A 72,089-nucleotide genomic window follows, 5' to 3' on the forward strand; every position below is an offset into this window, starting at 1 on the left:
GGCCATAAAATATTCTTTTTAAAGGAATTGTCCACTACATTGGTTTATCACATGGCCACTGGGAGCCCCAGTGATTCACGGACCAGCCGTGTGTCTTCCGACCCGAACTTGGTTGCCTCATAGACTAGTTTGGCGCCGCTTTGGCTTACATTTCCTAGCACCGTTCCAGGTGGTTGACAGGTCTCTAGTAGTGATGAGTGAGCATGCTCGCCACTATTCGGTGCTCGCCCGAGCATAGCAGTGCTTGTGATGCTCGGATCTCGCCAAGTATTAAAGGGGTTGCTCGGCTGGAGCTCGAGTCTCCTCCCTGCATGTTTGGCGCTCTTTAGAGAGCCAATGAACATGCAGGGATTGTCTGCCACACACTCTAATGCCGCAGCCATGTTGGTTGTTGCATTACAGCGATTGGCTGGCCGCACAGCATCATAAGATTTATTTCAGACCTGGCGCCGCCAGGCTCGTCACATGCTGTGTCTGTGTGTGTGGCTGTGTGAGGGTGTCTGTATGCGCATGTATCTGTGGGTGGGTGCGTGTGTCTGCGGGTGTCTGTGTGTGTCTGTGTGTGCGTGTATCTGTGTGTGTGTGCGGGTGTCTGTGTGTGTGGTAATGCAACCGCCAGTACTGATGTCAGTGTGATTCCGTAGCTGACTGTGACCCACAGCGGTGAAGCAGGCTTGGCCCGATGAGACTACTGCTCTGGTGTCATTGATAACAGTGACAGCAGGTGCCGCTGATGGGAGAGTAGCATCATCTGCCGGCGCCTGTGCTCACAGTTAAAAAAAAAAAAAAAAAAAAAAGTAAAATTACATACATATTCAATATTCACATAATACATACATATTGATACATAATATATACATATTCACATAGAAATATAAACACATACTCACCACACACCAAATCCCTGACGCCCTCGTCTCCTAGAAATAATGTAAAATAATAAACCAACATATACTCTCTGTCTGCTGTAATCCAAGGTAATCCAGATTGTCTCATGGCGATCTCACATGTAGAACAGTCACATCGAGAGATGTGACTGCTCTACCCGACCGGCGATACACTGACAGGAGATAACCGCCCCACAGTGTATCAGCTGATCGGCTCTGGTGCTGTCACTTACGGCACTGCTGCGTGGGAAGGTTCTCACGCAGCTGTACTGCCGTAAAGTGAGAGCACTTGAGTGATGAACTACGGTGAACTCTCATGGCAGCCGCAGTGGGAGTTATTATCTCCTGTCAGTGTATCACCAGAGGCCAGGTAGAGCAGTCACATCTCCCGATGTGACTGTTCTACACGTGAGATCATCGTGGTACACTCGGTAAATGGACTACAGTGGACAGGATAGTATTAAACTGTATGTTGGTTTATTATTGTATTTTTGTTGCAGGAGACAAGGGAGTCGGGGATTAGGCGATGCAGTAAGTATGGTTAATTAACATTAATAAAGGACTTTATTCTGGCTGTGTCTTTATTGACCATATAACTATAGGATTAGTAATGGATAGCTGTCATATAGATGCTTCTCCATTACTAAGCCATGGGCTTGATGTCACCTGACAATACACAGGTGACATCAACCCCACAAATATTACCCCACTTGCCACCGCTACAAGGCAAGTGGGAAGAGCGAGTCTGAGCACCAGAATTGGCTCATCTGTAAGTTGCGCCATTTCTGGGGTGGCTGAGAGCTGATGTTTTTAGCCTGGGGGGCAATATCCATGGCCCCTTCCCAGGCTATTAATATCAGCCTGTAGCTCTTTTCCTAGCCTTTGCTGGTTTGATTTTATAGGGAGACCCCATGTCAATTTTTTTCTGGGGTTCCCTTGTAAAATAGCCAGTAAAGGCTAAGCAAACATCTGTGAGCTGATATTAATAGCCTGGGAACCTTTATGAGTATTGGCTCCTTCCCAGAATATTAACATCAGCCCTCAGCCATCGGCTTTCCCTTTGCTGGTTATGAAAATTATGCGGGAGCCCATGCAATTTTTTTTTTAAATGTTTTGAAAAATAAACAGATATTGCGTTTCAAGCAGATATTGTGTGTATGTCTATTTAGCTCTTTATCTACCGTTTTATTAATGATAGTATCTGGCTGAGACCTGTTCATTACTAAACATCGGTCTTGGTATTACATATATATATATATATATATATATATATATATACCGTAATAGTCACTTATATTTGTTTTGTGTGTGTAAACATTATACTTGAACATTTTATATAATGATATTATGGTCTTCAATGGAGAATGAAACAGAAGAGGTTGCCAAACGTGGCATGGGGTATTATAGCCAGACACCTAGTTTGGTCACCTAAGTCCAGAGGACATTATTCCAAAACTCTTGCCGTTTATCCAGATGCAGTTTTGCAAATGTTAGCCATCATGTTGTGTTCTTTAGAGGCTTCCAAAGTTTCAAAACAAGCCGTACTTGTTCAGTCTTTTTCTAACTTTACTGTCATGAACTTGAACATTTACCTTGCTGGGGCCTTTACAGTATGTGCACGTGTAGGGTCGTAGGCCGGGCTGGGGGGGTGGTCCCTCTGTATACCGCGCAGTGACGTACAGACAAAAGATGGAGGCAAATGTCAGGTGCAACAGGTCCAAGTTTATTTTCCGCCGTCCGACTGACGGCCCTCATGATACACCGCAAATCTCTTCACGGCCCTCCGTGTCCAGGCCCCGTTACACACTCACACACCGTACTTTTACACCAGGGACGTAATTACACGTACCATCCCTTTTTCACTTAGTGACGATCCTGTCAGCGCAGTCACTGTGGCCGCCTTAGGCCCATTCACCATTAGCACTTTTTTTGGTCAGTTATCGTCTTCAATACGGTACGCTTTTCTCCGGGGCCTCGTCTGTACTGCGGTACTCCCTGTCAGGACCACCCCCCTGACTTCCTTTCTCCTCAGTCCCCTGCTTTGGCTCTCCTCACAGCACACAAACTGTCACAGACTCCTTGTCTTTTGAGCACCTCCCGGGGGCTGGACCTTTCTGGAACCCTCCTGCCGAATTTATAACTTTCCCGGTTCCCTGTAACTCTGCCCCCCATGACCAACAGTTTCTAAAGCCCTAAGCTGCTGTTAAGTCCTGAACTTACACTCCTCCCTGCCATCTAGTGGTCAACCCAAGGTACTGCACGTCATCTACACTTTCCCAGCTGTTTCCCCACTGTCATAACTGCTATCTGCCTAAGCTGTGCAAACCCTCCTTTCTTCTTACTAATAAGTCCGTCTGGCAGGTCACCTTCCCTACACACACAAGGATTTTAGTATGCAGAACTTTTTCTCCAGTTCCTAAAATCTGAACCTAAAAAGACCCCATAATAATCAACATGCCCCTGATGTAACAGGTCACTTATACCAGACCTCTGAACACGGTAGTCCTGGTGTGTTTTCCGGGGACAAGTCCTAGCGTTAGTCACAGCTGTAACAATAAGTATCACTGATCACATTGGGTAATACCAAGCCCCTCTGGCCTATCAATGGCAGCGGGCGGGGAGAAGCCGCTGGGGACCCACCTTTCTGACTAGTCCCCAGTGCAGTTCAGTCCCCGGCAGCTTTTAAAGCATTTTTTCCTTTGAAATGCTTTTAAAGGCTCCTTATTTTCCTGCACATTCAATCTTTATGTGATCTATAGTCATAAAATGGCTGTCAGGGCCTAAAAAAAGACAGATAAGTGATTGTGCACATGGAGTCCGCCTGGAGCCTTCCTGATAAAGTGCCACAAAACCGCCTGTAAAAATGAACATAATGCACAGCAATGTCAAAACCATACTGCCGTGCACATGCTCAGCCTCTTGTCAAAGGTCCCAGCAAAGCATCTTCAGGTAAGAGACCGCCGCCGTTTTTTTCTGAAGCCGCTTTGCCTTCAAAAATTTATTGACTCACCTGCCAGAAAAAAAAGATATTATGTGATACCCTTAGGGCTCGTTCACACAACTGTATTTTCGGTCCGAGTGCACACTCGGACCAATGTTATTCAATGGGGCAGTTGCCTATAACCAATTTTTTTTCACTGACCGATTCTATGTGTGAAAGAAAACATTGCGGCATGCGCTAGTTTCTTCCATATGTGGGATGAGACTCACCCATCCAAGTCTATGGGTGCGCAAGAAAAAAAATCTGATGCCTCAGTGCAGCGTTGCTTTTTTTATGGATACATTGCAATTCTGTAGCATAGAAAACTGTATATGATTAATAGCTGCTGCTGTAAAGAAGTAGTCGGAATTTTCTGCATAAAACTGTGAATGATTTTTTATATACTCATGTGAGAATATCCATAGAAATGATCCCATTGAACTGTCAGAATGAGCTCACTAATGGATTCTCAGTCAACTCATTCTGCAGCCAGTGATAACTAATGCAACCAAGGCTATAGAAGGCAATCAGGGCAACATTTTTAATGTACCGTAATCCAATCACAAAAATATTTTGTTTGTGGCCAAAAATAAATTTTTAGAAATAAAAAAAAAAACAATCCCATGAAGCCCAAAATCATTGTTTGTTTTGAATTACAGAAAGTTTTGGAAACTGACGATAATCCTAGTCTTTTTTATTTCATCATCTGTTTTGGTTTCTGGCTGCAGTGGTGCCCAACACGCAGCGATCGGATGACCTGGGTGTGAGTAATGTTCTGCCATTTGTTTACACTTGATAGTGAATTGCTCGGCGTACGTGCCCACGGTGCCCGGCACAATGTTTGATGCAATGTGTCTATAATTAGGACATGTTGTGCAGTGCGGACATTAATAGCGAGCGGCGTTAGGTGCAGATGTGCCTGGCAACTTCTGACAGCCGGAAACCATCCGTGGACATGTACATTGTTCTTGTACTATATGACGTGGGAACGTTGTGTTCTTACAGGGCATGTCACCTACTGTAACAGGGTAGTGCTGATCAGCACCCCTATAAGAATATAATGCCTTTGTGCCCCAATAATTGTGATAAGCGAGCATGCTCATGTGCTAACAGAGTGTCTTCGGCGTGCTCGAAAAATATGTGAGTCTCCGCCACTGCATGTCTCACTGCTGTTTGATAGTTGCAACACATGCAGGAGCGGGAACCTCAACTTTTTTTTCGAGCATGCCGAAGACACTTTGTTAGCACACGAGCATGCTCATATTACACCTTATTTGAGCACGTTCGTCCATCACTCGCGACATTGCACTTAGTTCCAGGAATATCAGCTGCACAGTCCCCATCGGGCATTATACTCATGCTTCTTGCTCCAAGCCTCTTCTTCAGATCTGGACACCAACAGTGTCAGGTCAGAATCGAGGAGGATAAAGTATTACTGGTCATTATTGCAGGCGACGTACCTGATTGAGGGCACTAATGCCGACCATATGATAACCCGCCACTTCATTTTTCATGGTTAATCTCTCCCGAGTCCCGACTCATCCAGCTCCCTCCCATCTGTGTGATGGACCCAGACAGAAATTACCAGCACTCTTCGTGTCAGTATCTAGTCCTGGAATCTGTTTCTCTTGCCCTTAGACTTGCCCTTAGTTAAAATGGATCTTGATGTTTCCACGTCGGCCATCTTGCTTCCTGCCAAAGCTGTATATAAAGCCAGCACCTGCTCTGATTCATTGCTTGTGTATTATGTATTGGACCTTGTGCCTCTGCAGTCCCAAGCCTGGACTTACTATCCCTGTTGGTCCTCTCTTAACGGCGGAGTCCTCTGCCAACCTGCACGTCTGGATCCCTGCCTGCTGACCGAGTGATTGCTGAACACCTGACTTCAGGAACCTCTGCCTGACTACACCTGCGGTGAAGTAAGAACTCCAGCCAGCTAGTGTGTTCCTCCGCTCTGCAAGAGTCTGTGTCTTGTGCCCGCATTGCTCAGTGACTTTGCATGCTGTGTCGCAGAGTATCAGCTCTGCTATTACCTTTTATCATATTGACTGAACATTTATCTGGACTTATATGCTATATTGCATTCAGATCATTAATACAATATTGCTTGCGCAACCCACTGTGTCTGTAGTCTCTTTGACCTAGCCACTGGTGTCCAGTTGTCTCCACTAGTATCGTGACACATCGACTGCATAGAGGCCGATCGGTGCAGTTGTCACGATGCTCGTTTACCGACCTTATTCTTTCTCCCGGCAGCCTATATCAAATTACAGAAACCCTTCAGATTGTCCTGATGAAGTAGTGTGAACCGCGCTGCCCGAGAACCGACATCAGGCTATTGCGCCTGCGGGGCTGGATCTGGGGCCTCCACAACACACAGGCGCAATAGCCTGATGTCGGTTCTCGGGCAGCGTGCACTGCACATGCCCGAGAACTCTTGTCACAGCACAAGCACCGGGATTCAAAACAGGAGGAGGCAGCGATGCACAGGGGCATGATGATGGACGGATGGTAGGCGGCGCCCAGACACAGGACAGAGGCATGACTGACGGATGGTAGGCGGCTGATACAGGGGGACACACCATACCTATGGGACACATTACAGGTATGAGGAGCTATTTATAAAAGTCGATATGTCAGCGTTACTAGGGGCCAGAAACAGAAGAGCCACCTTCACAGAATGCAGCATTAGTGCTGCTGAAGGTGGCTCTTTACCTGAAAAAACGCCCTTGGGGGTGACAGGTTCACACTTCAGTTTTTTTACATCAAAATCCGCCAGTTTTAGGCTAGTTTCAGATTAGCCGCTAAGCCACGCCCCCTCCGGTCAATTCCTCCTCTGATCGCATGCGATCAGCGTGTTCTATATTATCGATGGATACGCCGATCATGCGCTGGTCTGATTTTGCTGGCGCTGCGCCCAGCGCACAAAAAACGCGCTGTTTTGCATTTTTGTGCTCTGGGCGCAGCGCCAGCAAAATCAGACCAGCGCATGATCGGCGTATCCAACTAACCGGAGGGGGCGTGGCCAGGGGCGGGGATTAGCGGCGGCCCTGCACCCAAGCACGCTAGTCTGAAACTAGCCTTAGAAAAAAATGGATCTGCCCCTTTTTTTGGCGGATCTGTTTTTTCCCCCATAGACTTGCATTAGCGGCGAATTTTGACTGACGGTCATTCTCTTTCTCTCTAGACCGCTGTTCATTTAAATTTCCTGCCCTTTGCAACTTCGGCGGATCCGTCCAAAAAAATGTCCGCTGACATCCGTTTGTTCCGAAACGGATCAGTTTTTTTTCATCTTTGGCGGATTTCAACTGATCCCAAAATACTAAAGTGTGAAAAAGGCCTAACACTCATGATATGTCAGGAAGTGACATTTTAGTATTTTCTATGAAGCTATGTGTATATAATCATTATATCAGATTTATGTGTTGGCCTCTTCTCTTGGAGTTTCTGTGCTTGAAATATTTGAGGTAACTGGGACAATAATTTATGGAAGAATATATTCCTATCTGATTAACTTCAATCTAGCTGCTTATTGATATAAGGACTTAAGGTATTTCCTAACACTGGTGTATAACAATTGTTGAGATGGGCCCTCCTGTATACGTTTTTTTTTGTTTTTTTTTTTGGCATATCTTTTTTCATATAAAAATATTTTTAAGATAATTTTGTGGCTATTTACCCCATTGCCTGCCTCTATATACTCTTTGCAGCATATGAGTATTTTTTACTCCAAGATATGCCTAGAACACTTTAGCATTATCAGCATTGTTTACTTGGAGAGAAGTTTACAGCACATTAGCACTTTAAGATTTGCTAACGAGACAATTCGGGTCTCCCCACTAGGGGTATTTTTCGGTTGTTTAACCCCTTCACCCCCAAGGGTGGTTTGCACGTTCATGACCGGGCCAATTTTTACAATTCTGACCACTGTACCTTTATGAGGTCATAACTCTCGAAGGCTTCCATGGATCCCGGTGATTCTGACATTGTTTTCTCGTGACATATTGTACTTCATGTTAGTGGTAAAATTTCATTCAAATAACTTGCGTTTATTTGTGAGAAAAACGGAAATTTGGCGAAAATTTTGAAAATTTCGCAATTTTCCAACTTTGAATTTTTATGCCCTTAAATCACAGAGATAAGGCACACAAAAAACTTGATAACTAACATTTCCCACATGTTTACTTTACATCAGCACAATTTTGGAACCAAAATTTTTTTTTGTTAGGAAGTTATAAGGGTTAAAAGTTGACCAGCGATTTCTCATTTTTACAACACCATTTTATTTTTAGGACCACATCACATTTGAAGCCACTTTGAGGGGTCTATATGATAGAAAATACACAAAAGTGACACCATTCTAAAAACTGCACCCCTTAAGGTGCTCAAAACCACATTCAAGAAGTTTATTAACCCTTTAGGTGCGTCACAGGAATTTTTTTGAATATTTAAAAAAAAATGAACATCTAACTTTTTTTCATAAAAAAAAAATACTTCAGGTTCATTTTTTTTTATTTTACCAAGGGTAACAGGAGAAATTGAACTGCAAAAGTTATTGTGCAATTTGTCCTGAGTACCAGATACCTGATATGTGGGGGGGAACGACTGTTTCGGCGCATGGCAGAGCTCAGAATGGAAGGAGCGCCGTTTGACTTTTTCAATGCAAAATTGGCTGGAATTCAGATTGGACGCCATGTCACGTTTGGAGAGTCCCTGATGTACCTAAACAGTGGAAACCCCCTACAAGTGACCCCATTTTGGAAACTAGACCCCCCAAGGAACTTATCTAGATATGTGGTGAGAACTTTAAACCCACAAGGGCTTTACAGAAGTTTATAACGTACAGCGGTACAATTAAAAAATCATATTTTTTCCACAAAAATGATCTTTTCACCCCAATTTTTATTTTCCCAAGGGTAACAGGACCCTAAAAGTTATTGTGCAATTTGTCCCGAGTACGCTGATACCCCACATGTGGGGGTAAACCACTATTTGGGCGCATGGCAGAGCTCGGAAGGGAAGCAGCGCCATTTGACGTTTTTGGCTGGAATTGAGATCGGACACCATGTCGCGTTTGGAAAACCCCTGATGTACCAAAACAGTGGAAACCCCCCACAAATGACACCATTTTGGAAACTAGACACCCTAAGGAACTTATCTAGATGTGTGGTGAGAACTTTGAACCCCCATGGGCTTCACAGAAGTTTATAACATAAAGCCATACAATTAAAAAATCATATTTTTTCCACAAAAATGATCTTTTCACCCTCAATTCTTATTTTTCCAAGGGTAACAGGACCCTAAAAGTTATTGTGCAATTTGTCCTGAGTACGCTGATACCCCACATGTGGGGGTAAACCACTATTTGGGGGCATGGCAGAGCTCGGAAGGGAAGCAGCGCCATTTGACGTTTTTGGCTGGAATTGAGATCGGACACCATGTCGCGTTTGGAAAACTCCTGATGTACCAAAACAGTGGAACCCCCCACAAATGACACCATTTTGGAAACTAGACCCCCTAAGGAACTTATCTAGATGTGTGGTGAGCACTTTGACCCCCCCAGTGCTTCACAGAAGTTTACAACGCCCGGGCGTGAAAATAAAAAATTCGTATTTTTTCCACAAACATGATCTTTTAGTCACCATTTTTTTATTTTCCCAAGGGTACCAGGAGAAATTGGACCCCAAAAGTTGTTTTCCAATTTGTCCTGAGTACGCTGCTACCCCATATGTGGGAGAAAACTACTGTATGGGCACACGTCAGGGCTCGGAAGGGAAGTAGTGACGTTTTGGAATGCAGACTTTGATGGAATGGTCTGCGGGTGTCATGTTGCCTTTGGAGAGCCCCTAATGTACCTAAACAGTGGAAACCCCCCACAAATGACACCATTTTGTAAACTAGACCCCCCAAGGAACTTATCTAGATGCGTGGTGAGCACTTTGACCCCCCCAGTGCTTCACAGAAGTTTACAACGCCCGGGCGTGAAAATAAAAAATTCGTATTTTTTCCACAAACATGATCTTTTAGTCACCATTTTTTTTATTTTCCCAAGGGTACCAGGAGAAATTGGACCCCAAAAGTTGTTGTCCAATTTGTCCTGAGTACGCTGACACCCCATATGTGGGAGAAAACTACTGTATGGACACACGTCGGGGCTCGGAAGGGAAGCAGTGACGTTTTGGAACGCAGACTTTGATGGAATGGTCTGTGGGTGTCATGTGCGTTTGGAGAGCCCCTGATGTACCTAAACTATTGAAACTCCCCACAAGTGACCCCATTTTGGACACTAGACCCCCCACGGAACTTATCTAGATGTGTGGTGAGCACTTTGAACCCCCAAGTGCTTCACAGAAGTTTATAACACTCGGACGTGAAAATAAAAAAATCATTTTTTTTCCACAAAAATGATATTTTTGCCCCCAATTTTTTATTTTCCTAAGGGTAACAGGAGAAATTGGACCCCAAAAATTGTTTTGCAATTTGTCCTGAGTAGGCTGATACCCTACATGAGGGGGTAAAACACTGTTTGGGCGCATAGCAGAGCTTGGAAGGGAAGGAGCACCATTTGACTTTTTCAACTCAGAATTGGCTGGAATTGAGATCAGACGCCATGTTGCATTTGGAGAGCCCCTGATGTGCCCAAACAGTGGAAACCCCCAATTCTAACTCCAACCCGAACCCCAACACGCCCCTAACCCTAGCCCTAACCCTAACCCTAGCCCTAACCCTACCCCAACACACCCCTAGCCCTAACCCTAGCCCTAACCCTAATGGAAAAATGGAAATAAATACATTTTTTTTATTTTATTATTTTTCCCTAACTAAAGGGGTGATAACGGGGGGTTTGATTTACTATTTATGGCGGTTTTTATGTTTGGCGGCTGTCGCACGCTAAAAGACGCTTTTTATTGTAAAAATAGTTTTTGCATCACCACATATTGAGAGCTATAATTTTTCCGTATTTTGACCCACCGAGTCATGTGAGGTCTTATTTTTTGCGGGACGAGTTGACGTTTTTATTGGTACCATTTTCGGGCACGTGAAATTTTTTGATCGCTTTTTATTCCGATTTTTGGGACGCAGAATGAACAAAAACCAGCGTTTCATGAATTTCTTTTGGGGGGGGTGCGTTTACACCGTTCCGCGTGCGGTAAAATTGATAAAGCGCTTTTATTCTTCGGGTCAGTACGGTTACAGCGATGCCTCATTTAGGTCGTTTTTTTATGTTTTTGTCGGTTTTATGCAATGAAAACTATTTTATATAAAAAATTATTTTTGCATCGCTTTATTCTGCGAGTTATAACTTTTTTATTTTTTTGCTGATGATGCTGTGTGGTGGCTTGTTTTTTGCGGGACAAGATGACGTTTTCAGCGGTACCATGGATATTTATATGCGTCTTTTTGATCTCGCGTTATTGCACTTTTTGTTTGGCGGTATGATAATAAATCATTATTTTTTGCTTTGTTTCTTATTTTTATTTTTTAAGGGGTTCGCTAAAGGGGTTAACTAATGGGACAGTTTTATAGGGCAGGTCGTTACGGACGCGGCGATACCTAATATGTGTACACTTATTGTTTTTTTTTTTTTTATTATTTTAAAAAAATTAATTTATTGGGGAATATTTTTTTTTTTTTTTTACTAATTTATTTGGCGATTTTTTTTTTTTAATTTATTTTTACACTTTTTTTTTAATTTTTTTTTTACTTTATTACATAGTCCCAGGTGGGACATCACTGTCCTGTGACAGATCGCTGATCTGTCACATCACAGATCACTGTGACAGATCAGCAATCTGTCACAGGCAGTGCACAAGGCTTCCTCATGCCTGCGCTTTGCAGGCACTGAGGAAGCCAGCTTCCCCAGGCCCCCGTAGGCCCCCGTCGCCATCTTGGATTCGGGGGCCTGGAGGATAGGAGTCCCCCGCAGCAGCGCTGCACATTGCGCTGCCGTGGGGGGCTCAGGGAAGCACGGAGGGAGCCCCCTCCCTGCCGATGCTTCCCTTTAACTCCCGGTACACCGCGATCGCGTTTGATCGCGGTGTGCAAGGGGTTAATGTGTCGGGGGCGGTCCGTGACCGCCCCTGACACATTGTGCCGGGTGTCAGCTGTGATAATCAGCTGACACCCGGCCGCGATCAGCGGCGCGCACCACGTGGGCGCCGCTGATCGCGGTAGACGTACTATCCCGTCCCCGGTCATACGGGCCCGGGTACCGTGGACGGGATAGTACGTCTCATGTCAGGAAGGGGTTAAATGTGTGTTGTGTGTAGGTTTTTGTGTGTATCCCAATTTTCGTGTGTTTTTAGGGTGTGCTAGGGTCTCCAGGGCTACCGACGTTGAGCAGGGGCGCCATATTGTCAGCAACTAGGGTGCCAACCTCCGCAGTCAGGTAGAGTCAGCATGAGGCCCCAGTAGGGTGACACTAGATCCCCCTTTTTCATTTGTGCATTTATTTAGATTTTTGTGGATAAGCATTTGTTTGATCCTAGCACTCTTCTATTTTTTTGACATTGAATCCTGATATTTTAACCCCTTAAGCACGTTTATGACCGGGCCAATTTTTACAATTCTGACCACTGTCCCTTTGAGGTAATAACTCTGAAACACTTCCATGGATCCTGGTGATTCTGACATTGTTTTCTTGTGACATATTGTACTTCATGCTATATTTCATTCATATAACTTGCGTTTATTTGTGAAAAAAACAGAAATTTGGCGAAAATTTTTAACATTTCGCAATTTTCCAAATTTTAATTTTTATGCCCTTAAATCAGAGATACAGCACACAAAAAAACTTAATAAGTAACATTTCCCACCTGTTTACTTTACATCAGCACAATTTTGGAACCAAAACTTTTTTTTGCTAGGAAGTTATAACTGTTAAAAGTTGACCGGCGATTTCTCATTTTTGCAACACCATTTTATTTTTAGGACCACATCACATTTGAAGCCACTTTGAGGGGTCTATATGATAGAAAATACCCAAAAGTGACACCATTCTAAAAACTGCACCCCTTAAGGTGCTCAAAACCACATTCAAGAAGTTTATTAACCCTTCAGGTGCTTCACAGGAATTTTTTGAATAATTAAAAAAAAAATGAACATTTAAATTTTTTTCACAAAAAAAAAACTTCAGGTTCAATTTTGTTTATTTTACCAAGGGTAACAGGAGAAATTGGACTGGAAAAGTTATTGTGCAGTTTGTCCTGAGTACGCTGATACCTGATATGTGGGTGTAAATGACTATTTGGGCGCATGGCAGAACTCAGAAGGGAAGCAGCGCCATTTGACTTTTTTGGCTGGAATTGAGATCGGTCACCATGTCGCGTTTGGAAAACCCCTGATGTACCAAAACAGTGGAAACCCCCCACAAATGACACCATTTTGGAAACTAGACACCCCAAGGAACTTATCTAGATGTGTGGTGAGAACTTTGAACCCCCCCCCAGTGCTTCACAGAAGTTTATAACGTACAGCCGTTCAATTAAAAAATCATATTTTTTCCACAAAAATGATCTTTTCACCCTCAATTCTTATTTTTCCAAGGGTAACAGCACCCTAAAAGTTATTGTGCAATTTGTCCTGAGTACGCTGATACCCCACATGTGGAGGTAAACCACTATGTGGGCGCATGGCAGAGCTCGGAAGGGAAGCAGCGCCATTTGACGTTTTTGGCTGGAATTGAGATCGGACACCATGTCGCGATTGGAAAACCCCTGATGTACCTAAACAGTGGAAACCCCCCACAAATGACACCATTTTGGAAACTAGACCCCCCCCCCCCCCAAGGAACTTATCTAGATGTGTGGTGAGCACTTTGAACCCCCCCCCCAGTGTTTCACAGAAGTTTATAACGCCCGGGCGTGAAAATAAAAAAATCGTATTTTTTTACACAAACATCTTTTAGTCACCAATTTTTTTTATTTTCCCAAGGGTACCAGGAGAAATTGGACCCCAAAAGTTGTTGTCCAATTTGTCCTGAGTATGCTGATACCCCATATGTGGGAGAAAACTACTGTATGGGCACACGTCAGGGCTTGAAAGGGAAGTAGTGACGTCCTGAAATGCAGACTTTGATGGAATGGTCTGCAGGTGTCATGTTGCCTTTGGAGAGCCCCTGATGTACCTAAACTATTGAAACTCACCACAATTGACCCCATTTTGGAAACTAGACCCCCCCACGGAACTTATCTAGATGTGTTGTGAGCACTTTGAACCCCCAAGTGCTTCACAGAAGTTTATAACGCCCTGGCGTGAAAATAAAAAAATCATTTTTTTTCCCACAAAAATGATATTTTTGCCCCCAATTTTTTATTTTCCCAAGGGTAACAGGAGAACTTGGACCCCAAAAGTTGTTTTGCAATTTGTCCTGAGTAGGCTGATACCCCATATGTGGGGGTAAAACACTGTTTGGGCGCATGGCAGAGCTTGGAAGGGAAGGAGCACCATTTGACTTTTTCAACGCAGAATTGGCTGGAATTGAGATCAGACGCCATGTTGCATTTGGAGAGCCCCTAATGTACCCAAACAGTGGAAACCCCCAATTCTAACTCCAACCTGAACCCCAACACACCCCTAACCCTAATCTCAGCCCTAACCCTAATGGGAAAATGGAAATAAATACATTTTCTTTTAATTTTATTATTTTTCCCTAACTAAGGGGATGATAACGGGTGGTTTGATTTACTATTTATAGCGGGTTTTTATGTTTGGCAGCTGTCACACGCTAAAAGACTCTTTTTATTGTAAAAATAGTTTTTGCATCACCACATATTGAGAGTAGAGTTGAGCGACTTTTGTTTTTTTATGGTCGAGTTTCGTTTCGTGAAACCCGACTTTTCCAAAAGTCGGGTCGAGCAAGATCGGCTGATTATAGGGAAAAGTCGGGGTCGTCCCGAAACCCAATGTAAGTCAATGGGGAATAAAAGTTGGCAGTGAGAGGAGGACAGGAAACACACCTACAGTGCTCATTTGAATGCCAAAAGCATCAATTCTTCTTACTTAAGCTGGTCAACCTTAATTAACTTCATAATACAAGTTACGCACTTAAAAATGGGGGTTATTTGGCTAAAGTTGTGGGGGGGTAGGGCTGGCTCCAGGTTTTCATGTGCCCTGGGCGAAAGAGCGCCCCTTTAACACATACCACAACTCATCATGCTCCGATACGGCAGAGACATAGCGGTATAGTTCAATGAAAAATACTTCACTTTTTACATCTCATGACGAGGCCCATCTATTTCTCAATACAGAATCATTGGTCCCATATAATGTTTGAAACAGTATATGATGAGCTCCACATAATGCTACAGTATATGTTGGTCCCCATGGATGAAGCTCCACTGTCTTATGGGCCCAAATAATGCTCCAAACATAATGGGCCCCATTTCTAATGCTCTAGTGTATAATGGGCCCTGTAAATGCTGCTCCAGTGTCTGATGTCCACCTTTGGAATGTTCCAGTGTATGGTGGGCCCCATCTATCATTCTCCAGAGTATAGTGCTCCCCCAAAAATTGCTGTCCCAACATTGAAAACAATCAAATAAGTCTCCTCGCTAGGGAATCCCTGTACTAGACTGGACTCCTCGTCGTCCCCATCTTCCATCTCACTGCACAGTATTTCAACCTTGCAAGTGCTGTGATCCTGAGCAAGCAGGGGGGGCCCACTCGTTGGCGACGGCACTGGCACAGGGCCCCTGATAGTACGGTGGTGTGTCTGATGGCTGGTGGGCCGAACCTGCACTTTCATCTGCAGCTTCCTCTTTGTCACCGTGTAAGATGGAACTTTATATGGGAAGGGTAACCTGAGTTTCATCAGGGTCAGATTCAGGCCGGGTAGCGTGCGAGGGGAATGTAGTGGTCTGGGTCAATGTACCAGCAGATTCATCGAGCAGTGGCTGGGCATCAGTGCACATGTGTCGCCCCCAGGAGTACGGTCGCCACAGTGGCATTACCTTCCTCCTAGGGAGTGTGATGTCATGCTTGGGAGCAACGAAGGATCTCTCTAGCAGGTTAACTGATTGGGCGGCGTTATTCCCACGAGTCATGACCCTCCAAACAGCGTTCATGAAGGCAAAGTGTTTGTTTTACGTGGGCAGTATGGTTGCAAAGCTGAACCTTAAAGGAATGTCCAGAAGGGCACCACCAGGAGTGGAGCCTACGGCATAATTTTACTCAACACGGGCAACCTCAACCATGCCAGCTACAGAACAGATGCACACATTGCAAGCTTAATTCCGTTAACGAACGAGACTCCGTCATGCCCCGCGGTCCGAGTCTGGCTTACTAGAGGGACACGTGAGGCTCTGGCACATGAGATTGGCCAATAACTGGTGTGTCATGCCCTTACATGTCCGTGGCTGCATGTGCGCTACACTGAAAAGGCCAGCGTTTGACGCTTACAGGTGCAGATAAACCGCTGAACAACGATAGTGATGGGGATCACTGATTACAATTATTACCCGCGAACGATGATTTCCCAGTAAGTGCAGGTCAACCGCAGTTCCGGAATTAGGCCTAACCGTCATTCCTGAAAAAAATGAAAAACTTGCGTGTGCAAACCACAGGTGCTGTAGCTTGCTTAACAGCTCGCCAGCCGTTCTCACGCCCAGTATGGATTACACGTGATTGCACAAAGGTGAGAAAGGGTACCGTATCCCCGGATAACATGTATGGATAGCGTACACATTCAAAATATATGTCTATACATCAGGAGGCAGGCTCAGACGGTGTAAGGCCCAGCATGGCTTGCAAGTGATTGCACAAAGGTGAGAAAGGGTACCGTATCCCCGGATAACATGTATGGATAGCGTACACATTCAAAAGATATGTCTATACATCAGGAGGCAGGCTCAGATGGTGTAAGGCCCAGTATGGCTTGCAAGTGATTGCACAAAGGTGAGAAAGGGTACCGTATCCCCGGATAACATGTATGGATAGCGTACACATTCAAAATATATGTCTATACATCAGGAGGCAGGCTCAGACGGTGTAAGGCCCAGTATGGCTTGCAAGTAATTGCACAAAGGTGAGAAAGGGTACCGTATCCCCGGATAACATGTATGGATAGCGTACACATTCAAAAGATATGTCTATACATCAGGAGGCAGGCTCAGACGGTGTAAGGCCCAGTATGGCTTGCAAGTGATTGCACAAAGGTGAGAAAGGGTACCGTATCCCAGGATAACATGTATGGATAGCGTACACATTCAAAAGATATGTCTATACATCAGGAGGCAGGCTCAGACGGTGTTAGGCCCAGTATGGCATGCACGTGATTGCACAAAGGTGAGAAAGGGTACCGTATCCCCGGATAACATGTATGGATAGCGTACACATTCAAAAGATATGTCTATACATCAGGAGGCAGGCTCAGACAGTGTAAGGCCCAGTATGGCTTGCAAGTGATTGCACAAAGGTGAGAAAGGGTACCGTATCCCCAGATAACATGTATGGATAGCGTACACATTCAAAATATATGTCTATACATCAGGAGGCAGGCTCAGACGGTGTTAGGCCCAGTATGGCTTGCACGTGATTGCACAAAGGTGAGAAAGGGTACCGTATCCCCGGATAACATGTATGGATAGCGTACACATTCAAAAGATATGTCTATACATCAGGAGGCAGGCTCAGACGGTGCTAGGCCCAGTATGGCTTGCACGTGATAGCACAAAGGTGAGAAAGGGTACCGTATCCCCAGATAACATGTATGGATAGCGTACACATTCAAAATATATGGCAATACACCAGGAGGCAGGCTCAGACGGTGTCAGGCACAGTATGGATTTGACGGCCCAGACTACACAGCGGAGGAGCAGGGAGAGGTAAAGATTGCAAATGCTGGGGCCCTGCCCAAGCAAGGGGGGCCCACTCGTGGGCGTCGGTACTGGCACTGGGCCCCTCATAGTACGGCGGTGTGTCTGACGGCGGGTGTGCACCACCACCGTCAGAGACACTTGATTGCACTATGAGGGACCCTGTGCCAATGCCCGCGCCCAAGAGTCGGCCTACCCACCTGTCCAGGGCAACGGCACTCGCACGGTGTCGTGCGCTAGGTGGTGACCCCGGCCATGGGGGGGGAGGCAGCACAGTTAGGGAGTTTTAGAAAGTGGCATATGCTGATGTTGGACATTCAGCTGATGCAAAAGGCGAAATAGGTCAAGTCCCAGGAAGAGGTGGACCAAAGCAAGCCATTTTTCTGTCACCCTATGTGTCATCAGGGGAAGGTGGGACAAAATCCTTGGAAACCCATGCATGGTTCATTTTAATGAAGGTTAGATCATCCACATTTTGGGTTGACAGACGGGTCCTTTTTTCTGTCAGGATTGATCCAGCTGCACTGAAGACTCTTTCCGATAGCACACTTGCAGCTGGGCAAGCGAGCTCCTGTAAGGCATATTGTGCCAATTCAGGCCAGGTGTCCAGTTTAGCAGCCCAATAGTCAAAGGGGAATGACCTGTGTGGGAGAACATCGATATGGGAGGAAAAGTAGTTTGTAACCATAGTTGACAACTGCTGTCTCCTGTCACTTTCCATCGATGCTGTATTACCAGTTGTGTGAGCGGTACTTGAAAAATCAGTCCACAACATTGTCATGAAACCCCTGTCTCCAACGCCACTTCTGCTGTGTGCACCATGAACACCTCTGCCAAGCTGCCCCCGACCCGTACGGCTCGTGTGAGAACCATCACCGCTGCTGTGTGCTGGGAATGCCTCAAGCAACCGATTTACCAGAGTTGCTTGTTTATTAGCCAATATTAGGTCAAGGTTCTCCTGTGGCATGATGTTTTGTAATTTGCCTTTATAGCGTGGATCCAGGATGCTGGCCAACCAGTAGTCGTCATCGTTCATCATTTTGGCAATGCGGGGGTCCCTTTTTTGGATCCGCAAGGCATAATCTGACATGTGGGCCAATGTTCCCGGTGTCAATGATGCACTGCGAGTGCTGGTTGGAGGAGCACTTTCTGGCAAATCCACATCCCTCCAGTCACGCACAAACCCTGTACCAGACCTTGCCACGCCAACATTTTCACTTGCCCCACGAGATGCATCCTCCTCCCCTAAGTAATCATCCCCATCATCATCCTCCTCCTCCTCCTCTTCTTCCTCCAACTCGTCCAGGAGAGGTCCCTGAGCAGACAATGGCTGAATGTCATCAAGGATTCCCTCCACCTCTTCCTCCTCGTCAACATTGGCTGCAGACGCCTGCTCCTTAAGGTGCGTCAAAGTTTGCATGAGCAGACACATAAGTGGGATGCTCATGCTTAGGATGGCGTCGTCTGTGCTTACCAGCCGTGTGCATTCCTCAAAACACTGAAGGACTTTACAGAGGTCTTTCAGCTTCGACCACTGCACACCTGTCAACTCCATGTCTGCTCTCGAAGTGCCTGGCCGTGTATCCTCCCACAAATGCATTATGGCCTTCCTCTGCTCGCACAGCCACTCCACCATGGGCAGGGTGGAGTTCCACCTTGTTGCAATGTCGATAATGAGGCGGTGGTTGGGAAGGTGGAGCAATCGCTGCAGCTTCTGCATACGAATGGAGTGTACAGGCGACCGGCGGATGTGCGCGCACAGTCTTCGCACCTTATGAAGCAGGGCTGTTAACTCCGGATAATTTTTGAGGAAGCACTGCACCACCAGGTTCAAGGTGTGAGCCAAGCAAGGTATGTGGCTGAGTTTTGAAAGGGCTATGGCTGCCACAAAATTACGGCCGTTATCACTAACTACCTTGCCTGCCTCAAGATGTACACTGCCCAGCCATGACTCAGTTTGTCGCTTCAAGTACTCGGCCAGCACCTCGGCGGTGTGTCTGTCGCCCAAACACATCATCTGCAACACAGCCTGCTGACGCTTTCCACTAGCTGCTCGATAGGGGGACACCTCGTGTGCAACAGTGGCAGCTGCAGATGGAGTGCTCGTACGACTGCGCTCTGTGGACGAGCTTTCGCTTCTGGAGGAGGAGGAGGGTGGAACGCCTACAGCCAACTGTTTCCTATACCGTGGGCTAGGCAGCACTGTCCCACCACCGCTGTCCCCTGTGCACCCTGCATCCACCACATTAACCCAGTGCGCAGTGATGGACACGTAACAGCCCTGGCCATGCCGACTGGCCCATGCATCAGTTGTGAGGTGCACCTTTCCACTCACTGACTGCTTGAGTGCATGGACAATGCGGTCTTTCACATGATGGTGGAGGGCTGGGATGGCTTTGCGAGAGAAGAAGTGGCGACTGGGTAGGTCATAGCGTGGTACTGCATAGGCCATGAGTTCGCGGAAAGCTGCGCTTTCCACCAACCGATAGGGCATCATCTCAATCGAGATTAGTTTGGCAATGTGGGCGTTCAAACCCAGTGTACGCGGATGAGAGACTGAGTACTTTCTTGACCTACTCATAGTGTCTGGGAGGGTGAGCTGGACTTGAGAGCTGCATAGGGTAGAAGTAGCGGTGGACAGGGCGGACTGAGAGAGGGTTGATGATGGTGATGGAGTTGGTGTTCTTTCTGATGGCCTAGATTCAGTATTTCGTTGATATAACAGTGGGATTCCCTGACTGCTGTGGCCTTGCAACGACACCTCAACATTTGCTGCTGTGCTAACCGGTGGGCTTACAGTGGGGGAAACAATGTAGTGTTGCTGACTACCTTCTTTGTGATCAGTTGCACATGTGGCACTTGAGGTTTGGTGTTGTGTCCACGCTTTCAAGTGCATGGTGGTTAAATGTCTAAGCATGCAACTGGTATTCAAATTTTTCAGATTTTTCCCTCGGCTAAAGGTCTTTGCACACTTCTTACAGATAACCTTGGCCTGATCATGAGGATTTTGTTCAAAAAAGTGCCACACTGCACTCTTCCTACTTTGGCAGACATTTTGCGGCCTAGTACGCTGTGATCTTTTGACCCTCTGGACAAGCTGTCCAGCAACTCTTTTGATTTTTGGAACCTGTCTTTGGAGTGCTCCGGGCCTGCCAGATAACAGCTGTTGCGATGTCGATGTCTGCTGTGGATGCTCCTCATCTGAGCTATTGGAAGCAGCACCCTCTTCCCCCAATGGATGCCAATCTGGGTCAACAACTGGGTCATCCATCACCTCCTCTTCAATGTCATGTGCACCTTCCTCTGTGTCACCGTGTATGGTGGTATAGTGTGCGGGAAGGGGCACCTGAGTCTCATCAGGGTCAGAATCAGGCTCTGTACACTGCGAGGACAATGTAGTGCTCTGAGTGAATGTACCAGCAGAATCATCTATCAGCGGCTGTGCATCAGTGCACTCCATGTCAGATTCATCTTGGCCTGGGTAATTCACCATTTCACTTGATAATCCAGGCATGGTATGTGAAAACAGCTCCATGGAGTAATCAGTAGTATGGCCTGCGTCATCCTTCAATCTTGGTTGTGGTGAAGGACACAAGGAAAGGTGTGGTTCATGAACATGAGCCTCCAATGACGACTCAGTGCTTTTACTTTTTACAACTTCAGAAGAGGAGGCGATAGAGCTGGAGGCTGTCAGCAATGTAAGACAAAACTTTTTCCTGATGCTCTGGCTTTAAAAGCGGTTTGCCAACTCCTAGAAAACTAAGCCTTCGAAGCCTTATGGAGCCAGACGATGACGCAGGCTCAACACCTCCTGCATTCGGTCCTATTTTGCTTTTGCCACTACCATCAGATCCACCACCAACACCATCATTACCAGCTGCCAACCCCCGCCCAATTCCACGGCCTCTTCCACCAGCCTTCCTCATTTTTGGTAGAAATGTAGACAAAATCCAACAAACTATATAGTAATGTAAAACAAGGTACAAGGTGTCTATAGGACAGGGGAGATTTAGATTTTCTGCACACACTAGTGGACACTGGACACTTTTGGATTGTGTGAGGCCCACTGAAAATCAGAGCGCTATGTCACAGGCTCGATGGCACAGGTGTGAAAAAAGTGACTACAGGATAAGGGAGATTTTGAATTTCTGTGAGATTTTGAATTTCTGCAGACACTTATGGACACTGGACACTTGGATTGTGTGAGGCCCACTGAATATCACAGCGCTATGTCACAGGCTCGATGCAGCAGGTGTGAAAAAAGTGACTACAGGATAAGGGAGATTTTTAATTTCTGCAGACACTTGTGGACACTGGACACTTGGATTGTGTGAGGCCCACTGAATATCACAGTGCTATGTCACAGGCTCGATGGCACAGGTGTGAAAAAAGTGACTACAGGATAAGGGAGATTTTGAATTTCTGCAGACACTTGTGGACACTGGACACTTGGATTGTGTGAGGCCCACTGAATATCACAGTGCTATGTCACAGGCTCGATGGCACAGGTGTGAAAAAAGTGACTGCAGGATAAGGGAGATTTTGAATTTCTGCAGACACTTGTTGACATTGGACACTTGGATTGTGTGAGGCCCACTGAATATCACAGTGCTATGTCACAGGCTCGATGCAGCAGGTGTGAAAAAAGTGACTACAGGATAAGGGAGATTTTGAATTTCTGCAGACACTTGTGCACACTGGACACTTGGATTGTGTGAGGCCCACTGAATATCACAGCGCTATGTCACAGGCTCGATGGCACAGGTGTGAAAAAAGTGACTACAGGATAAGGGAGATTTTGAATTTCTGCAGACAGTTGTGGACACTGGACACTTGGATTGTGTGAGGCCCACTGAATATCACAGTGCTATGTCACAGGCTCGATGGCACAGGTGTGAAAAAAGTGACTACAGGATAAGGGAGATTTTGAATTTCTGTGAGATTTTGAATTTCTGCAGACACTTGTGGGCACTGGACACTTGGATTGTGTGAGGCCCACTGAATATCACAGTGCTATGTCACAGGCTCGATGGCACAGGTGTGAAAAAAGTGACTACAGGATAAGGGAGATTTTGAATTTCTGCAGACACTTGTGGACACTGGACACTTGGATTGTGTGAGGCCCACTGAATATCACAGCGCTATGTCACAGGCTCGATGGCACAGGTGTGAAAAAAGTGACTACAGGATAAGGGAGATTTTGAATTTCTGCAGACACTTGTGGACACTGGACACTTTTGGATTGTGTGAGGCCCAATGAATATCAGAGCGCTATGTCACAGGCTCGATGCAGCAGGTGTGAAAAAAGTGACTACAGGATAAGGGAGATTTTGAATTTCTGCAGACACTGGACACTTTTGGATTGTGTGAGGCCCACTGAATATCAGAGCGCTATGTCACAGGCTCGATGCAGCAGGTGTGAAAAAAGTGACTACAGGATAAGGGAGATTTTGAATTTCTGCAGACACTTGTGGACACTGGACACTTTTGGATTGTGTGAGGCCCACTGAATATCACAGCGCTATGTCACAGGCTCGATGCAGCAGGTGTGAAAAAAGTGACTACAGGATAAGGGAGATTTTGAATTTCTGCAGACACTGGACACTTTTGGATTGTGTGAGGCCCAATGAATATCAGAGCGCTATGTCACAGGCTCGATGCAGCAGGTGTGAAAAAAGTGACTACAGGATAAGGGAGATTTTGAATTTCTGCAGACACTGGACACTTTTGGATTGTGTGAGGCCCAATGAATATCAGAGCGCTATGTCACAGGCTCGATGCAGCAGGTGTGAAAAAAGTGACTACAGGATAAGGGAGATTTTAAATTTCTGCAGACACTTGTGGACACTGGACACTTGGATTGTGTGAGGCCCACTGAATATCACAGCGCTATGTCACAGGCTCGATGCAGCAGGTGTGAAAAAAGTGACTACAGGATAAGGGAGATTTTGAATTTCTGCAGACACTTGTGGACACTGGACACTTTTGGATTGTGTGAGGCCCACTGAATATCAGAGCGCTATGTCACAGGCTCGATGGCACAGGTGTGAAAAAAGTGAATTGTAGAATTGGGCAGAATAGGAATCTCCCTAGAGTGTAGGTCTGTAAGAACGGAACAAGTACTCCACCGTGACACACAGATAGCTTCACTGTGGCTGTGATAACAGCTGTTACACGGTACTGTGTGAGGAGCGTACACCGCTGTATGGTGTGAATAAATGCACGCTCAGTACCTTAGCAGGACAAAAAAAAATTGGGATTGCTTTTAAAAAAGCAGTTTGCAGAGCAGTGGGGAAACAGCAATGCAGCTGTCAGGAAGCCTTAGAAGGCAGCCTAACAACCAACACCGCTGATCCACCACAATATAGCCTCCCCTTGCACTGCACACACAGTGACTGGTGTGTTGCACAGGCAAAATCGCTAGCAGCAGAAGCAGTTTTTTTGTCTTCTTCCCTGCCTAACGCTCTCCCTACAGAATCAGCAACCTCTCCCTATGCTAAGATCGTCAGAAGTAAGATGGCGGTCGGCGTGCACGCCCTTTTATAACCCCTGTGACGCCCACCAAAGCAAGCCAATCACTTGCATGCCCTTCTGAAAGTTGGTGGCGACCCCTGCCTATGTCATCACGTTGCCCACAGTGTCCGTGGATCCTGATTGGCTGAAAAAGAGCGCTAAACAAACTTTTGAAACGCGACTTTGGCGCGTAAGTCGCCGACCTCATCCTAGGGTCGGGTTTCGTTTCATGAAACCCGACTTTGCCAAAAGTCGGCGATTTTTGAAATTGTTCGACCCGTTTCGCTCAACTCTAATTGAGAGCTATAATTTTTCCGTATTTTGACCCACAGAGTCATGTGAGGTCTTATTTTTTGCGGGACGAGTTGGCGTTTTTATTGGTACCAGTATCGGGCATGTGACATCTTTTGATCGCTTTTTATTCCGATTTTTGGGACGCAGATTGAACAAAAACCAGCGTTTCATAAATTTATTTTCGGGGGTGCGTTTACACCGTTCCGCGTGCGGTAAAATTGATAAAGCGCTTTTATTCTTCGGGTCAGTACGGTTACAGCAATGCCTCATTTAGGTCGTTTTTTATGTTTTGGCGCTTTTATGCAATGAAAACAATTTTATATAAAAAATTCTTTTTGCATCGCTTTATTCTGCGAGCTATAACTTTTATTTTTTTGCCGATGATGCTGTATGGCGACTTGTTTTTTGCGGGACAAGATGACGTTTTCAGTGGTACCATGCATTATTTATATGCGTCTTTTTGATCGCGCGTTATTGCACTTTTTGTTTGACGGTATGATAAATCATTTTTTGCTTAGTTTTTTATTTTTTAAGGGGTTCGCTAAAAGGGTTAACTAGTGGGACAGTTTTATAGGACGGGTCGTTACGGACGCGGCGATACCAAATGTGTACTTTTATTGTTTTTTTTTATTTCCAAAAAATGAATTTATTAGGGAATTTTTTTTTATTTAGCGATTTTTAAAAAATTATTTTTACACTTTTTTTTTTTTTTTAACTTTATTACATTGTCCCAGGGGGGACATAACTGTCATGTGACAGATCGCTGATCTGTCACATCACAGATCACTGTGACAGATCAGCGATCTGTCACAGGCAGTGCAGCAGGCTTCCTCATGCCTGCGCTTTGCAGGCACTGAGGAAGCCGGCTCTCTGCAGGCCCTCGAAGGTCCCCGTCGCCATCTTGGATTCGGGGACCTGCACATTGCGCTGCTGTGGGGGGCTCAGGGAAGCACGGAGGGAGCCCCCTCCCTGCCGATGCTTCCCTTTAACCCCTGGTATACCGCGATCATGTTTGATCGCGGTGTGCAAGGGGTTAACGTGTCAGGGGCGGACCGTGACCGCCCCTGACACATTGTGCCGGGTGTCAGCTGTGATAATCAGCTGACACCTGGCCGCGATCAGCGGCGCTCACCACGTGGGCGCCGCTGATCGCTGTGACGTACTATCCCGTCCCTGGGAATTAAGTCCCAGGGCACATGGACGGGATAGTACGTCACATGACAGAAAGGGGCTAATCATTGAATTAAAAGGTACTTTTTAGGGTATGTGCACACGGAGTTTTTTGAATCTGCGGATTTTGTAGTAAAAACCACAGATAAATCCGCAGGACTAAAGTCCTGCAGTTTATCACCTCATAATGGATGAGGTGTGAAATCGCAGTGTTTCTGCACTAAAGAATTGACATGCTGCGGATTGTAAACCGCGGAAAAATCCGCATGTGCACAGCGTTTTCCAGTTTACCATTGAAAACAATGGTACTGTACAACGCACCTAAATCTGCTGCAGACCCGCAGCTGCAGAAACACTGCGCATCTGCAGCAGAATCCGCACCGTGTGCACGTTTTTTCCTTTCTTTGGTTTGCGTGTTTGACCCTATTAATTCTTCTAGAGGTTTTCTAGGAGTAGAATCATCTCAAGGAGGATCACAAGGAAATGGACAGCATGTGACTTAAATATGAGTGTCTGAGCAAAGAGTCTGAATACTTTTGACCATGTGATATTTCAGTTTTTCTTTTTTAATAAATTTGCAAACATTACTATATTTCTGTTTTTTTTTCCAGTCAAGGTGGGGGTGCAGAGTGTACATTAATGAGAAAAAAAAATGAACTTTTTTGAATTTACCAATTGGCTGCAATGAAACAGAGTGAAAAATTTAAAAGGGTCTGAATACTTTCCGCACCCGCTGTACATTTAATAAAGAATATTATCTTGATGTGGTAATAAAAAAAATACGGTCCGATCACCAATGATACAAAATTATTCTTTATTTCTTAAAAGTGTATAAAGTACAACATGAAATACTGTGCAAAAATATGAAATAGTCACAGAAATGCCCCCTCAGGTCGTACAGTAAATTAGAGCTTTACAGTGTACATTGCTCTCTGTACCTACAGTAATCGCAGGTGGCAATTGGTTTTTAAGGGTTTTTTTTGGTATATAGCCCACTGGATGCCATTAGATGTAGAAAATAGGTACACGAACATACAATATCATGAAGGTCTTAAATATTACCTCTATACAAAGCAACGTCCACATCTTCACAGACATTTGTGACCAAAGTGCAGTTAAAAAAAAACAAAAAAAAAAAAAAAATCAACAAAAACGAAGTCAAGTGAAAAATAAAAAAGATGCACTTTAAGCAACTGAAACCTGCAGCTTTGGCTCTTAATCTAGTACATCAAATTAAGTAGTAAAGGATGTAATAAACATTTTAGAGGAGCTGGAAATGTTACCTATGCCCCCAAAAAGATGTTATGCTGTCAGTGACAATAAGCACATGTAGGCTCGCACGCATGTATTTCTGATAAATACATATATGCAAATAATGCTACATAGAAGTAACAGACCTCAAAATTTCCTGACATTAAGTATAGTCAGGGATTTTATTTTATTTTTTTTGCATCAGGTATCCCGTGACTGAGGCAAAACTTCCAGTGTTCACACACACATAGGTATAGGATGGAGAAACTGAATCTGGACAAACTTCCCCGGGTGCTAGATGCAATACACATATATGAAGGGAATGGATTTGTACAGGTTGCATTTAACTCCACTCAAATGTGAGTAACACATTGGGGAATTGCACTATAGAAACAGTGCAAAAAAAAAAAAAAAGAGACGAGAAAAAAAATCTCACATCCTGTAAAAAATAATTTTATAGATTTGTTTTTGCGTCAGAAATAGAGGCCACAAGTGAATGAGGCCAAGTGTGATACCACACAAAGCCCATGGACAAGAGTGACGCCATTTCTGGTGGGGGGGGACATTTTTTTTCTATGTCTAGACAATCCCTTACGATTTTACGGTCTTTCAAAGTAACTACCATACCGACTAGAGTTAAGCAGGTAAGAGTTGCAGTACTGCGACCTATTTGTACCAGAACTGCAAACATCTTCGAATGCTAACTTCCTGAGATTACTAGGCACTTGCAATGTCATAATGTTGCATCACGACACGTTTCAGACTTGGTATAAGGGACATGTCGTAACGAAGGCCTAGTAAATCACAGGAGTCACTCTGGATCTGCAGAAGCTCACCCTGCCCTAGTAACGGACGTGAACGCCGGATCAGGGTCACTCTTTTTTTGGCTCACCTCGGAACAGATCCAGATCTGCTTTGTAAGACTAGACCGGTCAATCTCAAAAAACCACTTCAGCTTCCCGGGATCTTTACCTTAGTGCATAGTTATCTGAATGGAATGGCATCAAGATACCCGTGAACTTGGGTTAACTCCTATTCCTGCATTGCCAAAAGAGGCAAAACTATGCAAACAAACAATAGAAATAGAACTCTCCTTTAAATTAAATATCCTGCATTTTTTTTTTGGTGAACTGGAGATCTCGTAAAATATGTATCATTCCTGAGAATAAACATTACACACAACAAAAAGTATGTTTTGTGTTTTCACCACTACGGTCTCTACAAATACCTAGGAATAGCGTCATTATCAGGTTAGTATATCCGGTGTATATTAACTATTTTTTCTATTTAACTAGAAGTGTTAGTAAGTCGGGCACTGGTTACTAGTCAGTGTGGGCTCTGGGTAGCCGTGTGTTATGTCAGCAGATGAGTAACCAGTGCGGTATGTCAGGGTAAGTAATCTTCACCGAGCTGACATAACGTTGCAAGCAGTATACATATTTACGCCTGGTATCTCCCTGGTTACATTGTGTTCTTGATAGCTCTGCACAAAACTATCTGCACTTGGACATATTTTAAACAATGCAGAAAAAGACATATATAGGAACCAGAGTCCTCGTCAAAGTCTACCATTCTTTCACGGACCGCGCTTTCCTTCTGAAGAAAGGTGGTTCGACCCAGACTCAACATCCATAACGGCGAGGATGTGATCTTTCATCATGGTTGACACCATGACCACTTTTACTCCCGAGAGATGCAAGCTCTGCAGGTGCCTTCACTGGACAGGCGCTGAGGCCTGTGGCATGGCCACATCACTAAGCCTGCTCACTTCCATCTGCCAGGTAGGAAGTTTTTTTGTTGATAGATGGCGCCGTGTATGCTTGGTCAGGTGATCGCTGCGCATGAACCGACGGTCACACTTTGGACACGCGAACTTCTTCTCTCCGGTGTGCGTTCGACGGTGCCGAGATAGTTCATCCGAGCGGGCAAACTTTCTCTCGCAGCCTTCCCAACTACAGCTGAAGGGTTTTTCTCCTGTGAGAAAACAAAGAAGAGAATTAAACAAGCTGAATACAAGGAGGAGCAGAGATTTTTAGCAAATGCACAAAAAAAACTTATCTTAGAGCGGGTTGTCCAGTCCAAATCAATAAGTCTGCAGTCACTCTGTGTGACTGCAGACTATGCATTGGCGGGGATTTGGCTTGCCGGTTGCAGACCCGGTACCGGTGGGTATGTATGAGTGGGCGCGGCATCACTCTCCATAGACTTGTAAGGAGCGAGGCCGCGCCCTGACAAGTGTATGGTGAGCGAGGCAGCACTCACTGGCTGGTGGTATGCATAACTCATACCTTTCAGTCCCTGGTCGGAAACTGGCAAGTTCCCAGTTTGACTGCAGACTTATTGATTTGAACTGGACAGCCCCTTTAAAGTCAGATTAAAAGGAGCAGTTCCATCAGGATGACCAGTCCTAATGCCTTAATTAACCATACTCAACTCCCAACATTTAAGGCCATGTTCAGACAAGCTTACTTCACAGTCAGCAAATCCCGAACTGACCGAGGGTCTACCGACCTGAATCTACAGCCTCATATGTGGTCAATCTGGGCATTGCGGTCAGTCTGAACCCGGCCAAAGAAAAAGTGGAGAGTCACTGCAAAGCGCGGTTCCCTCAGAAGGACTCACTGTATCTGGTTTCCTATTCATATGTATTGGTATCCTGTAACATCTAAGTTATGCAATTTCCAACAGCAATACCAACTAATTGACAGGAGGTTCAGAAAGGACAACCCATTTAAAAAGTAGTTTCCCTGGATTTAAAAAAAAAAAAAAAAAAAAAATGGATGCTTTCTAAGGCTGGTGTCTCACTTGCAACTGCAATGCAAGAAACTCACGCGAGTCTCTCGCCTCAATACCCGGCACTGCCGCTAGAGGGTCGGACTGGAGCGTTCAGCTGCATAGAAACACATGCAGCCGCACACTCCATTCCCGAGTGCCGGCAGCAGTGCCAGGAATGAGGCGAGAGACTTACACGAGTTTCTCGCATTGCAGTTGCAAGTGTGACCCCGGCCTTACAGAAACAGCGCCAACCTTTGACAATGGCTTGTGCATGGTATGGCAGCTCAGCTCCATTCACTTCGATGGAAAGAAATCAGCCATGTTTTCCTAATCATGGACAACCCCTCTAACACGGTGGTTTAATTTTTCAGCGAATGTCAATTTTTTTCATCCAACTTAGAAATGTATTAACTGAAAACACGAATGTAGATTATACATTATTTTTTTGTACAACAAAGAAGTGCAATCGCCACAGACTACTTTTTCTTTTTGTTGTTGATTTCTGAAATACTCTATGCTGCTGTGAGCACTATAGTAATTTTGGTAAACTAAACCTATCCACGTCCACAAAGTTAATGACCATAGTATAGTACCCACGAAAAATGAAGGACACTTGAGACTGTCATCTTACCTGTATGAGTTCTCATATGCGCTTTCAGATGTGAGCTCTTGAAGTAAGTCTTGCCGCACCCGGACTGGCTGCAGATATGACTTCTAATTCGAGAGGTGTCGAGATGCAAGGAGACCTTTCCATCTGAAGGTGCAATGCCTGGCGCTGGTGCAATTGGCGAAAGTCGATGACCGCTGGACAATACAGTCTTTGTACCCTGCACTATAGGCTGGGGCATTACAAACATCACTGCCCCTTTTGGCACTTGCGCGCCCATGTAAAACAAAGGCTGCATGACTGCCGGAGACTGGGCAGGAGTGTTCGCGACTACTGTCGTCATCATAGAGTTGCTAGAAGAGAAGGGAACCATTTGACACAAGACGGGCACCTGTGACATGGCATTGGCAGGTAATGGTGTGGACACAAGCAGTGGTGGGGATGGCATTTGCATTGGAATAATGCGGGCATCAGAATTTGCTTTGCCAGTGCAATTTATGGCACTGTTTGGGGAGTTTTTATGTGCAGGAAAGACAAAGGGTTCTGTCTGCGTTTCTGACTTGATCTGTTCAGACTTTTCACCGATTGGCACTACAATGCCAGGCGAAGCTTTCGGCTGAATATTGCACTTTGGACGTTCACAATTCTTTGGCGAGACTGGATGTTGATCGTAGAGCTGAGCATCCGCAGTATGGCGGATGACGCTGGTCACCTGGGCTTTCGGTTGGGTTGGGCCTGGATTACTTTGGGCCATGCCAGCTGTAGACCTGATTATCTCAGTAGTCGGTACTGAATATGGAGAGGTAATGCCGGGGGAATGAGACATTTCGAATTCAGACGGGCTGTACGGTGGGGTGAGGCACTGAAAAGGCACAAAAGGAACAATAAGTGCATCTGACAAGTCCAAAAAAAAAAAAAAAAATAGCGTAATTAAATGTAAAAATTCTTTATCTTTTTAATCAGAAATTTTCCTTTTTTTTTTTTTTTAATCTATTTTATATGTGAGTTCATCTGTTTGTTAAAAAAATTGCAAAATGTTTGCAGAAATATTTTATGTATGGCTAAAATGATCAGTGGAAAATGCTGTAATTTGCACAAAAAAGATTAAAGACAGAAATATATACATTTTTGCAAAATAAAAAAAATGCTGTAAGAGACATCTTGAAAAATATCAATGAATACTACAAGGTTGAAGAAAAAAAAAAAATAAAAAAAAAAAAAAAGTAACTTGATGACGCAAGGCCCTATATCCATATAGTCTCACAATCAAATTTCTGCACACTTACAAAGGCCGGCATGACGCCGCTGCTAAACTCCGCCGTCGTCGTCAGGTTATCTTCTCCCTCCGAGAGGTCAGATGCCGGAGTGATCGGTCTCAAATCAGTGTAGCTTTTGGACGCCGACTTCCAGCGGTTGCTCATGTACATAAGAGCCTCCACAGCTTCAAAGTCAACCTTTTCTGGAGCAGATTTCCAGGAAGAGCTACCATAGGTATAGTTTACAAGAACTTCCATTTTATCCATCTGTTATAAAAAGAGAAAAAGTCATATTTACTTGTATGATAATAGCTTTAATATTAATCAATAATTGTAATGACGGTTTTGCCACATGGCCATGCTCACTCCATGATTTCCGCTTAGGCTGTGTTCACACGGGGCGGGGTTATGTTGCGATTTGGTATTTTATTGTGAAAATGTCAAAGAATTGCAATTGTTTCTATACAATCCATACAACCCCTCCCCACCAAGGCTGTCCTGGAGTTTCACTTTTCTGTTCGTATGAGGAGTTTTTTGGCCATTTTTTTTTCCCGCCCTGAAGCGTTTCCTGAACACTACAAAATACAACCAAACAACAACTCCGTGTGAACACCGGACACACGGCACAAAACGTACAGTACCATCATTTTTGCAATTGGATTTCATTAAAACTTTTGCTCCCTACACCCTCTGCGTTGCTCTATTACTGGCTGCAGAGAGTCATCTGGGAGTCTGTCAGCGAGCTCCTTCTGACACTTATGGGAGACTCCTCCCAGATGATGTATGGCCTCATATCACAACAAACTACACTGCTCACAAAAACTTAGGGATATTTGGCTTTCGTGCACAATTTATGGAAAGCGTAAAAAGTTTACACTACGGTGATATTTTATCATGAAGGTAGGGTATGCACGTAGCAGTAATGGTGATTCCCTTGAAGGCTCGTCTGGTGACACCAGTGGCACAGCGCACTCACTGACGTCTCCAACATCGCTGGCGGCCATCCTTTCTGCGCAGCGTGACTCGCCTTTAGTTGATGAACAGCGCTGTCGCCCACCGCTCCCTCCGTATTAAGAGAACAAAAAGTTGGGTAAAAATTACTGAAACATTGAACACTTGGACGGGGGCATCCAAACGTTTAGGGAAGATCACAATAAGTTCACCTGAAAAGGTTAGCGGGGATGTTAGGGTCATCCTGAAACCCAAATATCCCTTTTTTAATGTGCCAGGAAACAAAGAACCCAGAAGAGCCAAACTGGTGCAAAATTTTAAATAAAACCCAATTGCAAAAAAACATAATTTTAGCCCTAAATACACACCGTGGACAGACCACAATGCGCGCTGGACGGTGCCCTTGCCACTGTAACCGTGCAATGCCCTGCACTATTACACCAGGGCTGGTCTACGCTCGCTGAGCGTTTATCAGTTGCCTCACATGCACTTGTGTGTGGTATTGGGACTGTTCATAGTACATGTATCTGCCACGTACAGTAACGTCCTCATACTGCAGCTGTACAGAGCTCATTACTGGCAGGGCATGCTGGGACTTGTAGTTTTGCCTTTGCCTACGCCCTGCTGACCATTTGGGAGGGTCCCTACGAGCACACTTGGTCACCTGCTCCAGTTATTATTACAGTTCTTTTTCACCCCTACCCCCGGCCTAGTGGGCGAGCGGCCAGCCCCGGTCATGTGTGTGCGGAGACGGCACGTCAGCCTTTGTGTTGTTCTCTCACACACCACACGCCTTCCTCTCCCCCTCAGTTACACAAACACACAGCCGCAGCCAATCAAACGCCTACGACGACGCCCATTGGCTACAAATGTCTACTAGGTCGCACTGCGATTGGCCAGCGGTCTCCGGGGCGTACACGTGAAGGAAGCGTGATCAGCTGCTGCCTTACAACCCTGAGGAAACGTGAACTCCGGGACCCGCCGCTCAGTCACCCTTCACCTAGTTTCTGTCAGAGCGCGTCCCCGGCTCCCCGCCGCGCGTGCACGCGGTACACATACACAGTGCACACACACACACACGCGCGCGCCGCCGACCGCGCTGTTATTATCCCTGGTAATGTCCGCACAGCCGCGGCCACACTGCCCTGTACATCGGCGACTGAGGCGCAGGAAACATCACGTGATCACCGGACCGGCTGCAAACACTGCATTATCAGCGACCTATGGCTGTGACACTACAACGCCCAGCATGTCCTCGGGATTCAAAGCACCTAATCCAACGCGTGCACTCGCCATCTACTAGTACTAGCAGCGCATCATCCCCGAGTGTCTGGGCAGCACCACAACTCCCAGCATGCCCGGAGACTGCAAAACATCACATGATCCAGTGCATGCAGTGCCCCCTCCCCACCCAACATCTACCATCACCCACCCCAGGAGGCTGTGGCAGGACTACAACTCCCAGCATGTCCTGCAAGCTGCAAACCATCAACTAAAATGCAAGCAATAGTCACTAGTACCAGAAGTAAGTGCCCCCCTTCCAAAAGCAGCATCATCGCCCCATCCTAGGATGCTGTGACAGGACTACAACGCCCATCATGTCCTGGAGATTGCAAAACATCAGATCCAATCCGTGCCTTAGTTACTACTATCATAAGTAAGTAACCCCCCCTCACAATAGCACCATCTCCAATCACCCTACTAGGGCAAGAACCACAACTCCCAGCATGTCCAGAAGTTTACAAAACATCAGATCCAATCCGTGCACTAGTTACTACTATCATAAGCAAGTGCCCCCCTTCCTCTCCCTTTGCAATCTCACCGCCATCATCACTTTACCCCACCCCAGGAGTCTCTGGTAGGACTACAACTCCCAGCATATGACTTGAAGGCTGCAATACATCGCACAGGCGCTGTGTACCAAGGGGGGATGGTTCATTAGAAGTAAGTGCCCCCCTAACACCATCACTGCCCCAATGTGTAGCTCCCAGTACAGTAGGTGCCGGCACTCACCTCGCTGTGATGGGCTCTGTGCTCGGTGCTGGGCTGCTCTGTACACAGCTGCTCCATTCACTACTGCTGCTGCTCATGGAACGTAGACCCAGGCGGGGAAAGCCCTCAGCCAATCAGCGACAAAGGTGTGTAAAGCGGCAGCCAATGAGAATCCAGTCTGCACGTGATCAGCTGCTGCCAAGCGGCGTGGTCGTGCTGTAGTCAGTGCGTGGTCCAGAGCGGCCGGGAAGTCCCATAGTGATGCCGCACATCCCCGGCATCCTCCACTCATCCAGTGGCAGGAGGAGGGGACGGGCGGGGAGGCAGGGTGACTAATCGTCACGTCTCCCACACTGCTCACTCTCCTTCCCTTCCCCCTCCTTCCCACCAAGCTATGCGATCGCTGCAGCCTTTGTTCTCCGGGGGCATCAGGGGCGATGGTATATGATGATACAGGGACACATGTGAGATTTGTTTGTTTTTTTCTTCACCTAACATTCCATAAGGGGTTAATCTCATTAATATTAAATGGGTAAAAAAGCAAAATGTTCGTCAAAATTAGTAACTTTGCCATTTACTTGTCAAAAATGCAGAGGGCGATTTTTTTTTAAAAAAGATTCAGTTAATTGCCGCTTGTTGCCTAGGTGACCGGCCACTTTCTTACCGGTGGGGTGGAGCGCAGCGCTTATAAGGCTACGTTCCCACTACGAGCTTTCCATGTAGGCTTTCTGCCGCGATCACTCGCGTTTCTGCCTCTGCGGTTTGTGTCGCTGATGTCAGTCTCTGAATAAAGCTGCGTTGTTTAGAGTCTTTGTAGTATTTTGCTTTCGCTGACCCATACTGACATACCTTGTAGGTGCGGGTTACGTGCGTTTTTTTTAATATCTACTGATTTTCTGCATCTTATGTAAATCTATGAGGGGGAATCTTCACAGAAAACTCCGCATACCCGCCGGCTGCGGATGTGAAAAACGCTCTGCTGGTGAGTGACCGCAGCGCCAGAAAGCCCAGCGGGCGGGAGATGTCTATAAATCCCATTCACTTTGCGGGAACTGTAAGACGTTGAGTTTTTGACAAGGAAAACGCAATAAAAGCTCCTCATGGGCACACGGCCTAAGGCCGGGGTCACACTTGCGAATACAATGCGAGAATCTCGCGCCTCAATACCCGACACTGCCGCCGGCACTCGGGACCAGAGAGTGCAGCTACATGTATTTCTATGCAGCTGGACGCTCCGGTCCCAGCGCCGGCGGCAGTGCCGGGTACTGAGGCGCGAGACTCGTGCCTGCTTCTCACATTGCACTCGCAAGTGTGACCCCGGCCTAAGACTCCAAGACAGCGGTGATCAGAAGCTGGCCTGATGTCCGGATGTGCTGTGCGGCGGGCCGGCGGCCCCCTCCATTCTATGGATGTCCGGATGTGCTGTGCGGCGGGCCGGCGGCCCCCTCCATTCTATGGATGTCCGGATGTGCTGTGCGGTGGGCCGGCGGCCCCCTCCATTCTATGGATGTCCGGATGTGCTCTGCGGCGGGCCGGCGCCCCCCTCCATTCTATGGATGTCCGGATGTGCTGTGCGGCGGGCCGGCGGCCCCCTCCATTCTATGGATGTCCGGATGTGCTGTGCGGTGGGCCGGCGGCCCCCTCCATTCTATGGATGTCCGGATGTGCTGTGCGGCGGGCCGGCGGCCCCCTCCATTCTATGGATGTCCGGATGTGCTGTGCGGCGGGCCGGCGGCCCCCTCCATTCTATGGATGTCCGGATGTGCTGTGCGGTGGGCCGGCGGCCCCCTCCATTCTATGGATGTCCGGATGTGCTGTGCGGCGGGCCGGCGCCCCCCTCCATTCTATGCCCCCTCCGTGCTACGATGCCGATGCATCTTCCCTTGGAGCCATGAGAGTCAAATGGAGTTCCTGGCGCGCGGCGGTGATTGGCTGAACTCTCCTCACGCTGACGCCATTCTTCACCGGTGGGGTCCTGTATATACCGCGCCTGGCAGCCTTCCGAAAAAAAATGGGAAAAATCCCGAACCAAGCTTGTTTCTGTACATTGAAGTTGAAAGTGCAGATCGCAGTTATAGCCAGTGACCGTCTACTCTTCCGACTCAGTAAAGCCTCATCTAGACGTTCCCGTCTCACCTCCGTACCAGGCTTTCTTTACACTGAGCAGAGCGGAGTCGGTGTTCAGGGTGCACAGAGGCAGTGAACATTTGATGGCTGCACTCTACTTAGTAAAAAAAAAAAATGGTGAAAAAATCCATTTTGAATGACCCCTTCACCTTCTTTCTTCACTTTTTAAAATAAAATGAAAAAACATTTGATATCACCACTTCCGTAAATGTCCGGTCCATCAAAACATAACGTTCACCTGTACAGTAAATGCTATGAATGGGAAAATAATGATCAATGAGGAAGGGGAGAAAAGAACAGGGGGAGAGGTCGGCACACCTATGTTTAAAAAAAAAAAAAGGCAAAACTATTCTATGTACCCCAAGATGGTATTAATAAAAATATCAGCGCGCCACAAAAAAAAACAAACAAGGTTAATCATATCTCTGTCGATAGAAAAATAATAATAGCTTTCCAAAAATAGTGCACCAAAGACAATTTTTTTAAACTTTTTCCACATTTGACATCACTGTAATCATACTGACTGGGAAAAGTATGATTCCATTACCATTCCATTTTTGTCATACAAGGAATCCTGGAAATAATCACCCCCCCAAAAAAAAAATAAAAATATATATATATACACAGTAAATGAAAATGAGGAATTGCATTTATTAATATGTAAAAATATATTTTTTCAGTTGTTGAGATTTTGGGGGCATGATCCATTCCTTTTTTAGATTGGTAGTTTGGACATCCATGTTGGAATCAGGGAGCATCCTTCGGGCACAATAGGGAGAGACCTGAGTAGTCCAGAGTGGGCACAACTAATTCCGTCCGTGACCTGTAGATTGACAAGTCTGTCCTATATCAATAGATATACACAGGAGAGACTTGTCAATCTACTTGAGAATCCGGCCAGGGGGCTGCATCGGACTAATTGGAGCTCTCCCTATCCTCCCTGACCGGCTTTTCAATACCATGTTTTCTCTCTAAAGTCGCAGCCAAACTCCGATTCGATTACCTACCGCCCCTATGGTTCAGGCAGCATGAATGTAATGACTCATTGGAGCGTCTTTACTCTAGGCGAGTCCGCAGGAAATCTTGTGCACACTCTCAATTTTTCACATCCTCGATTGCAATCACTTTTACATAAAAAAAAGTCGAAGTAGAACAAAAGAGGTGGCGCTCACCAGAGTAAAATCCAAACTTTATTGGTCAAGTTTCTTTAAAACATCTTCGGCAGGCGGGTGACCCGTAGAAGCGCAACTCAGCGGGAAACGGCCGTCGTCCTTGCACTCCTTTGCCCCCCCGCCTGCCGAAGATGTTTTAATGTAACTTGACCAATAAAGTTTGGATTTTACTCTGGTGAGCGCCACCTCTTTTGTTTTACTTGGACTGTTCGACTGTGCTTTTCATGGTGTGCACCCGAAGATTCAGCGTTTTTATGCCTGCGGTATTTCTCATCAGCTGAAGCTGTTAGCTCTCATGAGCCATCGGTGATGCTCGGTATTTTCTATTTTGTGGCTTTTACATAAAAACCTTTCTAAAGACCGGGAACCTGTTTATATTGGTTCTTCATAAAAGCTTTTTTTTTTTCTTTACTTACCATATTTATTTTTCGTTTTAAACATTTTCCAAAATGACCCTGGCTGTACATGGAGTAATGGAGACGCGGAAGAAAATGTTCCTGCACCCTGTGACCCCTCGTATCAGTGTATGGACGATGACATATTTTGCCTCTGATGTCCATGAGATAAAATGATTTGTGGAAGGCCGTGTAAAAACTGGAAAGAAACCGCCGATCTGACAATTACCGGGGAATAAATTGGCGCAAACACTGAATTCACAGGAGAGCAACAGAAATCATCAGAATGGATGGGCCGCCATCGGTCTGTGACCCGATTTGTTGTAAGTGTCCACATGACGTCTTGCAGTGTTTCTTTACTGCATTTATTGGATATTGTGTGATGTACAGTAAGTGCTACACTTCCAAGAATCCTGGGCACCGGAGCAAGTGAGGAAAGGAGTTTTCCAGGGGAAGGGGGTTAAAGCAAACCTGTCATCAGGATTTTGCACCGTAAACTACAGACACTGCATATAATATCGAAGGGTAAGAAACAAAGATCCATCAAAATGTCGCCAGCGGCGCATGCGCAGTAGCATCTATTGCTTGCCGATAGATGCGGCACAGTAGCATTTTTCACTTGCCGATAGATGCTATTGTGCATACAGCGCCGCCATTTTGCTGGAGAAAAAAAAGTGGCTGCAGCAAAATGGCGCCGGCGGCCCTTGCTCAGTAGCATCAAGATGATGAATTATTTCAGCAAGCGCTTTCCCTTTTCTCTGCCTTTGTGTGCATTTGCTAGGTGTGATTATTGCAGCTCAGTCACAGCGTAATAAATTGGTTGTGCTCAGTATTGGAGCCGGAACCTTACTCAAAAACTGTATTAAAAAAAAATAAAATCTTAACATACCCTTAGTGCTGACCACACAGCAGAATGATTGCTGCAAAGTATCAGTAAAGTAAGAGCTGAAAATCTAAATTCTAGGGCAGGATAAAAATTGTGCTTCAGCTGCTCAAAAAGGATCTAATTCTCGGACACAGTATAATAAACCCATCAGTTCTAACCCCTTCCTGACAGCCATTATTTTTTTTTTTTAAGCATAACTCAATTTTTCTAAAGGCATTTACAATGATGAAATTGCATCACCAAGAAGGAAAAGTCATAGAATTATGGAAATCACAGGACAGACAGACAAGTTAATGACATGCAAATGGTGAAAAATTGGAAATTAAAATTTAGATACATCTCGATTTATTCAGTAACGAGTATGAGCAATGCGTGGAGAAAAAACCCCGCACTTACAGCCTTGTCTCCTATCAATGAGGTAATTAATGGTTGTCTGAGGAATTCAAGCAAATCATCAAGATCCACTGCTGGCAGCTTACTTTACAATTGCCAACCAATGACGTCGCAGGCGTGCTCGATGGGAAACAAGTCCAGAGATGCCGCAGACTGTGGTAGTATGTGTAGACCATGCAGGCGTCAACAACATGTGGTCTGGGGTCTTGTAGAAAAATGGCTCCTGCGACACTTTGGAGAAATGGCCGTACCACCGGTTCCATGACAAAATCAATGTAATGCCAAGTGGTTAGTGTACCTGGAATGAAGGCTAAAGGGGTCTGGCTGCTGTACATTATGCCATCACATACCGTTATCCTGGGAGTAGGACTGGTGTACCATTCATTTGTAAAGCTCTCTTTATGGTGTTGCCCACATGGTCTCAATGGATTCAGTGAATAGCGTAGAGAGATTCCATTCTGTCCTGCAAGTGAAGCTGGTCCGAGGAATGTCTGTACCCTGACCATGAAATATCGTCCGTTTACCTACACTTACAGTACCTGACCATTCAACCCAATATCAGAATAAATTGTGCATGGTCATTTATTTGATCGAAATCAGTCGTGAGGTAAATCCATAGTTGTTACGTAGGTTGAAAAAAGACCTGGGTCCATCAAGTTCAACCTTTCTCCACCAATTGTACATTTTGTCACTAATTTATCTACAACCCACCCATATGTTTCAGAATCACTTTGGATTTTCCATTCGGATTGTTTGGAAGAAAAATCTGCAGCAGTTTACAGTAGCAGCAATGTATATAAATGGCCGACGCTTCTGTAAGGTTGAAGTTAGAAAAAAAACAAAACCTTAAACAATTTTTACCATTTTTGTTTCTGTTTCTATGCCAGTCAGAGGCTGTAGAAGTCACACGCGGCAAAACGTTACCCCATTATTATTTATATAGCACCATTGATTTCATGGTGCTGTACATGAGAAGGGGTTACATATCAAACACAAATATAAGTTACAAGGAGCAAACAAACAATGACAGACTGGTACAGAGGAAGAGGACCCTGCCCTTGTGGGCTGATAATGGGGAAGGAGACAGAAGGTTGGGGGTTTGCAACAGTGCTGGTGGTGGTGAGGGAGCAGGGGGCTATGGCAGGCTGTGGTGAGGTGGCAGCGGGGTTATTACAGGCTGTACGCTTTCTTGAAGGGAGGCATTTTCAAGTTCCATCTGAAAGTTCCGAAACTGGCGGATAATCAGACGGGTTGGGGCACAGAATTCCAGATGATGTGGGACGCTCGGGAGAAGTCTTGGAGGCGATTGGGTGAGGAACGAATAAGTGTGGAGGAGAGAAGGAGGTCTTGGGAGGACCGGAGATTACGTGTTGGTGTTAGGAATCTGGTTTCTACCATGCCTATGCAGGAATCCAGATTCTCACATCTATCTCCAGAGGCTAAGTCCTTTGTTCCATCTTCTGAGCATGCTCACGGGACGAGCTCTCATTGGAGTTCGGGAGTCAGGTGCTCAGGTCCCGCTCCAGATCCTACTGGCTCCTTTTGGAGACCTGGAGAATTCCGGAAGGTCCCGTACGCTATAAAAAGTGCGCATGGCCGTTCCACCATGCGCTAGTATTTTCATACTGCTGCTGTGTGTATGGTGATGGATGCTTGGACTGGTGACTGACTTATTAAGAAACCCCTTCCCTCTGATAATACGTCTGTGTGTGTGTGGGATTCAGCCGGTAGCAGCGCTAGCGCCAGCGCGCTCAAGCTCCATCTGTCTCAGCAGCTAGCGTCCTGCATCGCGCTTGCGACTTAGCGGAGCAGCAGCAGTCCTGCCGGGCGTTCGCAGTTGCGACGCCACGCAACTTATTTCACGGTAGGTCTAGACGGAGTAGTCCTGACGTCTAAGGCTACTCCTGTGACCTTTAATAACCGTGTCTGCTTCGCTGGGGTCTGTGACCTAGAACAGACTCAGCGGTTTTGTATGCTTTATGCTCGCAGCTCTGTGAACATAACAGAGCTTGCTTTAGTGCACTGGGTGCAGTTAAACCCTGTGCACATTACCGCCATAGTGCTCTTCCTCTCTTGGCAGCGTTTTTTCCAACCACCGCACGGTGGACCCCGAGTGGCGAAGGCACTTTATTTTTTATTTAGTGTCTTCCGCCACTCCTAACATAATACTATCGCCAGGGTCTGGCTGGAGATGGCAGAACAGCAGCAACTTCTACAGTGTGTGCGACAGCTCGAGGCTCGCTTGGCTACCCTTGAGAGGGCTCTCGCAGCTTCGCAGGCCACAGTTACTGCTGTACAGGCACTCACAGATGCGGTCGGGCGTATGTCCATGTCCACCCTTGCGCTGACAGTTACCCGCCTCCCATTGCCCGATAAATACTCTGGGGATGGCGCCTCCTGCAGGGGTTTCATCAGCCAGTGCTCAATACACCTGGAGCTGCTGGCTGCGCAATTTCCTACAGAGCGGGCCAAGGTAGCCTTTATTATTTCTTTACTGTCGGGCAAGGCGTTGGAGTGGGCTACACCCCTGTGGGAGCCTGGTGACCCCGAGATCCGGACCGCTGCTCACTTGCTAACAGCCATCAAGCAAGTTTTTCTCGGTTCCCGGGTCACCCATGACACCTCTCTTCAGTTGTTGGCCTTGTCTCAGGGATCCCTATCGGTTAGCCAGTACGCCGTCCGTTTTCGGACACTGGCGTCCAAGTTGGAGTGGTCCGACAAGGCATTAATTCCTGTTTTCTGGAGAGGTTTAGCAGAGCACGTTAGCGATGCTCTCTCCACTAGAGAGATTCCTACCTCTCTAGAGGAGCTTATTTCCATCTCCTCCCGTATCGACCTCCGTTTTTCGGAGCGTGGTATGGAGCGGGCTCACTCCAAACGGAGAGGTACTCAGGCTCCCCACTTTTTTGAGCCTCTGGAGCGGCCCGAGCCAGAGGTTCTACCTCCCGAGTCCATGGAGGTGTCTCGCGCCATTTCTGAGACACGTCCGGCTCAAGAGTCCATATGCGGTTGTCACCATCTACATGCTGCTTCCCAGGAAGACAGCGCCCCGCAATGGTCTGACTGTGAGTCGGTAGGCGAGACTTTTTTCCCTCCTCGCCAGCGGCCAAAAATTCTTGCGTGGGCACACGCCTCCAATGCGGACGGCCACCGTGGTTATATGCAGACCATGAAGTCTCTGGCCGGATCGTATTGGTGGCCTCACAGGGCTCGGAACGTGAAAAAATTCATTCGGGCATGCACCTTATGTGCTCGGGACAGTCTTCCCGAACGGAGTGTGGCGACGGCTGTCGACACACGGCGGTGTTCTCCTAAAACTCCCGATCCCAATATCTCCCAGGTATCCCTCCTGACACCTGGCGACCTGACCTCTGCTGATACCGTCCGTATGTCCCGGTTTTCAGTTTCACCTACCAGTTCATCAGGCTCGCTTTTGGGCGAGTCTGAGGTCTGTGACACTGTCGGGCACAGGCTGGTGGATCGGAGGGTTCAGGGAGGAGGGGGCCCTAGGAGGGGGGGTAATGTTAGGAATCTGGTTTCTACCATGCCTATGCAGGAATCCAGATTCTCACATCTATCTCCAGAGGCTAAGTCCTTTGTGCCATCTTCTGAGCATGCTCACAGGACGAGCTCTCATTGGAGTTCGGGAGTCAGGTGCTCAGGTCCCGCTCCGGATCCTATTGGCTCCTTTTGGAGACCTGGAGAATTCCGGAAGGTCCCGTACACTATAAAAAGTGCGCATGGCCGTTCCGCCATGCGCTAGTATTTTCATACTGCTGCTGTGTGTATGGTGATGGATGCTTGGACTGGTGACTGACTTATTAAGAAACCCCTTCCCTCTGATAATACGTCTGTGTGAGTGTGTGGGATTCAGCCGGTAGCAGCGCTAGCGCGCTCAAGCTCCATCTGTCTCAGCAGCTAGCGTCCTGCATCGCGCTTGCGACTTAGCGGTGCCTTCCTTGCGGCTTAGTTCACGCCGCGCTGCGGTAGCAGTCCTGCCGGGCGTTCGCAGTTGAGACGCCACGCAACTTATTTCACGGTAGGTCTAGATGGAGTAGTCCTGACGTCTAAGGCTACTCCTGTGACCTTTAATACCGTGTCTGCTTCGCTGGTGTCTGTGACCTAGAACAGACTCAGCGGTTTTGTATGCTTTATGCTTGCAGATCTGTGAACATAACAGAGCTTGCTTTAGTGCACTGGGTGCAGTTAAACCCTGTGCACATTACCACCATAGTGCTCTGCCTCTCTTAGCAGTGGTTTTTCCATTCTCCGCACGGTGGACCCCGAGTGGCAAAGGCACTTTATTTATTTTTTATCTAGTGTCTTCCGCCACTCCTAACAGTTGGAAGGTAGTGGGCGATCAGGGATGTATCAGGGGGAGTATAAACCAAAAAGATAAAAGAAATATAACCTAAATATAAGAGATCCAAATAGGGTCACTACTATGTGGGTTAAATTACCATAAATATTTGAAAACGAACAAAAGATAGGGGTCTCTTTAGAAAAAATAATAATACATTTTATTGCAACAATAATCTTAAAAGACAGGGTATTCAGAGAGTGATACAGCCAAAAATATAAGTACTGAATATGATAGAAAAGTAGTACTTAAGAAACACGCATTACCCAATAGTGCTGCAAAGATGTTAGATATATGGCTATGGTCTTATATGAATTCTATGGTTGGCAGACCAGAAATAACACTAACAGAATAATAAAGTGCAAATGCAGTGTATCAAAAGAGTGAAGTAATAATGACACTGGTCTGCACATTACCTTGAGACATAATTGCCAATGCAGAGGGATTGGGGAGATGCACGAGAGCCCCGACGCGTGTTTCACCGCACCCGGCCTCGTCAGGAAGTGTGAAAGCACAACCAAGATTCAAAAGTGGCCAAAACATCAGCCAGAAAGCATTAGTACTGAGATGTGGTCTGTGGTCCCCACCTGCAGAACCACTCCTTTATTGAGGGTGTCTTGATAATTGCCAATAATTTCCATCTGTTGTCTATTCCATTTGCACAACAGCATGTGAAATTTATTGTCAATCAGTGTTACTTCCTAAGTGGACAGTTTGGTTTCACAGAGGTTTGACTTACTTGGAGTTATAGTCTGTTGTTTATGTGTTCCCTATATTTTTTTTCCAGGAAATCCAATACATGTGGACGTCCCCTCCTTTGCCTGAAAATAATGTGAAATTTAATGCGCGGCTGACAATGATTTTAGTGTATGAACAGCATCTGAAAAACAATTCTATTAAAGACAAAAAAAAAGTGTTTATTTTTGGATGATCATGATTGATTAGGGGGATGACAATTAGTCCTAACCTAACATGGCATCTGTGGGGGCAAACTGGTAAGATCGGTCTGATTAATCCCAGTTGAAATATTCCTTGCTGCGGCAAAACTGCGGCGTGAAAGCACAGCAAAACGGCAGATGTGCACAAAGCTCGATACACAGAGTGTGGATGTGGCGTTTCTATTATCGGCTTAGAATCTTTATAACTATTTTAGTTCAGTTTTAGCTTTTCTCGGGTTACAAAGAAAATAAAGCGGCATTTTTGTAAGGTAGCAGTAAGCCAGTGCATGTGGGTGGGGATGGGTGTGCAGAGGCGGTGTGCGAGGGGGCGTGCAGAGGCGGTGTGGGAGAGGACGTGCAGAGGTGGAGCGGGATGAATGCCTGGCTTATGTAATGTTCAGCAAACCCTACACTGAGAGTAAATGAATGTCTGGGGAGATGTGTTTTCCACACAGGAGAGAACACTGCTGTAATATTGAAGGCACAAGACAAAAACAAGATATATTTATAAGGAGACCCCGGATCGGTTTGGCGGGAGAAGCGGACAACTGGATCTTGTGTTAACGTGTTGTGTAAATGATTCTGGGAAAAACCTGCGACCATTACATGTTTACCGGACACCTGTAATGGTCACATGGTGGGGGCCATTGCAGAATAAACTGTCTGAGATGACATTTTTTTCTCGTAAATGTTATTCAACATAGAAATATCTCAGGATGTCTGAGAAACAGAATCGCAATCACCTGCAGTCATAGTGTGCAATTCACTTGTGTGATGAGAAGTCTTCAATCAATCCCTGGCCTTTTTATGTCTTTATTGGAATAAGTTTCCGTTTGTAGCAAAAATGCCATGAAAGGGATTTTTTATCTGCATAATAATAATACATTTTATTTCTATAGCGCCGACATATTCCGCAGCACTTTACATTTCAGAGGGGACTTCTACAGACGATAGACATTACAGCATAACAATAATCACATAGATCATAACAAATACCAAGAGGAATGAGGGCCCTGCTCGCAAGCTTACAGTCTATGAGGAAAGAGGGAGACACGAAAGGTGGGTGGTAACAATTGCATAGATTATTTTTTAATTGTATAGTTTACGGCTTGTTGCTTGTTGAACTGTCACTTATCAAGAGCACACCACCACCCAACAAGCATGTTGGAAGCAAGTGCGCTCATGAAGAGCAATAATGAGAAGAACTGGTAAAAGGAGTGTTACGCTTTCAGCAAAGAAATGATAAAGACTTTTGCTGCCAACGTCATAATCTCTCCTTGCTGTATGGCAATAAGAATCTTTATTCCGTGTTCTCAAAATGCTTTTTTTTTTTTTTTATTCAGGTGTCGGCAACAAAATACGCAATAGCAATCTGCTCTTTAACCCCTTTCCTACATTGGACGTAATATTCCGTCCATGTGACCCGGGCCCTAATTCCCATGGACGGAATATTACATCATAGCGATCAGCGGCGCCCATGTGGTGAGCGCCGCTGATCGTGGCCGGGTGTCAGCTGATTATCACAGCTGACACCCGGCACAATGTGTCAGGGGCAGTCACGGACCGCCCCTGACACGTTAACCCCTTGCACACCACGATCAAACACAATCGCGGTGTACCGTGGGTTAAAGGGAAGCATCGGCAGGGAGGGGGCTCCCTCCGTGCTTCCCTGAGCCCCCTACAGCAGCGCAATGTGCAGCGCAATGCGGGGGTCTCTTTCCCTGAAGGTCCCCGGATCCAAGATGGCGACCGGGACCTTCAGGGGCCTGCAGGGAGCTGGCTTCCTCACTGCCTGCAAAGCGCAGGCACGAGGAAGTCTGCGTCTACGCCTGTGACAGATCGCTGATCTGTCACAGTGATCTGTGATGTGACAGATCAGCGATCTGTCACAAGACAGTTATGTCCCCCCTGGGACAATGTAATAAAGTTAAAAAAAAAAAAGTAAAAATAGTTTTAAAAAAATCGCTAAATAAATAAAAAAAAAATTCCCTAATAAATTCATTTTTTGGAAATAAAAAAAAACAATAAAAGCACACATATTTGGTATTTTATTATCATACCGCCGAACAAAAAGTGCAATAACGCGCGATCAAAAAGACGCATATAAATATCCATGGTACCACTGAAAACGTCATCTTGTCCTGCAAAAAACGAGCCACCATGCAGCATCATCAGCGAAAAAATAAAAAAGTTATAGCTCGCAGAATAAAGCGATACAAAAACAATTATTTTTTATATAAAATTGTTTTCATTGCATAAAAGCATCAAAACATAAAAAAAACCTAAATGAGGTATCGCTGTAAAGGTACTGACCCGAAGAATAAAAGCGCTATATCAATTTTACCGCACGCGGAACGGTGTAAACGCACCCCCCAAAAGAAATTCATGAAACGCTGGTTTTTGTTCATTCTGCGTCCCAAAAATCGGAATAAAAAACGATGAAAAGATGTCACGTGCCCGAAAATGATACCAATAAAAACGTCAACTCGTCCCGCAAAAAATAAGACCTCACATGACTTGGTGGGTCAAAATAAGGAAAAATTATAGCTCTCAATATGTGGTGATGTAAAAACTATTTTTACAATAAAAAGCGTCTTTTAGCGTGTGACAGCCGCCAAACATAAAAACCGCCGTAAATAGTAAATCAAACCCCCCGTTATCACCCCCTTAGTTAGGGAAAAATAATAAAATTAAAAAAATGTATTTATTTCCATTTTCCCATTAGGGTTAGGGCTAGGGTTAGAGTTAGGGTTAGGGCTGAGATTAGGGTTAGGGGTGTGTTGGGGTTCGGGTTGGAGTTAGAATTGGGGGTTTCCACTGTTTGGGCACATCAGGTGCTCTCCAAATGCAACATGGCGTCTGATCTCAATTCCAGCTAATTCTGAGTTGAAAAAGTCAAATGGTGCTCCTTCCCTTCCAAGCTCTGCCATGCACCCAAACAGTGTTTTACTCCCACATATGGGGTATCAGCCTCCTCAGGACAAATTGCAAAACAACTTTTGGGGTCCATTTTCTCCTGTTACCCTTAGGAAAATAAAAAATTGGGGGCAAAAAAATAATTTTTGTGGAAAAAAAATGATTTTTTTATTTTCACGCCCGGGCGTTATAAACTTCTGTGAAGCACTTGGGGGTTCAAAGTGCTCACCACACATCTAGATAAGTTCCGTGGGAGGTCTAGTTTCCAAAATGGGGTCACTTGTGGGGAGTTTCAATAGTTTAGGTACATCAGGGGCTCTCCAAACGCGCATGACACCCGCAGACCATTCCATCAAAGTCTGCATTCCAAAACGTAACTACTTCCCTTCCGAGCCCCGACGTGTACCCATACAGTAGTTTTCTCCCACATATGGGGTATCAGCGTACTCAGGACAATTTGGACAACAACTTTTGGGGTCCAATTTCTCCTGGTACCATTGGGAAAATAAAAAAATTGGGGACTAATTGATCATGTTTGTGGAAAAAATACGATTTTTTTATTTTCACGCCCGGGCGTTATAAACTTCTGTGAAGCACTGGGGGGTTCAAAGTGCTCACCACACATCTAGATAAGTTCCTTGGGGGGTCTAGTTTCCAAAATGGTGTCATTTGTGGGGGGTTTTCACTGTTTTGGTACATCAGGGGCTTTCCAAACGCGACATGGTGTCCGATCTCAATTCCAGCCAAAAACGTCAAATGGTGCTGCTTCCCTACCGAGCTCTGCCATGCACCCAAATAGTGGTTTACCCCCACGTGTGGGGTATCAGCGTACTCAGGACAAATTGCACAATAACTTTTAGGGTCCTGTTACCCTTGGGAAAATAAAAAGTGGGGGTGAAGAGATCATTTTTATGGAAAAAATATGATTTTTCAATTGTACCGCTGTACGCTATAAACTTCTGTGAAGCCCTTGTGGGTTCAAAGTTCTCACCACATATCTAGATAAGTTCCTTGGGGGGTCTAGTTTCCAAAATGGGGTCACTTGTGGGAGGTTTCCACTGTTTAGGTACATCAGAGGCTGTCCAAACGTGACATGGCGTCCAATCTGAATTCCAGCCAATTTTGCATTGAAAAAGTCAAACGGTGCTCGTTCCATTCTGAGCTCTGCCATGCGCCGAAACAGTGGTTCCCCCCCACATATCAGGTATCAGCGTACTCAGGACAAATTGCACAATAACTTTTGCAGTCCAATTTCTCCTGTTACCCTTGGTAAAATAAAAAAAATTGAACCTGAAGTATTTTTTTTGTGAAAAAAAGTTAAATGTTCATTTTTTTTAAATATTCAAAAAAATTCCTGTAACGCACCTGAAGGGTTAATAAACTTCTTGAATGTGGTTTTGAGCACCTTAAGGGGTGTAGTTTTTAGAATGGTGTCACTTTTGGGTATTTTCTATCATATAGACCCCTCAAAGTGGCTTCAAATGTGATGTGGTCCGTAAAAATAAAATGGTGTTGCAAAAATGAGAAAGCGCTGGTCAACTTTTAACCCTTATAACTTCCTAACAAAAAAAGTTTTGGTTCCAAAATTGTGCTGATGTAAAGTAAACATGTGGGAAATGTTATTTATTAAGTTTTTTGTGTGCCGTATCTCTGTGATTTAAGGGCATAAAATTTTCAAAATTTTCTACAAATTTCCATTTTTTTCACAAATAAACGCAAGTTATATGAATGAAATTTTACCACTAACATGAAGTACAATATGTCATGAGAAAACCATGTCAGAATCGCCGGGATCCATGGAAGCGTTTCAGAGTTATTACCTCATAAAGGGACAGTGGTCAGAATTGTAAAAATTGGCCCGGGAGTTAACGTGCAAACCACGTGAAGGGGTTAAAATTGACTGGTCCCAGAAAAGTCTCTGTTGTTTAGGAACCATATTGTTGCTTTCTACCTACTGAAGACTTTAACGTTTGCCTCCCAATTGGAAAATAATATTAGATTTTTCATTTACAGGTTAAATTGCAGAAGTGCTCACACCCCCTATATTTCTGCAACTTGAGTTCTCCTAAATACATTCAACACAGAGTATGTAGGCGGCCTATAGAGTGACTTCTTGGACTGGCTCTGTGCATTGCAGAAATGTCCATCCTACTCAGGGCTATGTATTTGGGGTGGGGCGCTCCCACTCACAGCGGAGAAACATGGATACCGGGTATAGTGATAGTGATCTCATTCATTGGCAAAGGGTATGGCAAGAAACATCGAGTCATTGTGGGCAGAAAAATGGACAGAGCAGAAAACCAAATGGTATTCCACACAATGCAATCTTGCTACTTTATTTTTTTATGCGTTTTTGTACACAATGCTGTAAAATTGTAGCAAAAGCTGTGAAATATACTAACTTCACACTTCTCATAGCGAGAGACAAAACATTGCAGCATTAAAGCACTGTGTGAACATTACACCCTCTCCTCCACCTCCCCCAGCATTTTCATTCAGAGCTGCCGGTTTTCTCAAGAATTGCTGTTTAGGCTTTGTACACACTGGGTTTTTTTTAAGTTGCTCCAAGTATACTAAAATGTAAAATAAAATAGCTTTAGAAACGGTCTTCTTTACAGATTTATTACCATTTTGTGTACGCAGCTCCTAGGCAGAGCTATGTGTAACAAACAACGATCAAATCCTGATTTGTCCGATGTTGCATTCATATTTTCTTCTATTTCTCTCCTGCTTAACCCCTTCACCCCCAAGGGTGGTTTGCACGTTCATGACCGGGCCAATTTTTACAATTCTGACCACTGTACTTTTATGAGGTCATAACTCTGGAACGCTTCCATGGATCCCGGTGATTCTGACATTGTTTTCTCGTGACATATTGTACTTCATGTTAGTGGTAAAATTTCATTCAAATAACTTGCGTTTATTTGTGAAAAAAATGGAAATTTGGCAAAAATTTTGAAAATTTCGCAATTTTCCAACTTTGAATTTTTATGCCCTTAAATCACAGAGATACGGCACACAAAAAACTTGATAAGTAACATTTCCCACATGTTTACTTTACATCAGCACAATTTTGGAACCAAAATTTTTTTTTGTTAGGAAGTTATAAGGGTTAAAAGTTGACCAGCGATTTCTCATTTTTACAACACCATTTTATTTTTAGGACCACATCACATTTGAAGCCACTTTGAGGGGTCTATATGATAGAAAATACCCAAAAGTGACACCATTCTAAAAACTGAACCTCTTAAGGTGCTCAAAACCACATTCAAGAAGTTTATTAACCCATTAGGTGCGTCACAGGAATTTTTTTGAATATTTAAAAAGAAATGAACATCTAACTTTTTTTCACAAAAAAAATACTTCAGGTTCAATTTTTTTTATTTTACCAAGGGTAACAGGAGAAATTGGACTGCAAAAGTTATTGTGCAATTTGTCCTGAGTACGCTGATACCTGATTTGTGGGGGGGAACGACTGTTTCGGCGCATGGCAGAGCTCAGAATGGAAGGAGCGCCGTTTTACTTTTTCAATTCAAAATTGGCTGGAATTCAGAACGGACGCCATGTCACGTTTGGAGAGTCCCTGATGTACCTAAACAGTGGAAACCCCCTACAAGTGACCCCATTTTGGAAACTAGACCCCCCAAGGAACTTATCTAGATATGTGGTGAGAACTTTGAACCCACAAGGGCTTTACAGAAGTTTATAACGTACAGCGGTACTATTAAAAAATCATATTTTTTCCACAAAAAAGATCTTTTCACCCCAATTTTTATTTTCCCAAGGGTAACAGGACCCTAAAAGTTATTGTGCAATTTGTCCTGAGTACGCTGATACCCCACATGTGGGGGTAAACCACTATTTGGGCGCATGGCAGAGCTCGGAAGGGAAGCAGCGCCATTTGACGTTTTTGGCTGGAATTGAGATCGGACACCATGTCGCGTTTGGAAAACCCCTGATGTACCAAAACAGTGGAAATCCCCCACAAATGACACCATTTTGGAAACTAGACCCCCTAAGGAACTTATCTAGATGTGTGGTGAGAACTTTGAACCCCCATGGGCTTCACAGAAGTTTATAACATAAAGCCATACAATTAAAAAATCATATTTTTTCCACAAAAATGATCTTTTCACCCTCAATTCTTATTTTTCCAAGGGTAACAGGACCGTAAAAGTTATTGTGCAATTTGTTCTGAGTACGCTGATACCCCACATGTGGGGGTAAACCACTATTTGGGCGCATGGCAGAGCTCGGAAGGGAAGCAGCGCCATTTGACGTTTTTGGCTGGAATTGAGATCGGACACCATGTCGCGTTTGGAAAACTCCTGATGTACCAAAACAGTGGAAACCCCCCACAAATGACACCATTTTGGAAACTAGACCCCCTAAGGAACTTATCTAGATGTGTGGTGAGCACTTTGACCCCCCCAGTGCTTCACAGAAGTTTATAATGCCCGGGCGTGAAAATAAAAAAATCGTAGTTTTTCCAGAAACATGATCAATTAGTCCCCAATTTTTTCATTTTCCCAAGGGTAACAAGAGAAATTGGACCCCAAAAGTTGTTGTCCAATTTGGCCTGAGTACGCTGACACCCCATATGTGGGAGAAAACTACTGTATGGACACACGTCGGGGCTCGGAAGGGAAGCAGTGATGTTTTGGAATGCAGACTTTGATGGAATGGTCTGCGGGTGTCATGTGCGTTTGGAGAGCCCCTGATGTACCTAAACTATTGAAACTCCCCACAAGTGACCCCATTTTGGACACTAGACCCCCCACGGAACTTATCTAGATGTGTGGTGAGCACTTTGAACCCCCATGTGCTTCACAGAAGTTTATAACACTCGGACGTGAAAATAAAAAAAATCATTTTTTTCCACAAAAATGATATTTTTGCCCCCAATTTTTTATTTTCCTAAGGGTAACAGGAGAAATTGGACCCCAAAAATTGTTTTGCAATTTGTCCTGAGTAGGCTGATACCCTACATGTGGGGTAAAACACTGTTTGGGCGCATGGCAGAGCTTGGAAGGGAAGGAGCACCATTTGACTTTTTCAACTCAGAATTGGCTGGAATTGAGATCAGACGCCATGTTGCATTTGGAGAGCCCCTGATGTGCCCAAACAGTGGAAACCCCCAATTATAACTCCAACCCTAACCCCAACACACCCCTAACCCTAATCTGAGCCCTAACCCTAGCCCTAACCCTAACCCTAACCCTAGCCCTAACCCTAGCCCTAACCCTAACCCTAACCCTAACCCTAGCCCTAACCCTAGCCCTAACCCTAGCCCTAACCCTAAGGCTGTGTGCACACGCTGCGGATTTTGCTGCGGTTCTGCAGCGGTTTTGGCTGCTGCGGACCCCAGTACCATGATTCCCTATGGGAATCAAAAACCGCAGTGCAGACGGTGCGGAATTTTCCGCGCGGATTATCTGCGGTTTTCAATCCGCAGAAAGAATTGACATGTCAATTCTTTCTGCGGATTCTCCTGCGGTTTGCCATCTCCTCTATTGAGGAGATGAAAAACCACAGGACAAAACCGCAGAGAAATCTGCAGGTAAAACCGCAGGTCTTTTGACCTGCGGTTTCACCTGCGGATTTTACAAAATCCGCGCGGATGAATCCGCACCTAATCCGCAGCGTGTGCACACAGCCTTACCCTAACGGGAAAATGGAGATAAATACTTTTTTTTTAGTTTTATTATTTTTCCCTAACTAAGGGGGTGATAACGGGGGGTTTGACTTACTATTTATGGCGGTTTTTATGTTTGGCGGCTGTCACACGCTAAAATACGCTTTTTATTGTAAAATAGTTTTTGCATCACCACATTTTGAGAGCTATAATTTTTCCGTATTTTGACCCACTGAGTCATGTGAGGTCTTATTTTTTGCGGGACGAGTTGACGTTTTTATTGGTACCATTTTCGGGCACGTGACATTTTTTGATCGCTTTTTATTCCTATTTTTGGGACGCAGAATGAACAAAAACCAGTGTTTCATGAATTTCTTTTGGGGGGGTGCGTTTACACCGTTTCCGCGTGCGGTAAAATTGATAAAGCGGTTTTATTCTTCGGGTCAGTACGGTTACAGCGATACCTCATTTAGGTCGTTTTTTTATGTTTTTGTCGGTTTTATGCAATGAAAACTATTTTATATAAAAAATAATTATTTTTGCATCGCTTTATTCTGTGAGCTATAACTTTTTTATTTTTTCACTGATGATGCTGTGTGGCGGCTCGTTTTTTGCGGGACAAGATGACGTTTTCAGCGGTACCATGGATATTTATATGCGTCTTTTTGATCGCGCGTTATTACACTTTTTGTTTGGCGGTATGATAATAAATCATTATTTTTTGCTTTGTTTTTTATTTTTATTTTTTAAGGGGTTCGCTAAAAGGGTTAACTAATGGGACAGTTTTATAGGGTGGGTCATTACGGACGCGGCGATACCTAATATGTGTACTTTTATTGTTTTGTTTTTTTTATTATTTTCAAAAAATGAATTTATTGGGGAATATTTTTTTTTTTTTTTAATAATTTATTTGGCGATTTTTTTTAAATTTATTTTTACATTTTTTTTTAATTTTTTTTTTACTTTATTACATAGTCCCAGGTGGGACATCACTGTCCTGTGACAGATCACTGATCTGTCACATCACAGATCACTGTGACAGATCAGCAATCTGTCACAGGCATTGAAGCAGACTTCCTCTTGCCTGCGCTTTGCAGGCACTGAGGAAGCCAGCTTCCTCAGGTCTCCGAAGGCCCCGTCGCCATCTTGGATTCGGGGGCCTGGAGGATAGGAGCCCCCCGCAGCAGCGCTGCACATTGCGCTGCCGTGGGGGGCTCAGGGAAGCACGGAGGGAGCCCCCTCCCTGCCGATGCTTCCCTTTAACTCCCGGTACACCGCGATCATGTTTGATCGCGGTGTGCAAGGGGTTAACGTGTCGGGGGCGGTCCTGACACATAGTGCCGGGTGTCAGCTGTGATAATCAGCTGACACCCGGCCGCGATCAGCGGCGCTCACCACGTGGGCGCCGCTGATCGCGGTAGACGTACTATCCCGTCCACGGTCATACGGGCCCGGGTACCGTGGACGGGATAGTACGTCGGATGTCAGGAAGGGGTTAATCCAGATGTTCCACTCCTGGTTTTGGCTTACAAATACAGATGTAAAATACTGACCAAATACTGAACGTGTGAACGTGGTCTTAGGGAGTTGAGTTTTTCTGTGCATGTTGACACATTTCTGGACATGCAACAGACACAGTAATAATAATAATAATAATAATACATTTTATTTCTATAGCGCTGACATATTCCGCAGCACTTTACATTTCAGAGGGGATTTGTACAGACAATAGACATTACAGCATAACAATAATCACATAGATCATAACAGATACCAAGAGGAATGAGTGCCCTGCTCGCAAGCTTACAGTCTATGAGGAAAGAGGTAGACACGAAAGGTGGGTGGTAACAGTTGCCCTGATTGTATGGACCAGCCATAATGTTAAGTGTGTAACAGTACAGACACAGAGGGCTAATGGATGCATAAAGCATGTGGGAATATGATGCGGGGAACCTGGTTATGGTAAAACTTTTGGCTGTGCCACACAGGGATAGATTAGGTTAATATGTTGAGGCGATAGGCCAGTCTGAATAAATGAGTTTTCAGGGCACGCTTAAAATTGTGGGGATTGGGGACTAATCGTATTGACCTGGGAAGTGCATTCCAAAGAATTGGCGCGGCACGTGTAAAGTCTTGGAGACGGGAGTGGGAGGTTCTGACTATTGAGGATGCTAACTTCAGGTCATCAGCAGAACGGAGGGCGCGGGTAGGGTGATATACTGAAACAAGGGAGGAGATGTAATAGTAGTAGTTAAAGGGAACCTGTCGCCAGAAGAAATGCTATTAACCTGCAGATATGGGGTTAATCTGCTGGTTAATAACATTATAATGCTGGGCGGCGCTTGCTTAAGGCTGCTTTTACACTTGCCGTGTTTTTGCGGGCCGTTTTTGCGGCCCCAATAGATTTCTATGGGGCCGCAAAAACGGCCCGCAAAAATACAACGGAGCGCCGTGTCCCGTATGGCTGTGAGGCCGTATATACGGGCGTGAAAAAATACCGAGCTTGCTCGATATTTTTCACGGCTCACGGACACGGTCTCCACTTAAATAAATGGTACCGCAAAAACATCCGTATTGGCGGATCGATCCGAGAAGGTTTTTTGCGGCCCGTTTTTGCGGCAATACTGCACATAAAAACGGGAAGCAAAAAACCCGGTAAGTGTAAAAGTAGCCTTACTCTACAGACAGAAAATGATTTTTGATGTTTTTTTCTCCCCAGCAGCGTTCCTATTTCAATCACAGGGGCGGTGCTGGCGCTGGTTCAGCCACCGCTCTGCTAGGTGCATGGTTACAGCCGCCACTCTGTATTCTCAGAGCAGTGACTGAACCAGCACCACCCCCGTGACTGAAACTGTGCCCCCATCCCTGACTTACACTGGCTCTTAATTATGGCCGGCCATCAATCAGGATCGGGGGCTCAGTTACAGCTGTCGCTCTCTATACTCGTGAGTGAACCAGCGCCGCCCCCACGGCAACACATTGGCTCAGTGGTTAGCACGGCAGCCTTGCAGCGCTGGGATCCTGAGTTCAAATTCCACCAAGGACAACATCTGCAAGGAGTTTATATGTTCTCCTCGTGTTTGTGTGGGTTTCCTCCCTCACTACAAAGACATCCTGGTAGGGAATGTAGATTGTGAACCCCAATGGGGACAGTGATAATGTCTGTAAAATGCTGCAGAATATGATAGCACTATATAACAAAAGCAAAATAAATAATTAATAACACTGCTGGGGAAAATAGAATTCATTTTCTCCCTGCAGTGTTAGGCTGCATGCAGGCGCCGGCCAGCATAATAACGCTATAAACCTGCAGATTAAACCCATATCTAAAGCTTAATAGCTTTTTTTCTGGTGACAAGTTCACTTTAAATGTGATATGATTGAAGCACAGAAAGTGACAGGATGGCAAGTGCAGTACAGTACAGTTCTACAAAAAAGTGAAGGATTTTGAGGTTCCTTCCATGTTTAAGTTCCTTGAAAAGAAGCCCAAATAAATCCTTAAAAGGATGATTGCTGTATATGTTGATGGTACACCTTCCTACAACCAAGTAACCTTTTGGGCCAAGGCGTTTAAATGGGATATGGAGTCAATTGAAGATGACCCCCCGTTGTGGGCGAACTGTTCATTCTCAGAGGTGATGTGCCGAAAAGCCGAGGCCATGATTTTGGAAGATCGTTGGGTCAAAGTCAGTGTTGTAGCTCATGAATTAGGTATTTCAGTTGGCATGGTTTACAGTATCATTCATGATGTTTTGATTATGTCATTGGTAAGTTCCCGATGGGTTCCATGAATGTTGATGCTTGAACAAAAACCATGTCGCCAGCAATTTAGCCCAGATAATTTAGGCATGCTTGCAGAAAACTTCTAATATCTAATTATTACGGGTGATGAAACATGGGTCCACCACCATGATCCTGAGACCAAGCAAGAATCCATGTAATTGAAGCCCAAGGGGTCACCAACTCCAAAGAAATTTTGGGTCTAACAGTCAGCTGGAAAGATCATGGCAAGTTTTTCATTACACCGGAGGCATCTTTTTTTTTTCATGCCACACAAGAAAACAATTACTGAAGACACCATCATTTGTGGGCAGTTGGGTTGCTGCTTCACGACAATGCATCAGCTCACAAGTCTCACAAATCGCAAGCTACAGACTTTGCTCCCAGTGATTACTTTTTTTCAGAACCTGAAAAGTGTCTACATGGGCACGATTTCCTGATGATAATGCAGCGAAAAAGGCAGCAACAGGGTTGTTGCAGCAGCAAGAAGTCTCCTTCTATTCTGGGGCAAAGAGGAAGAAGTGTGTTGAAGTCAAGTGAGATTACATTGAAAACTAGTAAGCTCCATTTTCTAAGAAAATTTTGTTTTCATATTCAGGTAGAAAAAAAAATTATTGAACACCCCTCGTATAGACACAAAATGGTAGGAAACTAGGATCAGACTACTTGAGCTTTGCTTGGCGAGAAACCACAGAGCACATATTGGAGGTCAAGGGGATGCACCGTACGGTGGAACTGGCACAGCGTTGTAGCTCCTGTTATAAAGATGTTAAAGATCAATCACAAAACACCTCACATAGCATATAAATAATTCAGAGAAACCTTTTTATATTTTTTTTTTCTTTCAGACGTTCCTTTTCTTTTTTTTTTTTAAACCAGTTATTTTTATTTAGGTTTCAAAAGATTTTAAACAATAAACAGTGGATATCAATATACATGTAACAATTCACATATCTTGTAGTAATACAATCAAAGCCATCCCCCCCTCCCCCCTCCCCAATACTCCTTATGCCGGGCATACTTGAGAGTCTTAGCAATCATATCACCGCCATCCAGGCGGACCATATTTTTTCGAAAGTTCTTTCACCATGCCTTCGCCTGTATATGCTTTCCTCTAAATGCATTACCGTACGTGTCTGAGCAATAAATTCCCTCCTAGTGGGGGGTTCCGAATCCTTCCATTTTTGTGCTATTAGTTTGCGTGCCACATACAGCAACCTCGCTATTGCCACCTTGTAATGTTCTGAGACAGGTATCCCATCCACCTCCCCCAAAACACACAGCACTGGATTCCTGTCGAGCGTACATGCATAAGCTCTCTCAATTTTGTTGATAACGACCAGCCAGTATGCCACCAGCCGCGGACACGACCATAACATATGTAACAGTCCGGCCTGGTCTGTGCCACATCTAGGGCAGCTAGAGTCTCCCCTCAAGCCCGCCTTGAACAGGACCAGCGGTGTTTTGTATGTTCTATGTATTACATATAATTGGGAGAGCCGTGCCTGCTCGCTTAGAGAGATCTTCGGGACTTATTCAAGAATAGCCTCCCATTGTTCTGTTGTGAGGGTACCCACCTCCCTTTCCCATTTACTCTTTGCAGTGAGGTGACTGTCCCCCAGATAGGAGTGTAGTAGATCATGATATATGCTCGATATAACTCCCCTCGTCCCTCCCTTCATACACACAAAGTCTAGTGCAATGTCGCCCTGAACCGTCATGGCTCCCAATTTACACTGTGCCCTCCAAGCATGTCGAAGCATATAGTATTGAAACCCCCATACCGAAGGCAAATCAAATTCCTCTCTCAATGTCTCAAAGGTCTTCAGGTCCGTTCCACTCTGCAGCTGGCACACATATCTCACTCCTTTTGCCTTCCAATTGCCCATTTGACGCAGCTTATTAAGTTCCGGCAGATGCTCATTGTCCCACACTGGTGAGTACCTAGTCAGCTCATCCACCCCTCTGATCCTTTTAATGGTGTCCCATACCTTCTGAATCATGCCTATGGTAGGATATGGTGCTCCCAGTTTCTTAAAGTTACCATCCTCTAGACCCTGGATAAGTGGGTGTCTCCCCGTCACGTGTACCAGCACCCGGTGAGCTGCTCCTCCACAATCGAGCTCTCTCCACCCCCTGACATGCTGGCCCTGCACTGCCAAGAAATAGACCCATGGACTTGGTGCGGCCAGCCCTCCCTCTTCCGTCCCTTTTTGCAGAGTTCCAAATTTAATCCGTGCCTGCCTCTTGCCCCATATCAAGGATCTGAAGATAGAATCAATGCCCCGAAACCGTTTTTTTGGTAGCCATATCGGCGAATTGTGCAAAACTTACATTAGTTGTGGCATAAGGACCATCTTAATCAGGTTAGTTCTACCCGTTACCGTTAAAGCCAATTTGCACCATGCACCTATTTTCCCTTTAAATTTCTCTAGCAGAGGAACCAAATTCAGATCCGTGAATCGGGACAGTGGAAGAGCTACCCATATCCCTAGGTATCTAAACTGTGAAACTAGCTGGAGTTGTTTCCCCCTCTCATCTATCTCCTCCGCTTCTATTGCTCTATCCACAGCCATGACGTAAGACTTGTGCCAATTTATCTCCAGTCCCGAAATGCTTCCAAATTGTTTAATTACATCCATCGTGCACCCCAGTGTCTCTCCTGCACTTTCCAAAAACAACAGGATGTCGTCGGCATACAATGATATTTTTTCTTCCAGCTTCCCAAATTTAAATCCGACCACTCCCCTCTAAGCTCTGATCTTGGCCGCCAGGGGCTCCACTGCCACCGCGAACAATAGCTGGGACAGCGGACACCCCTGCCTTGTGCCCCTATGCAAGTCAAACATCCTGGACTGTTCTCCATTCACCTTAACTACCGCCTTTGGGGACAAGTACAATAACTTCACCGAGGCCATGAACGCGGGGCCGAATCCCATCAGCTCCATGATTTTCCATAAGTATTGCCATTCCACGCTATCAAATGCTTTTCTAGCGTCCAATGACATCACTATTCTCCTGCCACCATTATCAGCAGGCAGTTGCATATTAAGAAATAATCTTCTTAAGTTAACAGCCGTGGAGCGGTTAGGCATAAAGCCCGACTGGTCCTCGTGTATAATGGTATGTGCAACCCCGGTGAGCCGGGTGGCCAGGATCTTAGCGAGTATTTTGACATCCGTTGTCAACAACGAAATGGGCCTGTACGACTCCGCATCCATGGGATCTTTTCCCTCCTTCGGCAGAACTACTATCACCGCTTCCTCCATTGATCTCGGCAGTGCCCCCGTCACTAAAGCCTCATCAAGCACAGATTTCAATTTCGGAGCCAGCAGTTCCACTAACTCCCTGTACACCTCCCCAGGTAGAGCATCAGCTCCCGGTGATTTGTTATTGGGCATAGACAGTATTGCACATTCCACCTCCTCCACACTCACAGGTTCTTCTAACCTCAACCTATCTTCCTCAGACAATTTAGGTAGTGAAATGCCTTCCAAAAAATTCTCCACATCCCCCTCTGTGTTCCGTGCTCTCGAAGTGTACAGTGCCATGTAATATGCCTTGAAGACCTCCAGTATGTCCTTTGTATCTGTCAGAGTCGCCCCTGTTTGATCTCTCAGTTTATACACCCTGGAAGACTCCCTCTGTGCCGCAGAAATCACCGCCAACAAGTGACCAACTCTCTCTCCTTCTTCAAAGAATTGAGCTTGCTGAAATGCCCTTTTCCTCTCAGCTTGCATCATGTGCAGTTTATCAACTGCCTCCTGAGCCAATTTTAGTCTATTGTGAGCTTCACTCGTTGGCAACAAAATCATGTCTGCCTCCGCTCTTGTCAGGTCATCCTTTATTTGTTGATCTGCCAATTTAGTTTTGGTCTTACACCTCGCAATCTCACTTATAAAAAGTCCCCTCGTAAACGCCTTCATGGCATCCCATACCGTTGTGGCCTCAGTACTCCCTTCGTTCATTTGGAAGAAGTGCTCTAGCTCTTTGGTTATGCCACCCATATCCACCACTTTAAGCCACGTCGGTTGAAGACGCCAACCTCCCCTCTGACCCTGAGCAGATCTCACCAGAAGCGTGACCACCATAGGACCATGATCCGAGAGAGTCCTCTGTAGGTATTCCACCTCCCCCACCATCCCGTCCATAGCGGTATCCCCCAAAGCCAGGTCTATCCTCGACAGTGTTCCATGTGTTGCCGAATGACATGAAAAAGTCCTTTTACCCTGATTTCGTACTCTCCACAGATCTACCAGCCCAAGTTCCCCTACATACGTGCCAAAGGCAGTCATCCTGTCCTGTCCGGCTTCCGTACCTGCCGGTCGTACTTTATCCCAATAATCATTCATAGTGTTGTTAACATCTCCCATAATCAACAATGGAGTCTCCCCCCACTTGCCCGTCAGTTCCAGTACTGCTTGTAGTTTCTTTTTAGAGTATGGTAGAGGGATATATAAAGCCACTAAAATCATTTTGTGTCCGAACAATGTGCAAGCAATCCATACATACTGCCCTTCACTGTCTACATGCACTTCCAGCTCTTCATAATGTGTGTTTTTGTGTATTAGGACTGACACCCCCCTGGAGTACGAGGAATAAGTAGAATGATATGTCTTTAGCATCCAGGCTCTTGACAACCAGTGCATAGTGTCTCTAGTGAGATGTGTCTCCTGCAAGCACGCGATCATAGGTTCACAGGATTTGATATGATTCAGAACAGCCGCCCTCTTAACCTTATCAGATATACCACGTACATTCCAACTTAACCAGACGTTCCTTTTCTACAGGGTCATTAGGTCCTGATGTCATATCGTGTCTTGTGAACATGCAATGTCAGCGAGAAGCTCCACTTCTCTTCCTTCCTGGTATAATGGTGACTTTTTTTTTTCTTGTCAGTGTGGCCAAATTTGTTTGTCCAAAACTAACTCTTTTTTAAGTCAAATTCCAACATGTGACTTTAGGGAAACTTGTGACCAGATAGTGTCTGAGTTCAGCAGTTCCTACCAATTGAATGCCAATTTCCAGTTCATTTCTGCTTTGCTCGTGAACAATAATGGGTTTGCGCAACTTCTGAACTGCAAAGGATGTGGTCTTTATGCTAAACCCAAGGCAGCATGCTCTAGGAGTCTTTTTGCAGAGTTGGAGCAGAAAATAATATTAATAATAATTTTATTTCTATAGCGCCGACATATTCCACAGCAGTTTACATTTTAGAGGGGACTTGTACAGACAAGAAAGACATTACTGAGTAACGCATAAATCGGATACTAAAAGGAGTGAGGGTCCTGCTCGCAAGCTACAATCTATGAGGATGAGCATAATCTCAAAGTTTTTGAGGGGATTTGGAGAGTTTCTGCTCCAAAAAAATCCTAAAAAAAACCCCTCAGTAGGCGCCACATAACCTAAGTGACTTCAGAAATTAGTGAAAAAAAAGACTGCACCTATGTTTGAGAGGTCCCCTGTGAAGCATCAGTGAGCCTCTGCAAGACCATATAGTAATGGATTCAGATAAGTACTGTAATCTGAGAGTAGTACGATGTAGGGAGTGCAGCAGTTGTGATAGAATCACAGTTTTCTCTGCTGTAGATCTAGCAGAGCTCGGAATGCTGAGCTGTGTATAAACCCTCCCACACCACTGATTGGTAGCACAGTGTACACAGAAAGCTGCCAATCAGTGGCAGTGGTGTGGTTGGACTAGGAGGCATGTAACACCTAGTCCTGTAGTGATAATCTCCTGCTGATAAAACACTAATTGTATTAAATCAGCAAAGCACAGCCCAAATGCTAGAAAAGGGTTTCTGTCCCTACATCATGCTGCTCTCAGATTATATAGCAGAAACCTGCTGCCAGATTTCCTTTAACCCCTTTCCTACATTGGACGTACTATTCCGTCCATGTGACCTGGGACCTAAGTCCCAAGGACAGAATAGTACGTCTAATAGTACTTTTTCATGATTATCACAGCTGACACCCGGCACAATGTGTCAGGGGCGGTCACGGACCGGCCCCAACACGTTAACCCCTGGCACACCGCGATCAAACATGATCGCGGTGTACCGGGGATTAAAGGAAGCATCGGCAGGGAGGGGGGCTCCCTCCGTGCTTCCCTGAGCCCCCCACAGCAGCGCAATGTGCAGCACCGCTGCGGGGGTCGCCTTCCCTGCAGGTCCCCGGATCCAATATGGCGACGGGGACCTTCGGGGGCCTGCAGGGAGCTGGCTTCCTCACTGCCCGCACAGCGCAGGCATGAGGAAGCCTGCAGCAGTGCCTGTGACAGATCAGCGATCTGTGATGTGACAGATCAGCGATCTGTCACAGGACAGTGATGTCCCCCATGGGACATTATAATAAAGTAAAAAAAAAAAAAACATTCCCTAATAAATTCATTTTTTGAAAATAAAGAAACAAAAAAACAATAAAAGTACACATATTTGGTATCGCCGCATCCGTAATGACCCACCCTATAAAACTATCCCATTAGTTAACCCCTTTAGCGAACCCTTAAAAAATAAAAATAAAAAACGAAGCAAAAAATAATGATTTATTATCATACCGCCGAACAAAAAGTGCAATAACAAGCGATAAAAAAGACAGATTATAAATATCCATGGTACCGCTGAAAACGTCATCTTGTCCCGCAAAAAACGAGCCACCACACAGCATCATCAGCAAAAAAATAAAAAAGTTATAGCTCGCAGAATAAAGCGATGCAAAAATAATTATTTTTTATATAGAAATTGTTTTCATTGCATAAAACCGCCACAACATAAAAAAATGACATAAATGAGGTATCACTGTAACCGTACTGACCCGAAGAATAAAACCACTTTATCAATTTTACCGCACGCGGAATGGTGTAAACGCACCCCCCCAAAAGAAATTCATGAAACGCTGGTTTTTGTTCATTCTGTGTCCCAAAAATCGGAATAAAAAGCGATCAAAAAAGTCACGTGCCCGAAAATGGTGCCAGTAAAAACGTCAACTCGTCCCGCAAAAAATAAGACCTCACATGACTCAGTGAGTCAAAATATGGAAAAATTATAGCTCTCAAAATGTGGTGATGCAAAAACTATTTTTACAATAAAAAGCGTCTTTTAGCGTATGACAGCCGCCAAAAATAAAAACCCGCCAAAAATAGTAAATCAAACCCCCCGTTATCACCCCCTTAGTTAGGGAAAAATAATAAAACTAAAATGTTTTTTATTTATTTCCATTTTCCCATTAGGGCTAGGGTTAGGGTTAGGGCTAGGGTCAGAGCTAGGGTTAGGTTTGGAGTTAGAATTGGGGGATTTCCACTGTTTTGGCACATCAAGGGCTTTCCAAACGCGACATGGCATCCTATCTCAATTCCAGCCAAAAAAGTTAAATGACGCGGCTTCTCTTACGAGCTCTGCCATGTGCCCAAATAGTGGTTTACCCCCATATATGGGGTATCAGCATACTCAGGACAAATCGCACAATAACTTTTAGGGGCCTGTTACCCTTGGGAAAATAAAAATTGGGGGTGAAAAGATCATTTTTGTAGAAAAAAATATGATTTTTTTAATTGTGCGGCTGTACGTTATAAACTTCTGTGAAGCCCTTGGGGGTTCAAAGTGCCCACCACATATCTAGATAAGTTCCTTGGGGGGATTAGTTTCCAAAATGGGGTCACTTGTGGGGGGTTTCCACTGTTTAGGCACATCAGGGGCTCTCCAAACGTGGCATGGCGTCCAATCTGAATTCCAGCCAATTTTGCAGTGAAAAAGTCAAACGGCGCTCCTTCCCTTCCGAGCTCTACCATGCGCCCAAAAGTAAACAGGTGGGAAATGTTATATATTAAGTTTTTTGAGTGCCATATCTCTGTGATTTAAGAGCATAAAAATTCAAAGTTGGAAAATTGCAAAATTTTTAAAATTTTCTCCAAATTTCCATTTTTTTCACAAATAAACGCAAGTTATATGAATGAAATTTTACCACTAGCATGAAGTACAATATGTCACGAGAAAACAATGTCAGAATCACCGGGATCCATGGAAGCGTTCCAGAGTTATTACCTCATAAAGGGACAGTGGCCAGAATTGTAAAAATTGGCCCGGGAGTTAACATGCAAACCACCCTTGGTAGTGAAGGGGTTAATTAGAAGTACTTCTACTGGGTATTTAGATAGATGAAAGCCTATGACCATACTGATGGGGTGGTGTATATTATACCATAAGCTGACTACCATGTGGTGTCCTCTTGGCAAATACAATCCCTAAGGCCTCTTTCACACTCAGTGTGTCCCGTACGTGTGGTGACAGTTTACACATGAACCGTAGACACTTAAACACGTAGAACCATTCAAGTGAATGGGTCTGTGCACATGTCAGGGTGTTTCCAAGGACCGTGTGTCCATGGGCAAAACACACTGACATGTCCGTTTTTTAACAGCAACATGGGCCGCAAAACATCCCGCACACGTGCACACTGATGACACACAAAAGACATTCGTGTGAAAAATACCTGTGCCTGGAATGCAGCGGTACAGTTAGCACTGTTCCCCGCCGCCGGGTGGTGAAGACAGCTCTCATCGCTGATCGCACGAGCAAGGGACCGTATTGAGAATTGTATTCAACCATTAACAGCGAGAGAAGGCAGAAGCTGATGGGAGTATTCATCAGCCGCCTGCACCATAATAAATTAAAAAAAAATGGTGAGGGTTCCCCTGTATTTTTGATAACCACCCAGTCAAAACTAACAGCTGCGGGCTGCAACCCTCAGCTGTCAGCTTCAGCAAGGCTGGTTATCAAGAATAGAGGGGTCCCCACGCCGTATTTTTTAATTAATAAAGTAAATAATTTAAAAAATCAGTGTGTGGTCCTCCCATTTTTGACAACCAGCCAAGCTAAAGCAGACAACTGGGGGCTGTTATTCTAAGGCTGGTAAGGGGCCATAGATATTGGGCCCACACAGCCACCCAGAAAAGGCGCATCTATTAGATGCACTAATTCTGGCGCTTTGCCCGACTTTTCCCACTTGCCCTGTAGTGGTAAAAAGTGGGGTTCATATTTGTGGGATTGATGTCACCTTTGTATTGTCTCGTGACATCAAGCCCACGGATTAGTAATAGAGAGGCGTCTATAAGACATAGCTGTCTGACCCTGACCAATCCATTTAAACAAAAAGGTCAAATGACATAAATAATTACTGAGTGTCCATATATAAATGGCCGTAAACTGAGGAACAGTCTGAGCTTCTATAGAGCCATATGACACCTACGCGATTATCAAGGAGGACTGTGTAAGAACACGTATGCCTTAAGGAGATAACACAGGAGCATATTCATTACAGGTGAAGTGAGGTGTCATGCACACATGATGCAATAAGAAGCAACCATCTCGTCCCTTCTCCTGCTCACACGTACAAGATACTTGGACCCAGTAATGGCTGCAGATAACACAATGACACGGACTTTAGTGATGATCTCAGGAAAGAGCCACCCAGCTCCAGACAATGCTCATTACTGTATGTATAAGTATAAATATGACATCAGCCAGGAGCTCAGACCAGGGAATTCAGAAAGATTCTGTCCTGTCGGCATCTAGGAAGATCAGCTGCACACTTGGCGTTCTGTTGAATGTCTGTGACGTTCACAGTTTATAGCCATTTTCTCCACTAGTCAAGGAAAATTGCATATTAAAAACTTAAAAGGAACCTGTCACCTCGAAAAATGCTGTTTAACACCTTTCCGACATATTACATATTATTACGTTTTATGCTGGATCGTTAGCTTTGCTATTACTTATCTAAGGAGCTTAATATACATCGTTCCCGGAAGATGCTGGCTGTGATACACCACCTTTCCTCTCACCGCTGTTAACAATTTACATGCCACGGTCAACAACTTAAATACCTCGTAAAATGCTGTGCATCTGCAGGTAAATAGCATTACACTGCTGCCTGTCCACCTCACCGAAAGGATGATTACCAGGAGAAAATAAACTATAGGGTGCAGTCAGATGGCCGCAAATAGGGATGACAATCGCACAGCAGCGCTCGGACTGGCCAGCGGCTCTCCTGACCCGAGCATGATGACATATATTTCTACGCATCTTTCACACCCAGGTCAGGATAGCCGCTGGCCAGTCCGAGCATTGCGATGCGGTCATCGTCCGTGTTATCCGGCCGTCTGACTGCGCCCATAATGTGAGTGGTAGCTGTAAGCACATCCCGACGCTCAAAGGAAAACCGGCAGCTTCCAGGAGGAAATAGGTTAATTTTCTCCTGGTAGCTGCAATGTCAGTACATCTGCCAGACAGCATTGTAATTATATTTTCCTGCAAATTAACCTCATATCTGTAGGTTTAGGTTGTGATAGGTTCTCTTTAATGCATGTGCAATGTAGTGTTTTTTTTCCATAGATGCAATTTTACAAACATTTCTTAGAAATGTTTTCTATGATTTACGTGTTTAATACTTTTCCGACATATTACATACTATTACGTCTTATGTTGGATCGTTAGCTTTGGTATAATGTATCTCAGGAGCTCAACATACATCGCTCCTGGAAGATGCTGACTGTGATACACCGCCAGGATCTGCCTTTCCTCTCACCGCTGTTAACAACTTACATGCCACTGTCAACAACTTAAATGACGCTGTCAACAACTTATATGCTACTGTCAGTAACTTAAATGATGCTGTCAACAACTTATATGCCGCTGTCAACAACTAAAATGACGCTGTCAACAACTTATATGCTACTGTCAGCAACTTAAATGCCGCTGTCAATCTCTTGGCAGCGGCATTTAACACTTGTGAACCTGGGGAAAAGCAGTTCCACGTGCCCATCGCCTCCTCCCACCTCCTGCGACATGAGTCCGGGTTGCAACGAGTTGCTATGAAGCCTGCCGCACCTGCCATGATTGTGCTTGTTGAGGATTCGGAGACTGATTTTTGCTGCATGCTGGAATACAGATAGTATAAGCAATCAGATCCTTGCAGGATTGAGTGCCTTAAGGGGACTACGAAATAAAGTAAAACAAAAATAAAAAATATAAAAATTATAATTCTCATTTTTCCAAAATTATAAATAAATAAACCAATACACATATTAGGTATGGCCGTGTCCATAAATGTTTCATCTTTCAAGCTACAAGAAAACGACGTAATGAGAAAAATCAAACAATCAACATTATGGTTTTTAGGTAGCCACAATTTGCTAAAAAAAATGGAATAAAAAGAGAAAAAGTTGTATAAATAATGCAAACTCACCACAATGTAAAAAAATGAAGTCTCTGCACAGTTCAATTGACAGAAAAATAAAAAGGTTACGGGTCTCAAAAAATGGTGACACAAGCAATTATACAGTACATACAGTGGCATGTAAAAGTTTGGGCACTGCTGGTCGAAATGACTTATTGTGAACAGTTAAGCAAGATGAAGATGAAATAATCTCTAACAGGCCTAAAGTTACAGATGACACATTTCATTTGTGTTTTAGGCAAAAGAAAAAAAAAAATAAACTGCTCAAAAAAATAAAGGGAACACACAAATAACACATCCTAGATCTGAATGAATGAAATATTCTCATTGAATACTTTGTTCTCTACAAAGCTGAATGTGCTGACAACATAATCACACAAAAATCATCAATGGAAATCAAATTTATTAACCGATGGAGGCCTGGATTTGGAGTCACACACAAAATTAAAGTGGAATGTAATGTCCTTAAAACAAGTCAAAATGATGCTCCCTACAACGCCTGGGCATGCTCCTGATGAGGCGGCGGATGGTCTCCTGAGGAAACTCCTCCCAGACCTGGACTAAAGCATCTGTCAAGTCCTGGACAGTCTGTGGTGCAATGTGACATTGGTGGATGGAGCGAGGCATGATGTCCCAGATGCTCAATCGGATTCAGGTCTGGGGAACGGGCAGGCCAGTCTATAGCTTCAATGCCTTCATCTTGCAGGAACTCCTGACACACTTCAGCCACATGAGGTCTGGCATTGTCTTGCATTAGGAGGAACCCAGCTCCAACCACACCAGTATATGGTCACACAAGGGGTCTGAGGCTCTCATCTCAGTACCTAATGGCAGTCAGGCTACCTCTGGCTAGCACATGGTTGGCTGTGCGGCCCTCCAAAGAAATGCCACCCCACAGCATTACTGACCCACTGCCAAACCGGTCATGCTGGAGGATGTTGTAGGCAGCAGGAACATTCTCGGGGGTGTCTCCAGACTCTGTCATGTCTATCACAAGTGCTCAGTGTGAACCTGCTCTCATCTGTGAAGAGCACAGGACGTCAATGTCAAATCTGCCAAACACTGTGTTCTCTGGCTAATGCCAATAGTCCTGCACAGTGTGGGTCTGTGAGCACAACCCCCATCTGTGGATGTCAGGCACTCAGACCACCCTCATGGAGTCGGTTTCTAATCTTTTGAGCAGACACATGCATATTTGTGGCCTGCTGGAGGTCATTTTGCAGGGCTCTGACAGTGCTCCTTTTCCTCCTTGCGCAAAGGTGGAGGTAGCGGTCCTGCTGCTGGTTTGTTGCCCTCCTACGGCCCCCTCCATGTCTCCTGGTGTACTGGCCTGTCTCCTGGTAGCGCCTCCAGCCTCTGGACACTACGCTGACAGACACAGCACACCTTCTTGCCACAGCTCGCATTGATAATAATAATAAATTTTATTTCTATAGCGCCGACATATTCCGCAGCACTTTACATTTCAGTTGTGCCATCTTGAATGAGCTGCACTACCTGAGCCACTTGTGTGGGTGGTAGAGTCCGTCTCATGCTACCACGAGTGTGAAAGCACAACCAACATTTAAAAGTGGCCAAAACAGCCAGAAAGCATTGGTACTGAGATGTGGTCTGTGGTCCCCACCTGCAGAACCACTCCTTTATTGAGGGTGTCTTGATAATTGCCAATAATTTCCATCTCTTGTCTATTCCATTTGCACAACAGCATGTGAAATTGATTGTCAATCAGTGTTGCTTCCTAAGTGGACAGTTTGATTTCACAGAAGTTTGATTTACTTGGAGTTATAGTCTGTTGTTTAAGTGTTCCCTTTATTTATTATATATATATATATATATTTAGTTGTTTGTGCTTTTTTTTTCATTTTAAAAATTACAAAAAAGAAAACGGTCCACTGCAATGGTCTTTTGCAAGTATTACAGCTTGTAAACGCTTTTTGTAGCCAGAAAAGAGTCTTTCAATTCTTGTTTGCGGGATTATCATCCATTCTTCCTTGGAAAAGTCTTCCAGTTCTGTGAGATTCCTGGGTCGTCTTGCATCATCTGCTATTTTGAGGTCTAGCCACAGATTTTCAATGATGTTCAGATCAGGACACTATGAGGGCCATTATAAAACTTTCAGCTTGCGCCTTTTGAGGTCGTCTATTGTGGATTTTTATGTGTGTTTAGGATCATTATCCATTTGTAGAAGCCATCCTCTTTTCACCTTCTGCTTTTTTTTACAGATAGTGTTACTGTATGTTTGTATCAAGAATTTGTTGAAATTTCATTGAATCCACTCTTCCTTCTACTCGTGAAATGTTCCCCGTGCAATTGACTGCAATACAACTCCAAAGCAACATAAATCTACCTCCTTGCTTAATGGTTAGCGAGATGTTCTTTTCCTGAAATTCTGTGCCCTTTTTTCTCCACACATACCTTTGATCATTGTGGTCACATAGTTCTATTTTAAGCTCATCGGCCCACAGGACTTGTTTTCAAAATGCATCAGGCTTGCTTAGATGATCTTGTGCATACTTCTGACGCTGAATTTTATGGTGAGGACACAGGAGAGGTTTTCTTCTGATGACTCTTCCATGAAGTCATATTTGTGCAGGTATCTCTGAACAGTAGAACAATGTACCACAATGCCAGAATCTGATAAATCTTTTTGAAGGTCTTTTGCAGTCAAGTGGGGGCTCTGATTTGCCTCTCTAGCAATTCCAATAGCATCTCTCACTGAAATTTAGCTTGGTCTTCTAAACCTTATCTTGACCTCCTCTTTTCCTGTTAGCTGTCATTTCTTAATTACATATCATACTGGAAAGGCTTTGCTATCTTCTTATAGCCTTCTCCTGCCTTGTGGGCCTCCACTATTTTAATTTTCAGAGTGCTAGGCAGCTGCTTAGAAGAACTCATGGCTGCTGTTATTTGGCACAAGGTTAGAGGAGGCTGGGATTTTATAAAGCTGAGAAATTCTCGTCACCAGGCCTTTCCTAATGATGATAGTGAACAAGCCATAACCCTAACAGGCTAACTAAAGTCTGAAAACTTGATCAAAGTTACCTGAGCAAACAAGTCTCCAAGGTTGCCCAAACTTTTGCACTGTCCCATTTTCCATTATCAGCACTTTCCCTTTTGTGGTTCACAATCTAAATTCCCTATCAGTATGTCTTTGGAGTGTGGGAGGAAACCGGAGAACCCAGAGAAAACCCATACCAACAAACACAGGGAGAACATACAATCTTTTTGCAGATGTTCACCATTCAACGAATAATGTAAAATTAAAAAACTGTCAACCTGAAACCTCCTCCACCCACCAAAAAAAAATGTGGCATTGAGATTTTTTATTTTTTTTGCAATTTTACTTCATTTTTATTTGTTCCCATTATTCATCACATTGAATGGCGTAATTTAAAATTCATCATCTGTCTACAGACGGAAACATTACAAAAAATTCTGGTTCTTTGAAGTAAGTGAGGGAGAAACAAAGGGAGGGAGAAACAAAAAAGGGTCAAGGTGTTAAATGGTCACTGTCATTTCAACAAGCGTTGCGTAAATTAGTAATACAAGGAAATATGAAAAAAATAGTAATACATCTTTTTCATAGAAACATGACTCTTTCTACATTTATGAGCCATGTCTTTTCCTATCTTTGGCTTCCTAACTTCGACATTCCCTCCAAATAACAGCTAAACTCAATCTTTGTCACAAGACAGCTTACCAGCTTACTGATGGATCAGATTGCAGTTGCCTATTGAAGTCTATAGAGAGGGGAGTGGCAAAAGACTG

At 45.0% G+C, this 72,089-nt stretch overlaps 1 protein-coding gene across 6 annotated transcripts; it reads right to left on the bottom strand.

Moving 5' to 3' along the window:
- Positions 1-26,453: 26,453 nt before the first annotated feature.
- On the bottom strand, positions 26,454-34,848 carry KLF10 (KLF transcription factor 10). 6 transcript variants are annotated; one of them, XM_073590093.1, is made up of 4 exons: positions 34,512-34,848; positions 31,578-31,814; positions 30,316-31,153; positions 26,454-28,883 (listed from the first exon to the last, which is right to left on the bottom strand). In XM_073590093.1, the coding sequence occupies exons 1-4, from the start codon at positions 34,566-34,568 to the stop codon at positions 28,624-28,626; spliced, it is 1,392 nt and encodes a 463-aa protein (XP_073446194.1). In that variant the 5' UTR covers positions 34,569-34,848; the 3' UTR covers positions 26,454-28,623. The 6 variants fall into 6 exon arrangements, with proteins under 6 accessions (XP_073446194.1, XP_073446195.1, XP_073446198.1 ...); XM_073590094.1 differs by lacking the exon at positions 34,512-34,848 and adding an exon at positions 33,201-33,535; XM_073590097.1 differs by lacking the exon at positions 34,512-34,848 and adding an exon at positions 33,163-33,446.
- Between the last annotated feature and the right edge of the window lie 37,241 nt (positions 34,849-72,089).

Source organism: Dendrobates tinctorius, unplaced genomic scaffold (assembly GCF_039654945.1).
Source record: "Dendrobates tinctorius isolate UK_male_01 unplaced genomic scaffold, ASM3965494v1 ptg000116l, whole genome shotgun sequence".
Classification (NCBI taxonomy): Eukaryota; Metazoa; Chordata; class Amphibia; order Anura; family Dendrobatidae; genus Dendrobates; species Dendrobates tinctorius.

Excerpts from the sequence above, each read along its gene's own strand:
- KLF10 (XM_073590093.1), bottom strand. The coding sequence starts at position 34,568 with ATGGAGCAGCTGTGTACAGAGCAGCCCAGCACCGAGCACAGAGCCCAT. Across the intron at positions 31,815-34,511 it reads ACAGAGCCCATCACAGCGAG|ATGGATAAAATGGAAGTTCT; the intron begins GTGAGTGCCGGC and ends TTTTTATAACAG. Across the intron at positions 28,884-30,315 it reads GCATATGAGAACTCATACAG|GAGAAAAACCCTTCAGCTGT; the intron begins GTAAGATGACAG and ends GTTTTCTCACAG.